This window comes from Thermobia domestica, chromosome 7 (assembly GCF_964235325.1).
Source record: "Thermobia domestica chromosome 7, izTheDome1.hap1.1, whole genome shotgun sequence".
Lineage (NCBI taxonomy): Eukaryota > Metazoa > Arthropoda > Insecta > Zygentoma > Lepismatidae > Thermobia > Thermobia domestica.
This window is the reverse complement of record NC_137460.1, coordinates 303,289,292-303,361,380: the sequence shown is the minus strand read 5'-3', so window position 1 is coordinate 303,361,380 and position 72,089 is coordinate 303,289,292. Positions and strand designations below refer to the sequence as shown.

Genomic DNA, 72,089 nt, shown 5'->3' with positions numbered 1-72,089 from the left:
GCATTTCTCGTAGCAAATGTGCTGCCAAAAATTTCATATTATATTCTATGACATCAAAAGTATATGGTGCTTTTAAACATTAGCATTTTGATAAGCATCTGTCGTGACGTACCAAATAAATCACTCTAGAAGAGCGCAATTATAACTCCGAAATTAAGCGTGAGGTAGCTAAAGCTATAGTAATTGTAACAACAGTTCTCGCCGGTCATATTAAAAAACAAAAATCACAAAGAAGTATGTGGGCAAAGAGCATCCCTACTCCAACTTATTTTTCATTACTACAATTCAATTTCCCACACAAAACAAAGAGCATGGATATTTGGCACAGAATCTTAAGCGTCTTTTTAACACAGTACGGCGCTGCAATCGGACCAGAAATGCTGGGGAAAATACTATGAAATAGAGCAGGTTCTATCGACAAGAAATGCCATAGGATATGCCATGGCATGGGAAATGCTATAGCATTTGCTACTTTACACGGTAGGATATCGATGATACGACTTTTGCTACGAGAAATGCTTCCGTCTAAAACTAGCCTTAACTAAGGGTACGAAGGAAAACTACCTGTAACAAGGGCGAACTTAACGAGAGCTAGTTTCGTGAAAATGCCTTCCATTAGTGCAATTTCAAAGCTCGAAATAAACGCTTATTTTCAAACTGTGCTTTTAAGGGAAGCACGAACTGTAAATACAAGTACGAGAATTCCAGTATTTTCTACTATTGTAACAACTTATATACAATTCCGAGCTTTCTGTAACTTTTGTTGAGTTCTCCACTACTGCAGAGAACCCATCACATTACCATTTGTGGATGTTACATGATCACTTCATTGACAGTACCTTTAACATGAACACTGATCAAGGAACCAAACTCTGGAATAACCTATTTCCGACGGCACGAATTTCATTACTTATTGCTTGCAAGTTATATTTCGATCACTTTGAAGTGCTACAGTTTCACTACAATGAAAGATTGATTTGAATTGTAAAACACGAATAATATGCTCGGATTTTTCATAATGAAGCTGCATAAAATATACTTTTGCTTACTGACCTCTGACTATATTTTCAAGAATCCCATGAGTCCCTGGACCTCAGCTTAAAAACCGCTCATGCAATTATATTTTCCATTCCATTTCGGCATCCGTAAATGCCGTGTTCAGAGGCCCGAACTTAAGTTCAAATAGAATGTTCCCTACCCTAACAGCACAAGATGTGCTAGGCACGTGGCATTTAGGTGTCCCAGCTACTTTTTAGGTACTCGACACTTGGTCTATTAATCTATTAATTATTAATCTAGATTTTTATCTTGACTATTTATTAATCTTGATTCAATGTCGCTCCCGTTATTATTATGCTTCCGCGGTAACCGCTACTATTTTCACTTTAAAGTAAATTAACTAAATAAAATTAGAGATTTCAGAATCAACCTACTTAAAATTTTCTCCATGAGTAAGGAAACCTGTTTTTGCTATTTCAAACATATTTGTCAATAATTACATATATTCGTAAGGTCAGTATTTGAGGAACAAAACGGAAATATAAATTGAATAAAAAGTTGTGGTTCGTGTATTTTTTAAAACTTCATATTTTAAAGACAAAACAAGGAAAAATATACATACCCTCCATTCCAAATTCTTTGCCTACATCTGCCCTGGATCACAGTCAGGGGTGTAGCCACGGAAAAGCCCATCGGGGCCAGGCTCCCAAATGACCAGCTTTTAAAATATCATCGTAAGATTACCTCGCTTCAGTTACTTAAAAATAACAAAGATTACATATAATTAATCATTTACGGTAATATTATGGGAAAAATACTATTTTACCATACCAATCAAAAAATAGTATGGGTACCTCTCACTCTATTTTTATTTATTTATTTATTTATTTATTTTTACAGATTTTACAATTTACTGCTATTTATATTTGACAGTTTGAATACAAACGTTTCAACATAGTACTAAAAAAACTACCAGAAAACAATGCTACTTAACGGATTTGTAAGTAGGCTCGCATTACATTTTTATATGCTGTAACTAGTGTTTTACAAAAATATTTATATTAGACGGAAATTTTGGTGAGAAACATCGTTATTCGGTTTTTCAATTTGGATTTCAATTAATCTGTAAATTTCAATTATTTTAACATGTCACCATCCCCCTTAAGAGTATTAATGTGGACTGAGTTTGAATTTAAACGGCATCGGAAGTGTCACTGTTCATATCAGCCATCCCGAAAACCATGGATTCCATATCAATATTACGTAAAAATGCATATATACGTAAAAGTGCATTGGTTTTGACAGTTTTCGAAAATTTGGGTCCAGGCTCACTTTCGCGTGGAATGGCCCTCATACCATTTTTTTCTTTCTTTCTCTTCATATTTCTCGTGTCTGTAAAAGAGGTTTTCATATCATAACGACAACACAATCTGAAGATTGAAGAACAGCTTATTTTCTATGAATTGAATGCCTTTCATTTGTCCGATACTACACCCAAAAAAAGTGTCCCATAGTATCCGATTTACACGTTTCCAAGTATTCATGAATTGTGTCGCACATATTAGTTTTGAAGAAAATGTTAATATATGAACTTACTCCCACATAATGTGCGTTTTATATAACGGGTACAATACTCTCTCTGCTCTTACCTGTTTTACACTCATACTTCCAACAATTTATTGAATACACACAGAGACTGTTCACGCAACGCAGTCACGCTCGCTTCCATTTACCTGCTTCACGCCAGTGTTGCCAATCTGGGGGAAAAGTCGCTAAATCTAGGGGATTCGTCTTCCAGGATAGCGACAAAAAATAATTTTTCCGATTAGCGACTTTTTTGGTGATTTTGGAATGACGATTTTACGACTTACTTACAAATTTAGCGACTTTTGTGCTGCAAACAACTTGTCCTAAAATAAGTACTATTAGGTCGAATCAGTTCAGATATATGCTTATTTTCCTTCTGCTTATTTGAATTAGTGCAGATGTTGACGAGCTGGAAACGTACATAACACTTATCTCTATATTCCCATTTTGATTACTGTTATCTCTTACCTTCTAACGTGGATCAACTCCAGCTTTAAAATGTCCTTTAGTTTACAGAGCTTCCGTTTAGAGGCACAAATAATACATTACGGTTAGCAGATTATCTGTAGAAGCGTGAGTAGAAGTGATGTAAGATTTTTTCTAGACTTTCAATTTTGTTCGTTTTTCTAAACTCATTTTTGATTTCATTGAAGCAAAATTGATCATAAAGTTAAAATATATAAAAGTGAAATTATTATTGTTAGTTATATATGAGTCTCTCATATACGTTCTTGTAGCGTAGATAGTACTATGTCTTGATCAGGTATCTTATATATATATATATATATATATATATATATATATATATGGTACTTGTACCGATTATGGCCCGAGTCCCTAATATGGCCCACAGACAATATCTCTGCAGATTTACGTTGGTGCTGCTAGATGACAGTATAAACTATGTCCTCATGACAAGCGTAAACATATTTGCGCGGCTCAGAGGACATAGTTTATATTGTTATCTAGTAGCGCCAACGTAAATCTGCTGAGATATAGTGGATGGGCCATATTAGAGACCCGGGCCATAATCGGTATAAGTACCATATATATATAGCGACTTTTCACCCAAAATTGGAGTCATTTCATCTCCTGTTTAGCGACTTTTTATATCAAGATGTTGGCAACAATGCTTCACGCGCCTCAAAGCAGATGACTGCCAGACTTCGACATGGTAACAAGTGTTCACTTCGTGCCTGCCAGCAGACTCTAATTACATTAATTTCATAATAATCTTTTCTGTCCGATACTATACGCTGTCCGATACTATCTGACCCTACTCTAATTTTACTTAGAATTAACTGATTATTTGTTCATTAAAACTAGTAGGTGAATAAGTGTTTCATTATATATATATACAAGAACTTAGGCACATTTTGAACTCGGTTTCATATTGTTCTTAGTTATCATAATTGAAAAAATATTAAAGTATTTATACTTGTGAAGTCACACAAACGCGGTACAAGTCTCCGGTCTCTTCTGGACATCTCTCACTAAATTACAAATACAGTGTTCCCCTTTAATGTTTTGTAAACAAAATTATTTTTAAATCATTTATTCTTGTAACACCAGTCCAAGGAATGTAACTTATAGTTTCCTCTTGTGCGATCAAAAAACACATATTCGTACATAGTGTGAAGTTGACCCTAGTATACTCATTTTAAGGAAAAACATGGTCAATTTTACATTCTCTGAAACTATCTCGTGGCTATATCGTTAACGTACGTGCCTATTTTATCCGGATTCGATTTCCGGCGTAATCTCATGTGGTTCGGATTCCACGTGAAACAATATATCCATGTTTGATTATAACCTTGGTGTTGAAAGGGACGCTAAACTCCAATGAAATGTAATGCAATTTACATTGTATGCTCCGGTTGGTATTCTTATGTGCTTCATAAACAATTCTAACTAATAATGGCCATCTAGCTTAAGTTGGTGGGCATTTCGCGTGCAATTGAACCGAGCATGGCTTACCTATAACGACACTACAACGCTATTTCTCTCAAAATACTTCTAAACCAGGTCTATTTTGGATGCAAATAAAGACGAACTGGAGATGTAATGTAAAATTAGTTTGAGAAACATTTTGAACACTGTAAAAATAACAAGACCAACCCGTTTTTAATTTTGCATCATCAAGGGAGTAAGTTCTTTATGTAAATTTGAAATCAAAAAGTGTTGTATTCCAAACTGCACGATTTCTCCAAATGCCAGTGAATTCATTGTGATCACCTTCAGCTAATATGTGATCTGAAAAAAATGTTAAAATTCTAGACAGTAATAATATTCATGCGTAGTGCGTTTTTTCAAACTTTTATTTGGACGAAGACTTATTTAAGGATAATATACTTGTACCGCGTAAAAAATGAACATAAATCAAGAATTATAATGCACTGTATTTCAGAAGTAATAATACTAATAATATCCTCGCCTCTTTTTAAAAATACGCACACACAGAAACGAAAGCAACAAGCATAATAGCAGTTTGAACTTGAAGCTTTGTGACGTCATCGGAACGTGGCCAATAAGAGTGCTATTTCAGCCATTTATTGGATGAACCTTTCGGGATCGGCGAAAATGTAGACGGGTAACGCCAACGAATGAGAACCTTGTATTTAGTTTCTACTTCCAGAAATATTACTCTCCCGATGTAGTCCTGTAGATAGCATCACCATCACTCTCTAATGTTATGTAAAATTAAAGACGGCAAACCATCGGAAACAAAATGCAATATGTTAGTGTAGTAATTCTATGGTATTTACAATTGTTTCCTTGATTATCAAATACTAAATACAGTGAAACCTCTACTAACGGACACCTCTATAAAGCGGACACCTCCCTTAACGGACGTATTTTGTAATCCCCAAACATTGGAATAGGGAAAAACATATTGGCAAACCTCTCTAAAGTGGACACTCTCTAGTACGGACACGGACAGTCTTTTCTGTCTTTTATACGTATTATTTACCTCCGTATTACGGACACTTTCTCTAGAAATATGTTGAAAAGTGTAGTAAAAATACATTTTTAGTAATTCATACATGTGTCACCAAGGAAGCATTGTAACAACATTTTGCCCCCTCAACTGTCTGCTCAGGAACCCAGAAGAAGCGTCTCTGTTTAACAACACTCTTATATCCTTTGCTTGCATAACACTCCCACCCAAGCTGTTTTAGACACAAAAGTGATTGACACTTGCCCGCCGTTATGGATGACACGTTATGCTACTGTCACATTGGAGTTTCTAACCAACCAAAAGACAATTTTAGTAATTTTTGCCCTCAGGTATGTATATTGTCTCAAAAAGGACACTTCAGGACTGCAATTACTCCACAAATTAAAGCGCCATACTGAAAACGAAGGAAGTACTGATAAGTATAAAGTGCACAGAACTATAACATGTTATTTACATATTGTGTCTCGAACATAGAGTATTGGATGACAGAAGATAATACATGTAATATTCGTAAATACGCGATTCATGCAAACATATTTTTTTCTAATTATATATTACCTTCCTCACTAATTTACATAAAATACTGAAACCTCTTGAAGGCGGACACCTCTCTATAGCGGACAATTTTTGATTCCCCACGGCTGTCCGCTTTAGAGAGGTTTCACTGTACTTTTATTCTTGTCTCATTTACACTAACGCTGCGCTGTTAAACCTGGGCCTAATTTCATAAAATTTCTTCCAGCATTTCAGAATTCCAGCGCAACTCAAAAAATTCAACAATCAATTAGAGCTGCTATAACATTTTACATATTTCGTTTTGGACATTGTGCCGCATCGATATCCGTCAAACAACATACGTACGATTTGCTTCTTAGTTTAAAATATAACAATGCAATCATGGTCAGTTCCAGCGTTGGGTAAGTTACTTGTAAAAATGTAACGCGTTACAAGTTACTTTACTTTCTCTTAAAATGTAACGTGTTAGTAACGCGTTACTTGCCTGAGAAAAGTAACTGTTACTTTACTTCGAAAGTAACGCGTTACTTTTAGGTCCGAAACTTTGAATATGTGAAAAAATCTTATTACTTCAGTTTTCTAACTGCTATTACTACTGCTATTATTATTATTATTATTATTATTATTATTATTAGTAGTAGTAGTAGTAGTAGTAGTAGTAGTAGAGTAGTAGTAGTAGTAGTAGTAGTAGTAGTAGTAGTATAACAACACTGTATAAACATGAAAGATAGGCGGTTTATATATGAATACTAAAAAAGTATTTGATTGCCAACCTGGGTAGTCGTGAAGTCTAGGAGTCAAGGACATTGTTCGTGAGCTTCTGAATTTGGGTTGAGAGTCTAGGTTGAGTATTCTGGCTCGAGCCAAACGTTGTTAAAAGTTATACGGCACTAGCCTAATATCTTCAAAACTGCTCGGCTCGGGTTTAGAATTGTCAACGACTCGAGCAGATCGGCTCACAGCTCATTCACTATCGACTCAAACCGAGAAGTGAGCTGATCCAACAACTCACCCAACCGAGTTGGCTAGAGCCCTTTGCTCAGTTGAGTCGAACCGAGCAGATGGCTCATCCCAACCAAGAAAGCTCGAGCCGATGGTCCACCCCAAGCGAGCCGGCTCGAGCCATCTTCTCAGTTAAGCCGAGCCGAGCTAAGCTTGTTATAAAAACTCTCTTGTGGTCTCACTATCGGTACGAGATGAGATGCGAGCAGTGTCCCCTCTCGTGAGCAACACTAAAAGTATTCCATATTACTGCTTAGCTTACATTTCTCATGGCTTTCGCCTCCCAGTGTAATCAGGCCATGATTGCAAAACGAGTTAGAACGAGCGAGCCATTTATCAATCTCGACTCGACTCGAAACTAAAAACAATGAATCGGCTCGGAATTCGACTCGAGAGTATTACTTTTGACTCGACTCGAAACTCGACTTGGATTCGAGTCGAGTTTTAGCTTGACTCGTGCCCATCCCTATGCGTTAGAAAAAGTGGTTGCTTATTATTATTCTGCTAAACTAATTATATAATAATAACAATGTTGCTATGTAAAATTAAAAATACAGAATATAGAGAAACATTACACTACAACTGACAAAATGAGATACATGAACTGGGGGTGAATTTAAATTTGCCAATAACTCTAAAATCGATATATACTTTTTAAATCTAGTTGTTCCAAACTCTATAATAAACGGGACTTTAGGATATGCAAACTGATCTAAAAGAACCCTAAATATTACATACCATCATTATTACATCAATAAAGTAGGCCTGCTCATCAGAACACAGTTTATTCATATTAAACCCTTACTGAATGTCGTTATTTATGGCACCCTTGTTGTTGATAAATATTTCCCGCCGGAGCACCACTTTACTTTTAAATTCTATTCACCAGTGGCGTATTTACGATTTTGTTTCGGTGAGGCTTTGCTAACTTTCGGGGGCAGGGGGCTTTGCCTGAAAATGTTAAAATTCTGCAAGATATTTTATATACTTTACTATAGTAAGATTTCGGGGGGCTTAAGCCCGGAAGCCCCACCCCTAAATACGACACTGCTGTTTACCATCATCTTCAGCTTTTAAGAAAAAATATTCTTTCAAATGTTCGAACGAAAAAATATTTTCGTTCTCCATCTTTATAAAAACAACACCATTCAAAGTAAAATAGACTACCAGTACCATTGCACTCGTAGTTTACTCACTGAATGTATTGATTTGGAGCTGCCAAAATCTAAGACAAAATCTTCCAGATGCTTGCAATTAGTACACGTGATTTCCCTGAGGCTGTCCTCATCTTCCAAAAACAGCAAGTGGCACTATGTTTTGTTATGTAAATAAACAAATCAAATTGTATCTATGAAAGCCTACCAACGTGAAGTTCGTAAGGCGAAACAGGAAAATGCACATCGAGATTTCTCCTTCTGCCTTGCATTAAGATGAAAAGTGATAACAGGTTTTACATGCAAACCTCATTGCTAGAGGTCATAAGGCGAAACGGAAAAAGGCGAACAGTGCAGGAATTGTCGGTCACTGACATCGTTCATGCTCCATTGTTCCATTCTCAGAAATTCACTGACAGGAAAGAAACATTTGTTTCCCCAAAAAAAAAAAAAAATACGCACACACAGTTACTCATCCGAAATGTAACGCGAAAAAAGTAATGCAAACTAGATGCGTTACTTAAAAATTTGTATCGCGTTACCGTTACAGTTACTTTGGAAAAAATGTAACGCGTTACTAGGAAACGTTACTTGAAAAGTAACGCGATACTTGCGTTACTTTACTTCCCAAGACTGGTTAGTTCACCCTTTTCTGTCCTTAAAAGCGTCAATAGTGAGGTCGATGAACCTTGTCATACAATTATAATTGCTTATTAACTTTATTGCGCTGTGATGAAATAAATGTGTGAAGACCAATAATACATGAGTCCCGACATCGTGTAACGGCGTTAAATAATTCTTATTATATTAGTTCACAAAAAAAACTATGTATACCAAAACGAAATTACTGTGAGCATTCTATTGTATTCTACTGTATTTATTTTCGACCTTTTTTCACACATTTTGCACTATGTTACAATGCATATGAAGTGGACGTCATTTACATATATAAACACAATAGTAAAATAATAATAATGTAAATTACATACATTAAGTTAATAATTATGGTTATTTTGCATGTTATCATTGTTACTTATAAAGTTACAGTAAGTCTACTTGCAGTATATGTATAAATCCTCTACAGGTTATCCCTCTATATATTATCCTAAAGACAAATAATGACAATGATTTACTTCGATCAAACAGATCTTCTTTTACACTTACCTATTCATGTATTACTCTACCGAGTAAAAGCAGTGTTGTAATAAATATTTCTGAAGTATTTTTTTTAAATTTAGGAACAGAGTTCTGAGTCATTGCTTTTAATTTCCTCTGTGACAGGGGCGGCTTTAGCATTTTAATTTGGCTAGGCCCTCTTCCTCGCTTATGGATCCATATACACATTCAATTGATTAATGGCAGTAGGAAAACACTTTTACAGTAGACTTGATGCTATTTGTTAAATAATTACCTACCATTCATATAAAGAGTGGATGATGCATAATTTTAAGCTTTATACTCTATCAATAATTCTCATCTCGGGGATGGAAAATAAATAATTTTGATGTGGGTTGCATCTTCTAAATTTAGGAAGGCAGACACTTTAAGAAGTATAATGGAATGACAAACCATCCACTGCTTGGTCAATTCTTGGTCAATTCCTAACCAGAATGTAATAAATGTAGAGTATCATGATTAATTAGTGTTGTTGTACATTTAAGTAAAATTTTTGATGTTGCATTTCATATTTTGAAAATATTTAAGTGTATTCTTACTTGAATTTAATTTGTATGTGATATCATAGTTTCATAATAGCACTAATAATTAAAATACACTACTATTAATAAAAAATAAATGAAAACAGATATACATGTATTGTGTTGCTTTTCCAATGTGTTCGAAGTTGTTTTCAATGAAAGTAAATATTAAAAATGAATGCTTTCTAATAACAGTAATACAATTAATTCATGTGAAACTTAAAGAATACAAGGCACTACACTAAAACAGATTTCAGATGAGAAGCGGCATGGCCTTGAGTTGGCTTTACGCGGCGTCCAATTGGCTTTGAGCAGTGTTGACAATTCGCGACAAGCAGTTCTGCACGCTGACTTCTCGCGCTACTGCGAATCTTGACAATAGCAGAGGCGCTTATTAGAAATATTGTATTAGCACATTAACTGCTCACTTTACGAAGTAGAGAAAAGAATTACGAACACATACGTGAAAACTACATCTTTTTATGATAATTGGTTGTCATGATACACGCTTTGAAAGGTTTCCATATAAAACAATTAGTAAAACGAGCGTTGAGTCCCGTCTAATTTCCAGTGGATTTTTCTTCGATTTGGAAATGGAACTCAACTTTTATTAAAGGATAATCAGGGGTGTAACCAACAGGTTGTTCTAGGGGAACATTACTTTCAGGGGAGGAAAGCTTTTCACACATTAAAAACAGAACAAATGACCTCTTTCAGAATATGAAAGCATTTTAACTCACCATGTATACTATACACATATTATGTTTCCTCGATGCTACCTTAACAAAAGACGGATCTTAACAGTACTGAAGTTGAAAAGCGGATTGTAAGAGATAAATCAATAAGCTATTCATAAGAAAACAAATGCTGTTTCTAGCAGTCTGTTTATCCGACTTTGTGTTTATGTAGGTTAAAATACTAAAAGGAAAAAACTCGAAAAAATATCAACTCAGATATTATTATGCAATAATATAGTAGTGAGAGATCCAGGAGCCAGGGCCCCTCATTTTATTTGTAAATGTGCAATATTAGGCATAATTTGAATGCAATTTGTCTTAAAATCATCATATATGCTTTCTGCATCTGAATGCACCCCCCCCCCAATTTACAGAGAAATCAGCGTCCTTGTAATTAGGTACAGAAACTGTATTGATGATGTTTTCTTTTTTCTTTTTTTAAAAATCTTATTTTATTATAAACGTTCCTAATTTGCATTAATTATTAAATAAGTTTACTAAACATATACTAGATGAACCTCATTTCGGGGCTGGAAATAGTTTGGAAAGTCAAGGCCCGCTTTTCCCCCGTTTCTACACCCTTGAGAATAGTAAGCGATCGAATTAAATAACAAGCCTCTGCAATTTGATTCATATATATATATTCGATTCCCGGCGGGAGCTCATGTGGAAGAACAGAAGGTATGGGACATTCGTAATATTGTTTTGAAATTGCCTTCATGCAAGATTCTTCCTTATTCGACAGAAGAAACGCAGTATGATTTTTTTTTCTTCGTTTCAATACCTTACGTATGTGTGGCCAATTACGTACTCCTTCTTTACTCCTCTAGCAGGGACGCAAAAGCACCAGGCGTCTGAGTGGTGTCATAAATTATTGTAACCCAAAACAAACTCGACCATATCGTGTTGCTTACGAATCAGATGGATTGTTGTTGTGAGACCTACATCAAATATAAGAGTGTGTTATTACATGGAAGCAAAGGAGCTGATTGTGTGTGTAGGAACGCAACTTCTCTTCTTCTAGCATAAACAGAATTCATCAGTGTCTAGGTTGCTTTCTTTCGTGGTAGTTCATTTGTTCTCCAAAATTATAGTTGACAATGTCTTTAAGGAAACCGAGTACAAGTGCGGAATTTTCTTTAAAAAAAAAAGTGCTACGAAGTGAAGCTCGAAGAATTATTTTTTGTGTTTACAATTTTTGGAACTCATAATAAAAAATTTACAAGAGTCAGATTCAGACAATGGCGAAATATTAATTCACATAGACGATAGTGAAAGTAGTGTTGAAGACGAACGTTTAGCAGTTCCACTGGAATAAGTTAATAGGTAGGTTATTCAGTTGCTATATATACTTCTAGGATACACAGCCAAAATCTTTGAGTTTGCTGGAATAGTATATTTACATTGTGAATAATGTTGCCAATGTATGTGTAATAATCTCAACTAGAGGAAGAGCGAGAAGGGAGAGGGGAGTCCGAAATCCGGCAACACCGCGCGGAATATCGCACAGCATTGGCTACTGCCCGTGATGCTTTACATCTGAAAAACACAATAGTAAATATTTTGTTATAACTATTCAGTATACTTATAAGCATGATATATTTGTGTTTAATGATAAATAATGCCAGTAATTAGTTACTCAAATCTTCAAATATACTATTTTGAAAGAAAATAATAATAATTTTGTTTATATTTTGATGTGTTTGAAATTTTGGCACTTAAGTATTTTAAAACAACAAATAATAATATAATAAAGACAATAATAAACTTTATTAAAATTATAGCCCAACCGTAATCCGAAATTCGTTTTCTATGGCCCACGTGTTCGTTACTGTGCTTCCGAATGGACTTGAAAAATTTTTCGTCGTATGATCACAAGAAGACTTAATTGATGTTAACCCTTTGAAGAACAATGGAAAAAATTCGGTGACAATGCTGGAGTGATCAGTGTAGCAGGGTTCTGTTTGTTTTTCAGTTCCCATAAAACAAAAGTCTTGTCGAGCGCCTATGTAACTATATCGTCCAGCTAATCGAACATTAATGAAGAAAATTTTAATTTTTAAGTAAACCTCGTATAAAAGCACTCTTAGGAATTTTTCTCTCAGCAAACAGACGAATATGCATAAATGTGTGTGTGCGTTGCTTCTGCGACAGAAATCTTGGTGATCTTCTCGTCTCTCCAAATAAGGTGCAAAAATTAAGCACAGGGAGCAAACTTCGTCTCCAAAAATTCCTGCCTATGGGTAGTCATAGTCATTTCTAACTTTGACATCACCAGGCTGCATTGTGAGCCTGTCTGCTGCGTAGAAACGCGAGGAAAAAGAGAGAAAAACTAAATCAGTCTGACTGGTGCAACTAACATGACAACAACGTGCGACCAGTTAGTGTCAAAAATAGTGTTTCATTTCAACTAGTGCAACGTATGTAGAAAACTGTAAAAGTGACTACGAGTAGACCAACTAAAAATCAACAAATTTACGTTAGGATAACGAAAATGTTGCCAAGAAAAGAAAAATTAGAGTTTCAAACGTTGTCTCATCACTGATCGTAAAGTCGTCTTGACGACAAGGAGCCGCGGAGCAGTAAAAATCTTCCAGTCCACCCGAAAGAAGACAAAATGGAAGGAAAGGAAATTCACCCCGCAACCTCAAGGACATCCCCCTGGAACCTCCATAGATTGCCTTTCCTCAGCATCAAAGTGAGTGAAAAGTGACAGTGCGAAATTGCGGAAACTAACGATGTAGTGAAATACAACCGGTAACCCGCGCCTTCCGAAACTGTAATAATAATAATTGGACCAAGTGTTAAATTTTATTACCATATTCAATTATTCAAATAAAAGTGCCAAAATGTAAAGTAATATGTGTTTGTGCAGTTTCAGTGTTGTTTATTAAAGTGAAAAGTGAAATTTTGCATATCCTTTGCCAAAATAATTATCATAGTATAAATTTATATTTCCTAATTTAAAAGATAACCTTATTTACTTTTTTCAGCATAAATAACTAATGCCTATACAACATAATAATTTTCACATTATTAAATCGCATCGGCATTGAAAATACAATTAGAATAAGCTTTTATGTCGATTTCCCAGAAAATTCTGACCCGGATTCTGGACTGTGTTGTCCAGTGGCTATATGGTCGGCTTCGGCAAAAGATCCAAACTGTTATTAAAGTTTAAGGAGACGATAAAGGATCGAATCCCGAACTGTTGTAAATGCCCAAGCCCTCCTATGGAACTGCAGGACACGAACCACATACAGTAATAAGCTGTTGTAATTTATTTTGTCATCTTTGGTAATACTTTGGGCGTTTCAGATATCCTACACATATTTATTCAATTTATGCAGAGTCGTTATGAAAAAAACGATTAGCATCATATTAGAAGTCTGAATCCTTCAGGAATTAAATTTTAGTCAATCTCTCTAGTTGTACTCTAATCAAACTTTCGGAATGAGGTTCACAGAATAGAGACTATTTATTCCACAAGAAGAAGAAGACGTAGTAACAATCATATGTTTGAATCAATATATTTTAGTCTTGTGTTTTCATGAACAACATCATATAATACGAAATAAGACTGATGAAAGTTTAAGCTTAACATTTTTATGGGTAAAAATGTAACTTATACTTTTGCGATAACCGTCTTCAGGATCTGAGTATTCTTCATGAGGGTATATTGACAGTAAAAAAAAGGTGGTAATTATAATGTTACTTGCACTTTTTAACAGCATAAAGAGTACTAGCCTCGTCATTTTGTTTATGAAAACTGATGAATTCAACTCCGTCCTATAAGGAGCTAAAAAGAGTAGAGAAGTTAACTTCTTGCTTAGCGTAGATTCTTGCACTTAAAGTTTGTAGTGTGTTTACGAAGGAAATTTGATTCCCAGTATCTGTTCACAGAACTCACGGAAAAGCTCCCTTATCCGTATGTGGATAGTGTAAGGGTCTTTGTCGTGCGAAACCTCGATTCGATTCCCGGGTTGAGCTATGTGATTCGGATTCGATCTTAAGTAGTAGGTGCTCATCTTATAAAATTCCTGTTAAATGCTGAAGTCCGTGCAGTTTTACTATACGCATCCGTATTATACCTGGGTTAATTTCCAAAGTTGGACGTTAGATTCCAGCAAAATTTTGAAAGATATGGATAATTCAATCGTTTGTGTACTTGATAATATATAAGGGTCTCCAAAAAAAAAAATGTTTATTTGTTATATATAAGCGGTTACAAACATGGGACTATTCGGCGAGCGGAGGGAACTACTTCGCGCAAGATAACCGAATAGTTCCATTGTGGGAAAGTAACGAGCATTTATATTATCAACATGGCGGCTAATATACAGAAAGGTTGCACGAGATGTAAACTAACAGTTTTAGAATTTGTGAAGCAATACTTTGATTAGGAGCAAAATCTTTTAAAACTTTGTAAACACCATAGATTAATGAACCTAATAACAAATTGCAGACGATTTCCTGCTGGAGATAGGGCAGCTGTACAAACCGAAGTACTAAGGTAAGTTGAAATAAAATAATAATAATAATAATAAAACTTTAATGAAGACTGAAAACAACATACCTAAGGGGCTCTAATCCGCCTTCACTCGCTAACGCTCGCTCGGGAATACTGTGTAAATTAAATAGTAAACTTTGGTAAAATAAAATAAATAAATAAATAAAAGAACGAACCTAGCTGCTAACCGATATGGGGTACCTCAGTTCTAGATCATAACCTAACCTTTCCCTCGCCTCGAGATGTGACGAAAGGAAGCATAAAGTTAGTTAAGGACGTACAAATTGAAAAATTATAAATTTTAAGAGATTTAATTAAGATTTTGGTAGAAAACTATTGACGTCCAAACGTCCAACTTCAAAATAAGTGCGATAAGTAGTAGTAGTAGTAGTAGGAACGAGTTAGAAGCCACGCAGAGCTTCGTTGGGTTCTGTTCTCGACATAAAATGAGCAAATTAAAGATTTTCCAAAATTTTTCCTTACATTTTGAAATCTGAAGATCCGTATAGTAAAACTGCACCATAAAATCAATTCAAACAGCATTAATCGAAAGTAAATGCGTTATAAATTAACGATGAATTCCGTTAGGCCCTGCCTGCGTTTGAACGCAATAATAATGACTTATGGTTATATTAAGTTAGTTTAAGTTTTAGGTCGTTTCGTTTACTTACCCTAGTATGTTGGTTTGGATCGGCAGAGTTTATGAAAACAACCCTAGATTAATAAATAAATAGCAGGCCAAAAAATTGAAAATGTGTAAGAAAAAATTTCAAATATATGAATGATGAGCGACAAATTTTCTGAGGAAAAAGTATATTTGTAGTGATTTCCCTCAACTATCACGGTCCCTTCAGCTCTATCTACTTTAGTGGGACTCAATATAGTTAAGATGCTGTCTCCGTGCGCAAATGTCCTGAATGTGGAAATTTATTGATTATCAATAAATTAATGTAATCACTGAAACTTACTTGCAGTGTTGACTTCAAGCTTGATCTGCTTGATTATTTTAAAAGAACAGGTCTAGCATTTTTTATATAAAATGTTACAATTTCGGTCATTTCTGTTTACATTAGGTTAGGTTAGTGTAAGAAAATAGAATTTATCTTATTTCTGCTAATATTAGAATAGCTCAGATTAGCTTAGGTTACGTTATATTAGCTGCATGTATTTAGGTAAGGAGATTTAGATCTAATATTAGGTCTCCAAAGGTAAGGAAGTAATAGTGACTGAATGTGGAGGCCGCTCGTCCGCGTTTGGTAGTCTAGTCCCTGCTAATTGTAGTCCGTGTTCAGAACAGATAACCCCAGGTATTAGGACAGCAGCCCTCTTGAGCCAGATGTATTCTAATAAATTAAAGTTGAGATAATATGAGTTTTCATGTATTGAAAACGTAAAATATGCTCGGTAAATTATCTTGAAACTTGTGTAATTTTGAATATTATGGATAAATAAAAGTTAAACTTATCTGCTAAACAAATAACCAAAGAGTAACGTTTTTGCAGACTGCCATGCCTTCTATGTCGTTTCATTGCCTTCACGTATTTGTTGTCCAATGTATTTGTGTTAAGAGGGTTGCGACTGTCGCGCTCCCTAATTTTTTTCCGTCTTCTAGTGGTTTATGTTTACCTTTGCGTAGGTGGACGTGGCATCTTGTAGCAACGTCTCTTTGGGTTTGTTTGTCTTAATCTAGCTATTTCAGGGTTAATGGAGTTGGTTGTCTTCCTCCAGAACTTCGCTGACTGTTTTGTTTTCACCTCGTCCAGCATTGGGAAAGGAAGGTTCTCGTGGATTTGTGTTATCCTGGTACCCTTGGAGTGGCCAGTGATAGGTCTGGCTGCATGTTGCCATGTGTTGTGTGCATACAACATTATGGGTCTCAGGCAGATGGTATAAATGTCTCTTCTTTTACAATGGAAGTGAAGGGATAAGTAACAGTAGGAAGAGTGCACATAAGAATTGTAACCCTTTTTTCGTCACTGTTTGTAGATATTCGGCGAATGCCAGTCTCCGGTCTAGGGTAACTCCCAAGTATTTTGCTTCTTCCTTGAGTGTCAGTGCAGTGCCATCTATCACGAACCAGATATTTAGTTTTTCTGAAGTCGACAGCTGCTGTTTTCGTTGCGTTCATCTTAATTTTCCAATTTATCGTCCAATCTCTCAATAGCTGAATATGTTGCTGCAAATAGTGTTGCGTAGTGGATGTTGGAATGTCAGTGTCGTCTGCAAATGTGGTCGTTATTGTGTTGGAGCTGGTTGGAGATGTCAGCTGTGTGTACTGCATACAACAGTGGTGAGATGCAGAAACCTGATTGTGTAACTGCATAGATTGCACGCAGGAAAACTAATATATAAGGGACAGAATTAATTTTACTATATGCGTTAACAGAATAAACCATATGATACATTAACGGTAAAATAATGCAAAGTATTAGATTATGATTCGTTATGCCATTAGAGTTTCTTGCAAATGAACAATCTATTTATAGTCACCATCTTTATGCAATGTTATTGACAAAATAATATAATAGTTCATAATAATAAGTGAAATCTTTCAGTTTGACGATCCACGATTATTCATTTTAAGTTACAGGATAAAATAATGGAAAATCGTTGTGTAATAATGAAGAAAAATCTGTTAAGAGCTAATTCGCTTTCTTCCTTTCCTCAAAATTCGGCCTAGTTTGGACACGGTACACTCCTGGGTACTGAAGGTACTCCTGGCTACCCAACTATAAACTTGAATTATATGTGCGCAACGGAAAAGAAAAAAAAATTAAATGAAAAAAATAAAAAGACATCTGTAATAATGAAGAGAGAAAGAATGAAAGAAGAAAACTTTCGATGAATCAGGATCTTTCTCTCATTGAGACCACTCCTGGAAGTACTGTAACTGTTATAATAGAATTCACGTTTATCTCTTATATACTAAATATCACTTGCAAAATATTAATTATTAGCCTTATAACTAAGGATATTTCAATCTCATAATGCAAAAACTAGTACTGCGTTAATAGAGGGCAAACTTGAATTTATTATTATAAAGAACTTCAACGACAGAGCTCCATGCACGGGGAGAAAAAGACTGAAGCACACTTAGAAAATTCTTATAATTAAAAGAATCTATGTTGAAAATTTCGTCTTAATTTAGTTCTCAGATCATTTTTCTTTTCTTCATCAGTTTCAATACGTTAGAACAAATTTTATTACACCTCCTAGATCTACAGAATTTCTTCAAGGTAAAGGTTAGCTAATTGTGTACAGTACGAATTCTGTTTAGTTAATCCAAATTCTTAGTACAAGTACGTTCCGAAAATTCTTTAAATCACATAAGATAAAGCACAATTCCAATTATATCGACTTCATTTATAAACATAACAAATTATTGAGTTGGCCAAATTAAACTTTGAACACAAGTTAGTATTAAATTTCGCAATTGATTTTAAGCTTGTATTACGTCACTCATATAGAAAAAGGATGGTAAACTTTCTTGACCTGCTGACATACAATAATGGTGAAAATAAAAAATGTAAGATAACTATTACAAACTTTCACATTATACACATTACTTTGGTTCACAAATTTAAATACAATTTTCACCCAACAGCTTTCTTAATGGCGGAGCACCCTATGAAAGTGGCAGAGATGGAGATAGAGAATGGCCGGGCTCACAGAAACACACTGAAGAAATGAAATATATTTCTCTCTCGAATGGGCAACCTGTCCGTTTCAGGCGCAACACGTCTCTGCACACGTACATTCTTCAAGTACTTAACTATTCTTGCCCATAGCCCCGTAGATTTCAACCTCTCTAGTCTCACGTTTAATCACAAAATTTTCAACTATTAATTATGTCTGCCGATTATTAGCTTCTTACGCTATGGATGCGAGTAACCGGGGTTAATTATCGAAAGCATGAATGTTAATAATGTGTCAGCAGAACAGAAAGGAAAGCAAACGATCTCAACATCACCCCAGATTTATAGCTCTATATGTTGAAATTTCTAGGAGAATCCTACCAGCACCAACAGGGCCAACTTGGGAACCTTGTACAAAACAACTATTAGAAACACTAATACTAACATAACTATAGTAAATTATTTAAAATAACAGAGGAAAGAAAATAAATTAATGTAAAAAAAATAGACATGAATTTCATATGGAGAGGTGTTATCCTATTAGTAAATTAAGCGTTTTAAATGTTGACGAAGTAAGTAAAGGGAGAATGACGAAGTCTATCACCCAGGCGAATGAGGACCTGTGTTTTACTGGAAATTAACTACATTAAACGATGTTTTTAGGTTCCATTATTCACAGGAAACATAAACTATTCTCACTTCAAACATTGTAACTTAAGAATAAACAGGCCTAATTACATTATATTTTATCCCTCCCCTTTTTTTCTTTACTTGTGAACATCCGAAACTCTAAGGATGTTTGTAATTCTAATTTTGAAAATTTTATAACAATTTATAGAATGTAATCTGTCAATAAATCCAAAATCAAAATTTAACCAGCAACAGTCACTTTCTCCAAAACACCTTCATACGCTTGGAACCTTCGGACTCACATGGCCTCCTTAACTTCGGAGCCTGATCCTCTAAATCTATTTCAGCCGCATTACAAAAAGAAAGGAAACTGATACTACCTTGAGATCCTGAGCGCTGCGGAATCGAACTGGGTAACTTACTAGTCCACCGAAGGAAACTAACTTACATGCCTGAAAAGGAGCACGTGTGATCTAATCGTGATCTCAGGTGATGGGCTATTTGTCCTCATCAAGATAAAGCCAATGGCTGACTCATTCTGCTCACTAAAAATTCAAAACAACTCTTCTTAAGACAGTGAAGTTCGTTCAAGTTCTATAAATTAAGAGATTAGAAAATAGAGGTCACAAAAAGACTATAAAAATACAAATCTATCTATCTATATATATATATAACATCAAAATAACTCAGAAAAGCAGTAATAACAATACAACGAAAAGATAAGCAACAAATCTCCACTCATGTTAACTATTCGAATGTTACAAATGAAAGTGGGAATGTAATCAAGAAAGACCACATTATTCTTGAGAACTAAAATTTTCAATCAATGGTAAACGTGCTCCCAAGTATAAGTGTTATAGATATGCTACAAGAGAATACGGTCTACAAAATAATTACGCTTTACGCCAAAAAATGAATATACATATAGTATATGTTAATCTCCGATGTGCAAGCCAGTCAAGATCATTCCTCTCGGCAGTTAGTACGTTAAAGTCAGTTAATACAATTGTTAATGGGCTTCCAATCCTTTTTCGCAATGAAAGCGCATCCATTTAAAGAATAACCGACAAGTCCGAAGCACGGGAAAAAGCGTTCCATTGCAACATCTCCCAATAAGGCGTTCCTGGCCGCTCTCTCCAAACACACATTTACCCGAATTAGTCGGGAGGCAGAATCTGGAAGTCTTCAAAATTAGGAATTTGATCAACCCGCAAGAGTAAAAGCAACCGGTGGTCCTATATCATCAAGTCCACTCTCCTGATCATTTTAGACCGCCGGTCGTTTGATACGAGCGGAGGTTCTCTCTCCCCCCCCCCCCCTTCTAATGAAGCTAATAAATGAGAGTTTCAAATTAAAGGCCATATCTCCAAAACGAATGAAGATATTAATGAATTTTTTTTCCCGTTTTATCTGTAAGGAGTCCTCTACGATTTTGTCTATTCATGCTTTGGATAGACTCAACGGTTTTTCGGAAAATTTAACAAACATTAAAAACTGACATATTTTAACCTTATATATATGCTCTGTATCTCACCAATGAGTTGAGATATGGAAAGAACATCCCTAATTAAATTTGCAGATCATTAAATTATCTTTACAACGGTACATATATCGTTAGGTTTACTTCCAGGAATAGCCCTACAGGAAGGTAAGTTTGAAGGCAAGTGCGCTTTCATTCGAATGCTGATGCTGCGAATGTTTCCACTGAATTTCAGCTCACGACAGTCAATGAAGGTTTTGTATCCGAAATAAAAGCTGATTCTTTTCCAATATTTAAGAACAGTTCTCATCATTCTTTTTTGGGCTCTCCTGCACTGTCATGATCATTTTTAGATCCCTGGTCAAGTGATACGACAGCACGATAAGGATCACAAAATTTTGAGATAAGAAAAGATGTCTTTTATAATGTTGAAATCCATTTACAGTTGATATTCAGGATAATTCCGAATTTCCATCTCTATTTGTGTGCGACATTTCCACCGGTCGTTGAAAATAATTCCTTATTTCTTTAACTAAAATATTTATCTTATCATAATGAAAAAGCAGAAAATATAAATAATGTAAGAAAATATGTAAAATGTCGTAAGTGAGATGGGCAAACACCACTCACCACCCACTGATATACAGGGTGATTGATAACATCATTGTACATCTCAAGGGTATTTCTAGAATCACGAATGTGCCTGTATTCTCTCAATGGTCACTTGATTAAATACTTACTAATTACTGGAAACAAGCAAAAGTGTAATAATGTTCTATAGTATCACATCAAATCTGCGCAAAATATTTGCAAAATTACATAATTCTTTAGTCTTTTTAGTCCGCATTAGATGAATCTTTTTTTGGTACATAAGTGTTTGTAAGTATATTATAACACTTGTTCCCATTACAGCTACAGGTTTTTATGCTGTACAGCTACTGAAGCTCAACACACTTGCATTTATTTGTGTAGAACATATGTTTACATTTACAGGATTTTAACTCTAGCTAACTTCTAGGCATCGATTCCTGAGTGGTCAATTTTCCTAAGCGGGCACCAATTTTCATTCGTAGTTTGCCAACCAAAATGTTCGGGTTGAAGGTGGTCAATATTTGAGACGCTGGTGTGCTGCCAAATGTATTGTTTAAACAGGACCGGATTAACCACTAGAGGCCCGGGGCTAGAATAAATATGGCCCCTGCTGACTTAATCTAATACATTTCTGTGAAAGTACAGTGGGAAAGTTAAGGGAATATGTTTCATAATTTTAGTCATATTTTATTTTATGATGATCATTAAATCTTCATTTTCTTTTAGATACCCATTTTTCATTTTGGTCAGGGTAGAAGTCTTGTCCACTTAGAGTCCCGGGGCTATAGCCCCTAAGCCTCTCCCTTAATCCGGCCCTGCAATTGAAGGTGTGCTTGTTAGATGTTAAGTACTAAAGCACCCTTCATTGGTGGAGGATGTTTTTCTTTTTGTTTCTTTTTTTTTGTGACCGACCAAATCAGCACAGACAACACTGATCGGAGATTTTTTTAAATTGGTGTAAAGATTCACCACAAGTTCTTCTCTATGTTCTATCGCCTCATCATCCACATTACCAGATCCTAATTTACTTAACAAGTATGATTTTTAAAATATACATTCCAATGCTTTCATATTTTTTTTTTTTTTCAATTTATGTGAACTAATTGGTGGTGATTTGGCAAATATTTTTGTAAAATGTGTGTAAATACGGCGTGCTCACAGGTTGATAGTTTATTCGGCCCCTATAATTTATTACGGTACAGCTTAGCGCTGCCCGGCACACACCATCCTTAGTCGGCTACCGTAGAGAACTCTCTACTCTTCGCTCCCAAATAATATAGCTTTGCACTATATTATTTGTGGGTTCAGAAAGTTCGTCCCCGCGACAATCGTTTAAGGAAGGCGCGATACACCTTACCGTAATGGTCCAGATTCGGACGGAATCACCTGAGAGGAGACCTAAGGCGTGTTATAGAAAATAGATGAGAGCATCACCCACTTTCATAGATTGCTCGCAAGTAATTTAACAACCACGTTCTCACCTCGTCATGCAATCTAGAAAAAGAGAAAACAAACAAAACTAAATATTTAAGTGCCGTTTATTATCAATAGATAAACGTACCTGTAACATATTAAGTATTTTAGATTTCGTTGCCCCAATTACGTAGTAAGTTCGTAGATATGCTTTAAAATTACTCACAAGAACAGTTTTAGTTCACCATGGCGCGCCTACATTTGTGATCACATTTTAAGTAGATACACTAGGAATCCGAGATAATCTTCTTGTAGAAATTGTCCTTTCTTCCAATTTAAAGAATTTACTAAACTGTCTTTCCTGGCAGACGTGATGACAGCATTATGTTGCAGCTACTGTTGGAGAAAATGACTTATTCAAACATTTTTCACAATAGTCGGTAATCAGAAGTCCATTACCTTCAGGTGCACCTTGCCAAGTCCTTCTTGTTACTTATAATCTTCATCACACCCCTTCTTGTTATGAAGTACTACTTGGGGCTGATTTACTTTAATGAAAACTTACGTAAAACCACTAAAATATTCATATCAGCAACGCTATTTTTACTGATAGTTTATACACTTTTGCGAATATTGATGTCTCTTTTGAAAGTATATTAATATCTATATATTTTCAAAGTACATTGGGGTCAAGACTTGACTTTGTTTTAGAATTTTGTCAAGTCATCGTTTGCACACACACACTTACATCAAAAACCGACTATTGCGTCTCAAAACACTCCTTTCTTTCCTTTTCTTCTACTCTGTCTTTTAGCACCACCAGGCGGCAGCACGATCAATGAGAAGCATACACCACACAAAGCGTACGAATTTAGATGAACGTCACATAATGCACTAACGCAGAATTTGCGTTTAAGCGAAAAATATATTAAGCAAAAATTTAGTACAGTTACATTGGCGGTCGAAAGGAATGTACGTGCACTATTGAATAATGGTAAACGTTCATGAACCCTGACTGTAGTTTCACTTCAATAATCATCACTGTTCCAATGTCAATATGAACATTAGTTCACTGGGAATTTTATAAGAACTTTCGTCGAGTTACACTTCATCAGATGAAAAAGTTTCATTTAACGTAGAAAAATGACGAACGCCTGGGGCATTTATACGCATACATAAAAGTTTATGGGGCTTTTATATGTAGTCTTTTTTTTTTTTTTTTTTTTTTACATTCGCCACTATCACTAAATTAAACATTTATACGTGCATGACTCACAATTGATATACAAATAATTCTCATGATATACCTTTGATATTTGAATTACAATATCGCTATATGCGCTCTTATTATTAAAAATAACAAACATTATACGAAATTATGGCATAATTTAAACATAAAATATTCACATTACTTTACGATATTATGCAAAAAACTATACAACATGAACAAATAATCATTATGAATTACTCAACTTTTTAAACAAATATTATTTGGATCATATATTTCAATATTCCACAAGAGGAAATAAACAAACTTATTCTACACACATTATACTTAAATTGCATAAATGACGAAGCATACTTGCACTTCTTACGCTATTCTGACAAAAAAAGTTACGGAAAACAAAATCGTTATTCACAAATACAAGGATTACACATCATTAAAACATAATAACTACATGAAATAAATTTATTACCACTCTTTTGTACTGTTACAGTAAGAGTGAGGCCGGATAGAAGTAAGTCTGCCACACTTTTAAGCTAATAAGCGCCTATCCACTTAAATTTTTAAGTCTCCCTTCGCCATTATACATTCATAGTTTCATTCCACCCCTTTGGAATGGCAACAAGACCTTCTAGTGAGGTAGGAGTATAAAACAACATAGAAAAATGAACCCAAAGGTTAAAAATAAATGAGGGGGGGAGTTGCCATTCATAATTCAATACTCGTGTTACAGTATCCCACGGACACACAAAAACTTACTCTCACTCTAATAAAATTAGAGCTTATCATCGTTTATATTAGTAATAGTACATGAATGCTAAACAACTCACTTTATACAATTGGTGGTTTAAGATCTTATTGTTAGTTTCGAAACTTGTCGCAAAGTATCAACAAGACAATACAATAATTCATGTAAACGAGAGTTTTTAACTCATATTTCTTTTACATATGAATACTAATGAACAACATTTTCATACATATTAGTATTTAGATAATAATCATATCCGTGACTTTTTTTTTTTTTACACGTCACGTCTGTTTAGCTTAGGATTCAGCAAATGATTTAGAGCTAATATAAGAGTACGATACCGACAATCTAGCTTATCATTTAAATATTGCAAATATGTGTCACATTTTAATAGCTCTTTCAACAACAACTGAACATTAAACTTATTACTTTCGCTCTCGTTGAAAACAGATAAAAATAACTTTCGTTATATTTAAAAAAATTCACATTTACTTAAGTTTCAGGTTCACAAGAATCAATTTTTTCACTACTTTCTTTTACAGACTCAAATTCTTTTCATGAATATGTTTCTTAGCTAATTCTAACCAGATGTTCCTAATTTTCTGAGTGGGTCTCCGCACTCTCATACGATCAATAGAATGTACACCACAAGATTCTCCAGTTAAAGGAACTACAAGTTCAAATACTTTGTCTGAGATTTTACTTTTACAAAACAGTGGACCTTTGTAAAGCATGAAAAACTTACGAATCTTTTGTCTACTGCTGAACTCAAATGTGATTGCAACAAGAATACCAAATCATTTTCTTTTATTTTATATTTTCTTTCTTGGGATGCATTATATTTTTCGTTTCTCTTTCTAACTTTTTCACTTCTGCGATAGTCAGCCATTATCAGTTTATTTTCCCAATTTACAGGTTCACTTTCATCATAGCTTTCGTTAGTTACAATGCCAAAATGCTTCAACACAGAATGGTTTGCTTTTACATTTAAATGAAGGCTAGCAGAGCTGACACCTAAACCACTACATACAGAATAATTCAACAAAATGATAATTTGATGTGTGTATCTCTAAACAGCGATTTCAAAAATAATTTTAAAATGTCGACAATTCCAAAATCATTGCAAATATCACACATTGCAAATAATCAATTCGGCGGAAGATAATAATCTATTTAACGTACGCCTACTTTTGGTTTCTCTAACTCATGAGTAATTTTGTACGGTTTCATTTGCCAAAACATCATGTACGTGAAATCGCAAATAATCAAATGGTTTCTAATCATGACTTTACTTTTAAAACACACAATTTATACATGCACTTTGTTTTTCAACCCTGCAGATGGCAACATTGCATAAAATATTGCTCTTTCTTTTGCATGTTAATGCACTGAACTGCTTAACTTTCACTTTTTTAGCATTAAATTTCGCATCTTTTAATTTTTCATTCATTATGGCAACACTGCGTTGATACTTGGATCGCATACCAAGTTGTGAATTAAAACTGATTTACGTTAGAAGATTGATTCACTAACTTTTGAACTATACCACAATCTTCACAATTTCTTCCTTTCTTTCGAAAACTTTTAACGCGCTTTATTAGCATTTTTCGAAATTTTAATCAATCACTAATTTGACTTTTCATTTTAGATCGGTTTTTTGATGCACCTGCATGTTTGGTTTTTTTCATTGTACTGACGCAATTAACATACGGTTTTTTATTAACAAACATCTTTGACCTACATTTTGTTTTGCATTTATATTTACTTTTGGTTCTTACCAGTGCGTGTGATTTGCTCAACAGCCTAACGGACGTTTTCTGAAAAACTTTACAATTCTTAACATTTACAAATGATCCGCGGTCTGCACCTAATGCAACAGCTGATTCAATACTTAATGATCTACTATGATCGCTACATTTCAAATTACTGTCATTCGTGCAAGAACTTTCGGAAGACAATTCAGAGACATAAGCAGAATCATTTTTGCGTGTACCATGCTCTATCATTACACTACGATGGTATTCAAATCTACTTTAAAGATTGGAACGCAGGACCTTGTTTGAGAATTTATGAAAGTTATGCAATAAGCGGAATAATTTCTTCACTTTCTTACGGACTTTATGCAATTTTGTTTATTTTTCTTACCGAAAGTTAGTAAATGAACGCGCTTTTTGACAAGTTTGCTACACATACGCTTTACGCTACTGAAAATTTCACGACAAACTAGACTTCTTTCCATGAGACAAAGTTGTTACTACAATTGGAAAGCTTACTGAACTCAAAACTGTTACCTTTGATTTTTAAATGTACAGACATCGTGCATACGAGTACAAAGAAAGTTATTCGTTTAACTTGCTTAACTTGTACTTGACTGACAACTAACTCACAACAGTGCAGATTATTTCGACATGACCTAGTTTAACAATCGTTACATTAACAAAATAAAAGCAACTGGTGCGAACGGGGATACATTCTAATTCATTAAGCGGTACACTACCTAAGACACCTTCAAATGTTTGCGATAACAAGTTACCAACGCGCATTGAGGTCTCTTTGCCTCGAATTTCATTACAATAAATGACGACATTAGTGCTGTTTTTCGCTAAACGGTATGCACACAGCTCGTGAATGTTATTCAACCCTTCACACAATACACAATTTTTTCCTACCTGTCGCTTTTCAACTGTTTTCACACTAGGAGTGTCTGCTACAGCAATATGACAACAAGAACTTTCGTCAATAACTGGACTCGGAGTGTTCGCATATTCTTTACCTGTACTAGTAACTACAACGCTATTTACTTCATTACTTTCTTTCTCTTGTGACTCAAACTTATTATCTAACTGTATCGAAAATCGTGTAACGCTATCTGAACCTGCACGATTGATTTTGTCTACACTTCGTTCTAAGCTCTTTTTCAATTTAACAGAGGATTCCTGTAAGGTTGATACCCCAATTGTAATACCGTCAAAACATTTTTCTAACTATTGTTTCGTTTCATTATGACATTTCTCTACTTGTTGCTGGATTTCACTGTGTCTCATTATTAACATCATTGAGTTGCTGTTTGATATCATTAACACTACCATTAAGTGATTGCATTTGTTGCTTAGTGTCATTGACAACATCGTTAATTTTATTAATACCTTCAAGCAAAGTTTGCAAACTTAAATTTTCACTTTCTGCCATGACTACACGTTACAAATACACAAACACAATAAACACCAATAATACTTTCAAGTTAGCGCATATAGTATATCATGAGAAATGAAACCTGTCAAATATTACAACACCTAGGTCCTCTCCCAGATGCTACATCCGTTACAGACCAGTTAATAATAAGGTGAATTATTATTAATTGATCTGTCCCTGAGAGGGAACGCCATTCTATTACGGTACAGCTTAGCGCTGCCCGGCACACACCATCCTTAGTCGGCTACCGTAGAGAACTCTCTACTCTTCGCCCCCAAATAATATAGCTTTGCACTATATTATTTGTGGGTTCAGAAAGTTTGTCCCCGCGACAGTCGTTTAAGGAAGGCGCGATACACCTTACCGTAATGGTCCAGATTCGGACGGAATCACCTGAGAGGAGACCTAAGGCGTGTTATAGAAAATAGATGAGAGCATCACCCACTTTCATAGATTGCTCACAAGTAATTTAACAACCACGTTCTCACCTCATCATGCAATCTAGAAAAAGAGAAAACAAACAAAACTAAATATTTAAGTGCCGTTTATTATCAATAGATAAACGTACCTGTAACATATTAAGTATTTTAGATTTCGTTGCCCCAATTACGTAGTAAGTTCGTAGATATCCTTAAAATTACTCACAAGAACAGTTTTAGTTCACCATGGCGCGCCTACATTTGTGATCACATTTTAAGTAGATACACTAGGAATCCGAGATAATCTTCTTGTAGAAATTGTCCTTTCTTCCAATTTAAAGAATTTACTAAACTGTCTTTCCTGGCAGACGTGATGACAGCATTATGTTGCAGCTACTGTTGGAGAAAATGACTTATTCAAACATTTTTCACAATAGTCGGTAATCAGAAGTCCATTACCTTCAGGTGCACCTTGCCAAGTCCTTCTTGTTACTTATAATCTTCATCACACCCCTTCTTGTTATGAAGTACTACTTGGGGCTGATTTACTTTAATGAAAACTTACGTAAAAACCACTAAAATATTCATATCAGCAACACTATTTTAACTGATAGTTTATACACTTTTGCGAATATTGATGTCTCTTTTGAAAGTATATTAATATCTATATATTTTCAAAGTACATTGGGGTCAAGACTTGACTTTGTTTTAGAATTTTGTCAAGTCATCGTTTGCACACACACACTTACATCAAAAACCAACTATTGCGTCTCAAAACTCTCCTTTCTTTCCTTTTCCTTTTCTTCTACTCTGTCTTTTAGCACCACCAGGCGGCAGCACGATCAATGAGAAGCATACACCACACAAAGCGTCGAATTTAGATGAACGTCACATAATGCACTAACGCAGAATTTGCGTTTAAGCGAAAAATGTATTAAGCAAAAATTTGGTACAGTTACAAATTCATGTTCTATTAAAGGAGATAGGATACAAAAGTTAGGCGAACAGCAAGTACTTGCTGATTCGGAGAAGTATTGAAGATCGAGATTGTCCACATCCTCAGCAGTGGATATCTTTCACTGATTTGTCTAAAAACAAATCTGACCTCGCAACGTTTATTTCTTTAAAGTTGACCAGGTTCTGTAGGCAAACATTGAAAGACGAACGGTTTGTTATCATATCAGTTGGAATTACACACTTACTTCATGTGGAGTTATCACAGAGAGAAGACCTACCATTTCTGAAATCTAATCATGAATAGACTGATACGAGAATAATACTTCACATATACCACGCTTCCAGCTGTGATTGTAAGCAGCTGCTCATTGACTACGAAAACCGATGTTATTCGTCTCCTTATACATTTGTAAAACACTTAAGCCAGAAGAAATATGGATGTTTACTAGAACGGCAATAAAATTACAATCTATTCCCATCCACAGAATTGTGAATGAGCTCAACGATGAAATATGCCATTCCTTGCCAGCATTCCATGTACTTAATGGAAGCGACACCACCAATCAATTCGCAGGAATTAGCAAAAAGATTGCACGGAATGCATATTTTTAAAAAAAATCATACTTTCTAAGTAACTTAGGATCTGCTAATGTGAATGATAAGAAGATAGCACGTGCAGAAGAATTTGTGGTAAATCTCTACACCGATTCACAAAAAATCTCGTCCAATGCTATCTGTGCTGATATAGTCGGTCACAGAAACCAGACCAACTTCCACCAACGAAGGATGCTCTAATGCCTAACATCAAACGAGCACACCTTCAAACACAGGGCGGATTAAAGGAGGGGCTTAGGGGGCTCCAGGGCCCTGGAACTCCAGCTGGAGAGGGACATCTACTCTAAATCACAACTGGATATCTAAAAAGAATCATAAATATCCAGTCATCATCATAAAATAAAATATGACCAAAAATATGAAACATGTTTTCCCACTGTACTTAAACAGAAATGTATTAGATTAAGTCAGCAGGGGCCACATATTCATTCTAGCCCCGGGCCCCAAGAAGGGTTAATCCAGTCCTGTTTAAACAATACATTTGGCGGCACGCCAGCGACACGAATATTGACTACCTTCAACCCGAACATTTTGGTTGGCAAACTACGAATGGAAAGTTAGTTCCCGCTTAGGAAACTTGACCACTCAGGAATCTATGCCTAGAAGTTAGCTAGAGTTAAAATCCTGTACATGTAAACATATGTTCTACGCAAATAAATGCAAGTGTGTTGAGCTTCAGTAGCTGTACAGCATAAAAACCTGTAGCTGTAATGGGAACAAGTGTTATAATATACTTACAAACACTTATGTACCAGAAAAAAGATTCATCTAATGCGGATTCAAAAGACTAAAGAAATATGTAATTTTGCAAATATTTTCCGCAGATTTGATAAGATAATATAGAATATTATTGTACTTTTGCCTGTTTCGAGAAATTAGTATTTAATCAAGTTCGATACAATGTCCTCATAATTAAATACAAATATAGTTTTTGAGGTTTCTGCAAAAACTTTTCTAAAGTGACCATTGAGAGAATACAGATCCATTTGTGATTTTAGAAATATCCTTGAGGTGTACAACGATGTTATCAATCACCCTGTATATCACCTGTGAGTGGTGTTTGCCCATCTCACTTAAGACATTTTTATATATTTTCTGCTTTTAATGCCAACGACCGGTAGAAATTTGGCACAGAAATAAAGTTGGAAAATCGGAATTAACCTGAATATCACCTGTAAATGGATTTCAACACTATAAAATACATCTTATCTCAAAATTTGTGATCCTTAACGCGCGGTCGTATCAATTGACCAGAGATCTAAAAATGATCATGACATTGCAGGAGAGCTCAAGGGAGAATGATGAGAACTGTTCTTAAATATTGGAAAAGAATCAGCTTTTATCTCGAAAAACAAACCTTCATTGACTGACATGAGCTGAAATTCAGTGGTGACATTCGGAGCATCAGCATTCGAATCAAAGCCAACTTGTCTTCAAACTTACCTTGCTGTAGGGCTATTCCTGGAAGTAAACCTAACAATATAGGTACCGTTGTAAGATAATTTAATGCTCAACAAATTTAAGTAGGGATGTTCTTTCCATATCTCAACTCATTGGCGAGATACAGAGCAAGAAAAAAATATTATGGTCAAATTAGTCAGTTTTTAATGTTTATGTTAAATTTTCCGAAAATCCGTTGGGTCTATCCAAAGGACGAATAGACAAGATCGTAAAGCACACCTTACAGATAAAACGGAAAAAAGAAATTCATTAATATCTTCATTAGTTTTAGAGATATGGCCTTTTATTAGACACGCTCATTTTCTAGCTTCAGTAGAGGGGGGGAGAGAACCTCCACTCGCATCAAGTGACCGGTGGTCTGGAAATGATCAGGAGAGTGGACTTGATGATTTAGGGCCACCGGTTGCTTTTACTCTCTCGAGTTGAACGAAACCTAATAATCACGTGTTCTGCCTCCCGACTAAATATAATGAGTTGTCCTGCCTTTCATCAGACCGATGAAACAGCCTTGTGGTTGTAGGCGATGTCATTTCACCAGAATTTCTTGTAGTATGTTGTGTTTACTGAAGGCATTCTGCAGGTTTCTGGTAAAGCTGTGTGAGTCGGTGTTGGTAAGCACACGAGGTAGCGAACTCTGAAGTGAATAGCCGAGGGTAAGCTTAATTGCTGTTTAGTAGTAAATACTGAACACAGGTGATGCAGACTAAAGTTATTATTCGACGTACTAAAAGTTATTAATTATCTACACAATAAAAACATATAGTAATAGTGTAAACTTAAAAAAAAAACTACTAATATAACTTTTTTAGTAGCAATGATCGATCTGTATCTTTTCTGTTCCGAGACATGTACTATTTGTAATTTATATATATTTTAAAATGTATATATTTTGCAGGTAACTCGCCACGTGTAACGATGTAATTCACAGATGTGGCGTGCTCCAAACAACTGCTGTTAGACAAGTTATTTCAACACATATATGAGTGATAAAAGAACAAACGGGAAACTAACTTTTAAGAAAAATTAATGGTGAAAGAGTGCCGTCTAGGGAAAATTCTGTTACTTTTTCTTCATCAGACTTTTACTATTCTTTATTTCTCCTGAAAGAAGAAATATGATTTCTTTACGAGCCAAAAGTCTTAACAACTATATATAAGAAATGGATCCTGATTGTGTATATGTACAGGTCCAAGCAGAATTTAATGAAAAATACTTCCTTTCCGAAGAGCTATCTGCTAGCGAATACTATCGAAAGTCAAAGCAAAGACCCACAAATATTCTTGAGTCCGTTATGCAGAAGGACTGTCATAATGATACTACTTCTCCTCCATTATCACCATCTTCGGACGAAAAAGTCAATGATCCCGTATCGACTACTGACTTTGAACAAGAAGAAATTGAATACAAAGACGACGAATTGTATGGTGATGCTACAGACTTCTTAAGTATATCAATGAAGGACACTGCTGAAGAGTATACCTTTCCCACTGATGCTGAAATAAGAAATGAAAGGTTTGTAATCTAATTATTTTTCAACGTTAACAATTATATATTGTTCCTGCTCCACGATAAATTATAGAAAATATTTTTAAAACTATTACTTTTTTGCAAACCCTTTATACCTAGGTATTTACCTGTTTCCTTACCTGTTTCAATGACATTAGTTTTAACAAAAACACGTTTCTCATTGCTGCTTTTCCTTGTATTCCAATGTTGAAAGTCAAGTTGGCTGGTTCTCCAACAAATATCCATTGCAACGAAATGTTAACCACAGAATGTCTTTCAGCTATAAGCAAGGGAAATTCACGACGTAATTATCTTAAATGGTGGTCCTAGGGAGTGGAAATGGTACTACTAAACTTATTCCATTTAATAACATTCGAGAAAATTTGTTTCCAATTAATTGAATGTGTTCTTACACTGAAATGGTAGAAAATGATGCTGCCTTACGGGAGAGATTTTAGTTGGTATTACATTCATGAAATGTAAATTTCACGAAAAGGATTGCATGTAAAAGTGCTATATCATTTTCTGTGAATTGCTATAATTAACTATAGCTGAGCGGAAATATTAAAATCATTTAAAACAATAGCTGAATTCGAAAAATGTTTGCAGGAAATGTGGTTTCTGATATAAGTTAAAACTAAAAATTAATATTTGATGTGTGGTTTGTCAGATCAAGACCGAAAATTTAGCAAGTACATCAAACTTAGTTTTTATTATTTTTCTGCCTGTGGTTTTTGTAGCAGTATCACAGATTTATATTTTCAAGATGTTTTTCATTTTTTAAATTTTATTAGTCTATTATATCTTCAGTATATTTGCAGCTATCTGTAGTGTCTTTTCAGACTCAAATATTTTAATATAAAAATTAAATTTCATAGTAGAAACATAGTGTTTACAAGATCACAACTTTTAAATATTTTTAAAATGTAAAGCATTGGGATCAGTAAGAAAAGATTTCTTCATAAATATGATTTTAGATATTTCTGTTTAAAATTGTGCGCCATATAAAATGACAAAAAATGTAATGGATATTCTGATCTTTAAGGATATTCGTAGCAAACCCATTTTGATTCAGAATTGATAATCGGATTCAAAATATTTTCCTGGTTATCACTTAAACCCAGAGAACTGCAGACCACCAGACAGCGATTCTTGTTCGTTATCAGTTCATCAGCGATCCTTGAGTCCAACTTTTTTTTTTACCTTAGCGAGTCTACAGATTTCCCATTCAAGTGCTATGGTATGTCTAACTTCTCTACAATGTTACCAACATTTTTTCGAGAATCCGCTTCCTATAATGTGCTTGAGGATTTCATCTCAGCATGATATTAGTTGGTGTCCAGGAAAATCAGTTTGCAATACTGTAATCGGAACGAAATTAAACAAACCAAAAGCGAATTTTATGTTTGCCGTTATTAGCCCAAATGCACTTGTACTGCGAGTTGTATAAAATGTAAAGAAAATCACTCACAAATTTATGGTTGTCGTGGTGGTTTTTCGAATGACTGTTCAACAACTCAGTCTCCCGGCAACTCAGTACCCTATCCTGTTTTCTGGATACATACGGAGCTTATGGCGTCAATGCGTGACCTTACTCTTTTCTTGTACTTTTTTCCTGTAGTAAGATTCCAGCCAGACGTAAAAGCGTACATTTTATTCCTATCAACCTAATATATATCATATCAAAACACTTCGCAATATTAATAGTTCAATTCCATTATAGTCATTTAGGAAAGCTGAAAACTGATTGCTTCTTCATTTTATAGGAAAATAAGTAATGCAAATTGAACTTTGGTGCGAAAATAACCTTAAATATTCTGGTTTGAAAACATAACATGTTTATGATACTATGGTAAGTCAGAAATTTAGCTTTACCATGGAGGCTCTAGACAATGGTTATTATGAAAGACAAATATTGTAGTACTTCGAGAATTAGAATGCTTACTATGTTTTTCAACGTTAGAACTAATGACATCGATGTATTTGATACCTCCTCCTGAAAAAATTGTCCTGCACATGGAGACGAATACACGCCTTTCCTCACTAGTTCTAGAGTGTGTTTTACAGTGCCAGAAAAAATGGAAATAACTGGGCGTACGGTCGATATTATGGAAGCTAGGCAAGGCGCTCAAACCGAGGGTGAAAAGATCCCGTCGTAAAGTGTGATTTTGTATTTTTGTTTACAAAACGCCGGAAGTGACCGCTTTCCGTAAACAGCACACTTCAGTCGTGGCAGTATCTGATAATATCACTGAACATTCGCTGTTAGAACGTCCATACTTTCCTGGCAAAGAATGAGTGGCTCGTCCGACGATTTTGCTAGCTCTGTAATAGCAAGATCTTTGTTAAACGTCCTCGAGTAATGTACGAATGGCTCGAGCATGTAACCAATGTCTCCCTTACAGCATTGCCTTGCGATTTCTCGACAAAATGCAGGGAAAACTAATTTTCCTTCCGAACTAGTTTCTTTAGAAAATGGATAAATGGTTAACTGTTAAAATGCTTGTGTTCAAAAACAGGCATGCTCCAGATAAAAAATATAAAATACTAAAATACTTCATGGAATTAAACTTGAGAAATAATGCATATGCATAAATGAAAAATTGATTCGTAATTTGTGCAAGTTTATCTTTAAATCCGTTGGTTTAATTTGACATTCTAAGAAATCAAAAAATATACCCGTTGATCCTTTCAACACATTCTTTTTAACAACTAAGCTGTTTCTGACCTCTTTGTTACGAAATTTGTAACTTAATATTTTCTTTCTTCCAGCACTACTAAAGTTGATGATTTCCAACAAAGTAAGGAAACAAGCACGAGTGATGTGCTTCAAGCAGAAAGTGATTCAGTTTGTTCACAATCGTTAGAGGCCTCTACTAAAACTGCAGAATCTACTATCAAGAAAATACCTAAAAACGAAAAGAGATATAATTGTACACAGTGTGATAAATCCTTCAGGCAGTCTCACTCACTCAAAGAGCATTCTTTCACCCATTCAGGAATCAAGCCTCATAGATGTGAAGTGTGTCAGAGAGGATTCATTCGAATCAAGAGTTTGAAACTGCATTTGAATACTCATATGGAGGTTAAACCTTTTAAGTGTACTATCTGTGATAAAGGATATATACAGGAGCGTCTTTTAAAAAGACACATGTATGTTCATGATGAAGTCAAACCATTCGCGTGTGAACATTGTCCAAAGTCCTTCATTCAGTCGTGGGAACTGAAAATTCATTTAACAAAGCACACGGGAGAACGACAACATGAATGCCAAGTTTGTGGGATGAAATTTTTGCGTGCAAGTACATTGAGAGAACATTCACTTAAACATAGCAGTGAAAAGTCGTATGTATGTACTATCTGCCAAAGTTGTTTTACTTATCCTAAAACTTTAAGGGCGCATATGCTTGTCAAACATCCGAATGAGACACAAGTTTAGATTATGAAAGTTGCATCGTGAATCAATTAAGTGCTAATTTACGAACGAGAGATCAAGGTGAATTTCTAAACGGAAGTGCAAGGGAATCGGATTGCTGTATGAACTGTGGATTCACGTCTTATTACATTGATAGTGAAAAGACACGTTAAATTGCACTCAAAGATGCGTACACATTAGGAGAATGTATCTACTATTTCTTTTTTGGATGGAATGTGTGTTCTAATATTCATTTAGTAGCAAAATACATTATCTGAAATCATGAACTTATTCGGGCGTAAGAAAGTTTCTCAAGAACTTGAAACTCAAAACAGATTACTTTACCCTTTTACATGTCGATGCAGAGGTTCCGTCGAATTTACCCATTAGAAAATACCATTTTAATAATGATCTAGAAATCATAATTGAAAAATGAAGCAAATGAAATTATAACTATCAGTAGCAAACACTCGCACCCATTTGCTTCTTCAGAAATACGCTATACTTGATTCTATTCCTTGTGGCGAAACAGTAATAAATGCTATCAAGGATAAAAGGTAAGACCAGGTCTGATTTAACTTCGATGCTGAAATGCGACGTTTCTTCGACAATACGACTTAACAAAATGACTAAGTTCCATATTTATTTTAGGAATACAAATTAAACCGACGTTGTAACTTTTCATGATGTGTGAAGTTCTAATTATCGTAAGATGTTTTGTTATTAAATTCCTGTCGTACATATCTGCGCAATTTTTCTTTGATTTATGATCGATTCATTTTTCCCTTCAATCTGAATATAATGAAATAGAGCATGCCTGATGGTCGACGTTTTCAGTTTTGTGCTACTTTAAATTCATCTCGTTTCAAAAACTATGCCAAAATTCTAAGTTCACCACAGCAACGATAGCTGATGAACTCAATATTTAAACAACCAAATCAACTTCACAATTATAATATTTTTAAAATATTTACAGAAATTCTACCTTTTATTTCCAAATCACAAAAAAAAAAAACAATAGTGTGATAGTATTAACACATTTATTATTTACAAGAAAAACTCAAACAGAACTACTTACAGCGGGAATTTTAAACTCTAAAGGTACAGAAAACAAACAAAACGAATGCCACGCACTTATACCGCGGAATAATTTCGCTTCATCAGAATATCTATTTCTTTTTCTTGGATTTGAAGTTCTAATAATCTAAGTTGCTTTTCATGCTGCTCTGTCTTCTGTGCGATTTCCAGGTCTAACAATTTCATTCTCTTTTCGTACTCTTCTCGTTCTTGTTTTGATTTTTCCTCCAGCCTAGCCATTTTTAATTCTGCATATTCTTCCAGTTTCTTTGCTGTTCGCACAAAACAACTTACAAGCGCCTTCCTTTTCCTCGGACTTTTATTCTTCCTCAAATAATCACCTTAAAAATAAAACAAATGTTCTCAGTTGACATTTGATTACAGCCCAGAATTTTAACAGTTATATAGTGCACAGTACATAATAAATGTATAAAAGGACAACCAAATGTGTGATATGCCATCCATGAAGTTCCCAAATTCGTTATGCTTTCAATGAAAAGAATGCGTGCATTACTAAATATATTGGGGAATGATAGTTGAAAAGTAAATTAGGTTAAATATGCAATTTTCAAAAAGCAATGTGGCATTTTGGGTTTAAATAAAGCTAAACAAAAGCAAAATGTATTAGTGTAGAATTAAATTTAGGCGGCTGTTTTCCTCGACACGCACCCTGAGTATTCGCATCGGACTTTACAAAAAGCACTAGTGCACAGTTGAAGCAGTCGAAGGATATTTCTAAGCAGTTAATTCAACAATTTACTTTGATCCTAACCTCAAATAAAACTGATAATTATTCAATTTTCCAAAATAGGTGCGGAATATTCCTAAAAAATTGAAAAGTTTACGAAAATTGTTATGAGTTTTCGAGTTGCTGAAGATTAATACATTTGTTCACTGATTTCAACCGCAAGCAAATATGAGCTTCCAATTTGTATTCTCCAAACTTTATAAAATTTGAGAAATTTTATCGGACTATGAAACATGTTTTCTTAATCAAGAGATGAGTCTCTTCGGAGATCAGAAATTCTCTAGACATGTGTAAGCTTTGAATTCAAAATATATATTAAAACCAATGCAGTATACGTGAATATTTTCCCAACTATCAATGGTATATTTTCCGTCTGATGAAAAGTTTGATATCCACTAGAAAACGCATACTAAGTTGTGCAGAATCTAATATCTACTTTTCATTAAATATATCCTAAAATAGATGCATGTTTGCTTCACCAATGCAATAGTACCTAAATGGGGAAACCACAATTTTTAGTTCAATAAGTGTGTGTTGGAAAACTACGATGCGCTATGCCCCACGAACGATTGTGGTCGAGTTAATCCTGGCTTATACATAATCAATGCACGAAGTAGCTATTATATTTATCTAAGAATGTTCCACACTAACAGAAGTAGTACACAAATTGTCTCACGATGGTCTAACAGTAAAAGTGCTTGACCACCAAAAGTGAACATGTCGCTTTAGCGTTATTAAACGTGTAAAATAATCAATGCCTTATGGTCTATCCATTGGGTTGTTGCACTATGAGATTTTGTTACTTAAAAAAATTTTATTGTTGAGACTATATTTATAATTTTTTTTCTTTTACTCGATTGTAAATTATAACTAACATACGACGAGTTCTCCCTATAGCAAAGAAACCCGATAAATCTAGATCTACGTAACTCCTGGTAACCGATTGGTTGCAGAGCTAAATGTAAGAAAATCATGCACTTCTTAGAAATTAGCTCATTCATTTTCAGTTGGCAAACAGTAATACACGCACCCTTCTGAAAGAAACCTTATCCTCACAGACAAGTCATATGGATTATCAATTCATTTTCCTTTTGCTCGATAAGTTGAAAACGCCACACTAGTGAATCCTCATTGATGAAAGGACAGAACCATCTGGCCTGTGTAACAAACTACTGCACAGCAAAATGTTCATTCAAATGATGTGAAATTTTCAACACTATCTTTCTGATATACTAACGGAGAGTACTTTCAGTGTATTTTAATATAATGTAAATGTAATTTTTTTTTCTATCAAGTTGTTTCCTGACTGTTCTGTAGATTTATCTATAACAAGAAAGAAGTGTGTGTTACTGAAAGATTGCTACAACATTATTTTCGAAACGGTACAATACTTCATGATATTTCGTTTACTTCCTTAAGTTCAAACGTCTTCCTTTTATACAGATAGAAATACAAAGCAAACATTAATTATAAATTTACTACGTTGAAATTCCCTTACCATCCGGTCGATCACCTTCCAAATTGTTTCCTTCACTATCATTGTCAATTCCCGGTTCTATGTTACAAATAACTTTTTTGCTGATTGAAGTATTTAGCAACTCTGGCTCATTAGCATTAGACACCATCTAAAACAATATGAAAACATGTTAAATACATTATCCAAATTCGTCTTCACAGACTAACATTTCACCCAATTTTAATGCAATTTCAGAAGAAACTATTAGGATCTTAAAGTTCTATTTAATAAGGTTGTTCTATCCAAATCCACTTACTCTACATACTAACTCTATGGCTCATGGATACCAGAGGATTGATGGCGCAATTCACAAAATTTTGTATTGACTTCTGTTCTTGACCAACTGGTTCCAGTTTTTTCTTTGTATTTCAATTTCAGCTAGATGCATCTTAATACTGTTCTTCTGTCTCCGCCTAGGTTTTCCTAACGATCTTTACCAATTAGATTGCCAATTGAAATTTTAAAATCGTTCTTACTTTCTTCAATTCTATCTACCTGACCTGTTGCCCTAAGTTTCCTTGACTTGATCTTAACAGTGTTTGGTAAATTGTACAAATTATGCAGTTCCTTCTTATGACGTTTCCTGATTCCCGTCTCTCTTGGATCCGAATATTTGCCTCAGAATTTTAATTAAACACTTTATTTTTGCGTTTTCCCTTAAAGTAAGCTACTATGTTTCTCAACCATACAGCATGATAGCCATTATTATCGTTTCATATACTTTTAGCTTTACATTCTTCGATAGAATTCGCAATAAACAGTACTTTGGGCAGAATAAAAACACGAATTCCCTTGCTTTCAGTCAACATTTAATTTCTTGGCGGATGGCGTTTTGGCCCGTTAACGTTGATCCAATAATTTAAAAGTATCCACTTTCTCGAAAGTGTTATTTTATAATTTAATATATCCATAATTTGCAGTATTGCACCCACGACAAATTTCCATTTAGTCAGTTTTCTTTGCATTTGGTTTTAAGTCCATGTCCCTGCAGAAATTTTATAATACCTCTGAATTTACTTTTATTCTCAAATCATCCCTTATGAAATTTCAGGTTCACTAATTGAATATGATCCTCACGAAAGCTGAACGCATAAGGATCGTTCTGATAAAGGATGAACGAAGTATGACATTCATCTTAAATTATTTCAACCATCGGTGTCCTGAAAGTAATCCCATCTCACAGCTACTACTCTCCTATCCAAATTCAACAGCCCCTGTATCCCGGAGGATAGAAGAGTTGCAACTGCGTTGGATGAGATTGCTTTAAAGAGGGGGTGGTTGAAATAATCATCGATAACGCTCACACTGCGTTCACTCCACATAACAATCTCTATGCATTCAGTCTTGGTAAGGACCATCTTCAATTAATGAACCTTAAAATGGAAAACACCAAAAAAAAATCATTATAAACATCAAAGACCGTTCGACCTAGACAAAAACGAACCACAGTTAAGAATTTCTGATCAAATTTAGTGCTAGATAATGTCTCACACAACTTTCATCACATTTTAAATTTGAACTCAAAATGGACACAGCGAACGCGGTAGATTCTGTTATAATTTTCTCGACTATTACTTGTGTAGGAACATTTCATTCCTATCTGTTGCGCTTTTTATTATTTTATTCGACTGTCTAAGACTTTCGCTCCACCTTGTACAGAATATATACTGCGCATAGGTTGAATAAATTTTCTTGGAAAGATCTTACAACTTCTAAATAAATATTTTAAAACAACTGAATTCTTTTATGACACAGATGTTGCTAGGAAAAATAATTTAACATGCATGCCAATACCACCAGATTAACACTTGCAAACTTAACAAGTTGAATTTTTAAAATAGGAATAAGTCAGATTATGACATATTTTAAACCTAGATATCCAACGAAAATTGACAATATCATATTTATTGCTCAGTGATACAAACTAGAGACGACACAGCACTACAAACATTCTTTTAAATATCTACAACGGCAAGAACGCAAGTGAGAGTGGCGTGACAATAAACATCAAAAAGTATCTTAGTGTCCGATCAAATACTACAATGATGGTATGATTTTAAATAAATACTATAATCTTACACGAGATTACAAAGTGATATTTTGTCAGAAGGTTTCGTTTCTTAAGACGCTTATTTAGGTATCACATCCAATCATGTACATTGTTTTCGATAGTCGTAACATTACAATGCCGTTTATGGCAATTTTTATCTGAAACCGATCTCAAGACTTGAAAAGCATGGGTATAATTCACTATACTGCTTAAAATGGTGTATTTCTGCAAAAGAGTGTTATAATACTTGTTGCACTTCTCTGTTTCTACACAATAAACATTTGCAGTGATTTTTTTATTACCTTGTGAAATACTTCAGAGATAGCTAATTACCGAAAACACTTCCTTTCGTTCATGTGTTGTTCCTAAATCCTTGAAATTTGCAAATGTATCTTGGTATGTTATTCGTGCGCTTAAAACAATGATTCATGTTTGTACACCATCTGTAGGTTCAATGAAGACAGCGCCGATCAGTAGAGAAACGGCTTAAAGATACGATGCATATTTCTCAAATGTCTACGACGTAGCTAATAAAATTAAGAATAAAAAGTAGCTGAAAGTGCTGGCCGTGTGTAGAATGGGGAAGGCGCGCGATCTGAGTTTGACCGAGGGTAGATTGGAATGGTTCCGAGGCTCGGCACGAGCATTTCGGAAACTTCACGACTTGTCGGGTGTTCGAGGAGTGCTTGGTGAGTGTCTTCTACAAGTGGCGAAACCATGGTGAAACATCCAAACGTCGAGGGCTTGGGCAGCCCCCTTCACTACAAATGTAGGTCGTCATAGGCTGGGCAGACTGGTGAAACAGGACAGGCGAAGAACTGGCGGAACTAACATCAGACTTTAATTCTGGGCAGAGTACAAGTGTGTCTGAACATTCCTAATAAGGGCCTCCGCAGCCGACGACCCATCCATGTGCCAATATTAACACGACGACATCGGCGACTGAAATGGGCACGTGGCCATCCCCACTGGACCTTGGCGAAGTGGCAGTGTTGCATGTTCTGATGAATCCCGATACCTTCCTCATGTCGATAGAAGGGTGCCAATCCGTCATCTTGCAGGGCAACAGCTCTTTGACATCTGTACAGTGGGACGGAGACACGCTGGCAGCGGCTCAATTATGCTCTAAGGAACATTCAAGCAAGCATCCATGAGTCTAGTGGAGCTCGTTCAAGGCACCATGACGGCCGAGGCGTATCGTACACTGGTTGTAGACCACGCACCACCTTCATCACGACCGAGTTTCCCAACGGCAGTAGCGTTTTTCAACAAGAAAACGCGCCATGTTTTCAGGAGAGGACTGTGACGGAGTGGTTCGACGAACAGAGTAGAGTTCCAATTGATGTGCTGGCCCTCCACCTCTGGGATGTGATTGAACGTGCCGTCAGAGCGCATCGCGCACTCCCGGAATTTATGAGAATAGGCTGACCTGTATGTGCAAATGTGGTTCCAGCGACCTACCAAGACCTCATTGCTTTCATGCCATGACGCATCGCCGCTTTTATCCGTGGCAAAGGAGGGCAATCGACTATTTGGTAATTGGTCATTATTTTCTGGCTGATCAGTGTATACTTGAATATATAATGACAAGGTTATACAACAAAGTATCTATCATTCCTGAAGTATTACTCAACAATAAATCAAATGTATTGAATTTCCAAACTCACTTAAATAGTAAATACTGTTACTTTCCTTAGCAGTACAGCACAATCAGTATCTATGTACATATCTATTCATCCAAACGTTGCAGTTCTTTCAAATCCCGTAATGTATCCTATACATTTAACCACATAAAGGCAGTTGTGAAAATTTTATTTAATGTCTATATGTAAATGGACATGGTTTGCACCCTGAGTTATTAATTAGCCTGATGCATTAATTAATTGCATTATCTTTAAGACACCAGCCAACCTTTAAAACGAATTTAGTTTATTATTAAGAAAAAAACTACATGAGCTGACAAATTATTGAGAACTTCCTGTAGGGTAGAATGATTAATTTTGGCATGATTGTACATTTTCGCGACAAACCCACAGGAAAATTGCCAAAAGTAAATATTTTTAATTTTTTAGGGGTCTAAAGGTATACGAAGATATCACCACGCTATTTAAATGGGCATTTTCTTGGGATACAAATTTTGATATTTTAGATAGTTGAAATAGGAAAAGAAACGATAGAATTGTGGGTTCGAGAGTTGCGAGTCTGTAAACCGAGCAGACAGTGGGGCGAAAACCCGGATGGGAAGATTCAGGAAATATTAAGAGCAATTTCGCGAAATTCTATGTTGATGCAAAGACCGATAGATAAATGTGAGGCCGTCAGCCGAGCAAAATTAGGGGTCTAGAGACGGAGCACCCAGCAAGTCAACGATATAAAAGCATATTGATTTGATAGAAGAGTATCAATTGCTAGTGTGCAAGTTCGTCGTAAATTTGACAGTTATGAGATCAAAGGGAGCCCAAGGAGATTTACCTATTGAAAAACATTTCCCGAAGAAAAATAATCTTAATTTTTTACTAAATTCAATACTAGAACATATGAACTTAAGAAGATAATCACACCCAATAGCTTTCTAAGGAACCTCCATTGCTCTTATCGAACTATTTTACCATATATCACCATTATACTATCGAGCTTATAGTTTTGTTTACTCAATGAAACACTCGTAAATTGTTTATATTGGTCTACGGAAATAAAGATGCATTCAAGTGTTTTGAACACGTCAGTTAACAATCAAATCCTGCGACGGATGATTAATGGAAATGACAAATCATAAAAGAATTGGTGGGACGATGAAGTGGGAAAAAACCCACGATATTGTCCAATACAACTCACATGGATTGAACTAGGAAGCCTCGCACCAGAGGTCAGCACTCTACCACTGTATGCTTGAAGAGCTCACGCCGTTGGTAAATTTTGTTAGTTTAGATTGGCTTCACTTACTGGAACATAATGTTGTGTATGTTACTTGCTATAACATCACAAACATTCGCAACCAGGGGAATCCGATGTGTGACGTCACTCATAAACTGCTTGCTTCTGTTGCCGTGTCGATTTTTACATTGTTTGAAACTTCGTATCTCTGTAGGTTAAAAAAAAATATTTTTTTTTTTCAGAGATTATTGGTATGTGTTATACTGAATACTAGTTCTACACGATGGTATCATTAAATCACAAGTTTTGATCAGAAAGGAATTGTCCATTACACAAAATAGTGTTTGGTAGTTATAATTTTAAAAACGTTCCCGGAATTACATAATTTTAAGGAGTGTTGCTAATTTTATCATTGTTCATTGTATTTCCAGAACGAATGAGATATTAAATTGCTGTAAACGGAATAATGATTTTCATATTTATTGGTAAATTTTATGTGATAATGTGAGATACGAATTTTCTAAATAAAAACTACTGAAAAGACATCAATGTCTTGTAATTTTGTCCCTACATTAACTAATTTAAAACTTACAAAGAAGAATTGAAACAAATGAGAAACAAAGTTACCTGGGCATCTATAAAGCTTAAAAGATCTTTAGAACATTGGTTTACAGAAATATCGTTCCCTTCAGAAATATTTAATGCTCTTAAGCAACATTTGACAGCTATAAAATGTTAAATATCAAAGCTTGAGCTGAAGTTTTAGAAAATATATATATCTCACCTCAACCACATAGTTCGTTTCATCATCATCCGATAAGTCATCCCGGTCAAACATTTCACCTGTCAAGAAAAAAAAAGTTTAGGACAAAAAGGTTGAAAATTGTATACTTGGAAATTTATAGAAACCGAAACCGCAAAAGATTAAAGTAGCTTCAGAGGACGGCTTACATTCTCTATTCTGTCCATAACTTCCGTATATGAAATAAACAAAAATACCTCACTTCGATAAATAAAGAATGTAAATTCAGTATGTAGAATTAAATAATTATAAACGAATAAAATAAAATAATACATCATCTGGTGTGATAGCAATGCATGAAAAGACATCTGAACAATCAGGTCTGACAAAGGTAAATAGGGTAGGTGCTATGGAGGAGGCAAAAGAACTACCGAAGAATTCATTGAAACGAAACAAAATCTAATCTAAAGTAAACTGAACTAACCTAATATTACTAAAAATGAGCGAAATTCTATCATTTTTTGGAAATTTATGCTGGATCTCTACACTAGCATAAACTAAACTAACCTAATGTGAACAGAATTTAACGAAATTGTAACACTTTTTCAGAAACAATCGCTGGATCCCTTCTGCTAAACATTAGCCTAAGTTAAATTGCGAAAGCGTTATTGACGCAGATTCAAATGCCTAAGCTATGGAGAATTGTGTGTGTGAATGAGTTCTGAAATTATAGATTGGTTTCGTAAGCATAGGTTAGATTCAACAGATATTGCGTTAGTATAATCTATGTAAATTCACGTGGACATAAAATTAATCATCCATCTCTCAAATACAAGGTTCTTACTGTTGCTGACAGTATCGCTATCTATGCTGGTAGGCGTTCCTTCCGTACTCTCACACATCACTTCACGCAATCGCTCCCACGCAGGACCCCAAAGCCTTACAATTGTATTCATTCCTGGATCTTTAATCTTGTCCTCTACCGTTTTCCTTCTGATTTCCTTTTTCACATTCTCGTACTTTTTTCTCAAGCATTTGAAATCCCTCGGAAGACCTCTGTTTAAAGAATTGAATTCCATGGCAATTCTATGCCATGTCCTGTTCTTTGCTCTCCAAGTGGCTGCGTCGCAACTTTTATCCTCAATAACATCTTTATATTTTAATACTGTCTTAATCAACAGCTCTGTCTCGGGATAACTGAAATTATTACTTCTCGTTCTTTTCTTGTCTTCCATTATTGTAAAATACACATTGAGTAGTTGAACATTTTACAAGATAGTCTACCCATCAACCACACTACCTCAAACAAATCAATGTAAAATCGAAAAAATATTGCCAGCTCAAGATAGGATTTTACTATGTGCTGCTTAACTAAACAGGACATATAAACCTACGTATGATTTCAGGGTTGGAATTATTTTCCGTCAAAGGAATATTTGTAGCCCTTTGCAACGTTACGCTCAATAACTCTTCCTATAATTATCGTATACAATATTTTAATTGTACAGATTGAGAATACGGACCCATAGGTTTGTAAAATTCACAGATAAAATTTGTAATAAAACTTTCATAAACCACTGTCCAAAATATTGATATATGTTGTGTTCTTACCTGTGAGATACGTATCTACGTAAATATACATTAAAGAAAGTGTTACATGTAAACCATTGATTCCTTCATAACGTAATCATTAAACACAGAATGCAAAGCAAAATGTAGTGAAAAAAAGTATCTCAAAACAGTGTGATAAGTGATGATGTCTAAACACATAAGTATCCCACAATAAAAAGATTACATAATAGTCGAATTTACGTAAGTAATGTGATGTGATACTTTAAAAAACCAATGTGCCCATCAGGTAAGTATTTTATGCTATATATAATTCTTTTCTCCTCATAATCTATATTATTATTATTATTATTATTATTATTATTATTATTATTATTATTATATAGATAAAAATAAGTATAACGATGTTTAACAACTTTGAACGTAAAACATGTAAAATAAGCAGCCTTATTCCAAATGAGACACTGCAAAATTTGAAATACCACAAAGCAATGCAAAACAAGCAAAAAAAATCTACTATTGTTATTCTTGTTCTGTCGAAATAAAACGCAAATTTAAGCATATTATATAAAATATTATCACTGTACGATGTGAAATCAAAGTTAAAAAGTTGGAGTTGAAAATAATTTACAATCCGGCATTTTTGAAACAGTTTTATCCCGAAATGCACAGGTCATGTCTCAGCCCGGTAACCAGTCCAAAAATGTAGAGGCGGCTCGATCCAACCATATTTAGTTCATTCCCAAATTGTAATACATTCGCAAGCCGTGAAAATTTGAGGAGGTAGTAAAATTTTAAAAGGGTCCGCTCCCCTACACCACCTGGATATGGGTCTGTCATGTCTAGGCACACCACCCAAGATAATTGTCGAAAAATTATAATGCTTTAATGAATTACTCTCTCATTGTCCTCCGAAAGATTTGCGCTGAGCAACATGCCATTAGCATAGGTGAAAATGAAGAGGGTCAGCTGAACTTTGAAATATGGCAATTCTCTTAGGATTTGCATATAAACAAAGCATCCGGGCACATCATATAAAAGCTGCAGTGCAAAAAACGTAAACCAACATGTGCTACTTGCCACTGAAAAGCGCGAGGGTAGCATAACTGAGTCAGAGTAGGGCCTACCAGATAGACCCGTGTATTAACGCAGGGCGCCTCCGAAGAAAGCAGGCGCATCTACTACTTCAGTATATGCGTAAGCGAGGGTAAGGATAACATGTGGGTTTTAGCAATGATATGAGTTCAAACAGTATTTGTACGGTAGTGGTCCCAAAATGTTAACGCTACACTTATAAAATACAGCTTTTGTACCCTGTGCAGGAATACTCAGCCGATGCAAAATATTTAATAATCGTCTTTCCTATACACTCAATTATTTATCCGTTTTAAACCACTTATACTTGTAACCTTGCACTTCTGAACGTAAAATACAACACGTATTATTTAATGTTTAATACCCGCAGAGATTTGTTATTTTTAAACTTGCCTTTCTATGGTAAGTTCTTAATTTTACGTGTAAATTCTGTAACACGTGTGTGTTTAAATTTGACCAGCACAATTGAAAAAAAAATTCACTTAGGATGAGTCAGGTATAAGTGTTTTGCATGGGGAATGGATTGCTTGAAATGCACAGTGAGGATAGCCAAATGTTGTTTGCAGCAAAAGAGATGCTTCACAATTTGGGGCGTACATCAGTGACACTAGTAAATCTTAATAGTGAAAAGCCAGTACATAACCAAACATGTAACTTTAAAAAAAGGAGTACAGATACATCTACTGAAAGTTCGCAATCCATGGCTTTCTTTAATGGTAACGCAGAAGGCAATGAAAACGTTTCGGAACACAACAAAAGAAACGCAAAAGTTATCCTCCCAATTTCTCAATGCATGACACCACAAAAGAAACACACACATTCAACAATAGGCGCCCCAAGTAGTAGTACGTGTGTGACCAATCGACAAAGGCGATTACCCGAAAAACTCAGGAATAATGATTTTTTATGCGACGAGACAATAACATCACTTCTAAAGTAGTTAATGGGGAACATGTATCTAAGTTTGATGAAAATCTAAGCATCAAAGAGATAACAAATGCTCCACTCATCGACACAGATACCTCTTCTAGGTCAGTATGCTATCAATCAAACCAATATAATACAGTTGAACTAAAGGTACTACATCAGAATATACAATCCATTAGAAATAAAATAGATGAACTAGACATACTAATCAGAAACGACACTGAGTTGATGAACCCAGATGTAATTTGTATTACCGAACACTGGTTGAGGGAAGATGAAATAGAGTATACAGTCCTACCAAATTATATATGTGTTGGTGGATTTTGCCGGACATTCAGTAGGTGCGGTGGTGCTTTAATCTTTGTGAGAAAAATATTAAAGTATAAGGTAAAAAACAACAGCATGTATCTGAATGAGGAACAGACATTTGAGCATGCAGTAATAGAAATCGAAAAATCAGGACGTAGGTTCATTATAATAGTCATGTATAGAACACCTGACAGCTCCTTTCCCCGTTTTCTTGAAAAATTAGAACAACTGTTAACTTTAGTTAAGAAAGAAAGTAAACCAACGTATTATGAGGCGACCTAAACATTGATTTCCTGACACCATCAAATCACCTAACATTATTATCAAACACTTTGCAATCCTTCGGCCTACAACACACTATAAACACTCCAACCCGCATTACAGAAAACTCAGAATCTTGTATAGATCAAATTATAATAGATAATGAAACTACTTCCCAGTAGTAATGGCCTTACTTTGCCTAACTTTTTGGCCCCTGGGTCCCTGCCTCAGGACCCATGGTCCCTGGCCGGGGTCAATGACCTAGGGGTACCTAGGACCACTCCCCCTAAAATTTGGCAGGGGTACATAGGACCACCCCCCAGGACCCATGGTCCCTGGCCCGTGTCAATGACCTAGGGGTACTTAGGACCACCCCTCTAGATTTTGGCAGGGGTACATAGGACCACCCCTTAAATTTTGGAAATTGCCAAATCTAAAAATTTGGTGTGGTAGCCTAGGACCATAGTATGTACCTCTATCAGTATTGGGTGTCTATGTCGTTCCCTTTTATGAGTAAAAAATTGCCAAAAAAATTCAAATTTCGGAGGTTTTTGACCTAATTTATCCCCTTGGATGAGGTATTATTACCCTATATGGTTATATGGGCGTATACAGGGATTCATTCCCTTTTATAAGACATGGGTATATTAATGCACCCCTTGAAATTTTTGGGAGGAGTACTTTGGCCCACCCCTTCAATTTTGGAAATTGCCCAATTTAAACATTGGGTATTATAGTACAGGACCCTAATATGTATTATGATAAATTTGGGTGGTCCACCTCGTTCCCTTCTAGGGGTACAAAATTGCCAAAATATAAACGTAAGCAATACGTAGTACCACGTGTTTGGTTTTTGGTCGATTTTATCCCCTTTGATGAGGTGTTATTATCCTATATATATAGTTATATGGTCATGTATAGGGGTCCATTACCTTTCATAAGATATGGGTATATTTGTGCACTCCTTTAAAAATTTGGGAGGGGTACTTTTGGCCCACCCCTTAAATTTTGGAAATTGCTCATTTTATATATTTGGTATTATAGTACGGGACCCTAACATGTATTATAATAAATTTGGGTGGTCCACTTCGTTCCCTTTTAGGGGTACAAAATTGCCAAATTTTAGTACAACCACGTGTTTGGTTTTTGGTTATTTTATTCCCTTGGATGAGGTCCTATTACCTTATATGGGTGTATACAGGTGTTTATTTTCCTATTGTAAGACGTAGGTACATTTGTGCACCCCGGCAGGGATGCCTTGGCCCACCCCTTAAATTTTTTGGAAATTGCCCAATTTAAACATTTGGTATAATAGTATAGAACCCTAATATAGATCACTGTAAATTTTTCGGTGGTCTATCTCGTTCCCCTTTTAGGGGTATAAAACTGCCAAAATATAAACGTAAGCATTACGTTGTACCACGTGTTTGGTTTTTTTGACCTAATTCATTTCCTTGGATGAGATCCTATTACCTTATATGGTTATATGGCCATGTATAGGAGTCCATTCCCTATTATGAAACATAAGTACATATGTGCACCCCCGGGAATGGTACCTTGGCCCGCCCCCCTTAAGTTTTAGAAATTGCCAAATTTAAACATTTGGTATCATAGTACTGGACCCTAATATATATTACTACAAAATTTGGGTGGTCCACCTCGTTCCCTTTTAGGGTGCATTTTGTTCCGCTTTAGGAGTGAACCTTGCAATCGTCCCGAGTTTGATTCTTGGAAATGTTGAATTTAACGTCCCCGCGAAAACGGTGATAGGACGAAACATGAACTTACTTGACTGAGGATTGAAGCAGTGACCTCATACAGTAGAGACAAGCGCTGAGCCATCGTACATGTGTGTTGATTACTATGCAATGGTCCCGAGTTTGATTCTTGGTGCTAGTTTCAGGAAATGTTAACGTCCCACTTGAAACGATGATGAGAAATGAGAAAACATCATAAACTTACTTGCTTGCGGATTGAAGCAGAGATCTCACATATTTGAGCCACTATGGCCCATTGAGAAGTTCAGTTTTTTGATTACTATGTCATGGTCCCGAGTTCGATTTTTGTGTTAGTTTAAGAAATGTTGAGTTTAACGTCCCCTTGAAACGATGATGAAAAATGATAGGAGGAAACATGAACTTACTTCGTTGTGGATTGAAGCGCTGAGCCGTCGTACTCCATTCAGTGCGAACAGTTTCGCGTATGAAAAGAAGACGAACAGATTATGTTACATTACACATTTCAGTGCGAGCAGTTACACTAGGTTTATGTTTCATATAGAAAGATAGAAGATCTGCGTTGTCATCTTTTTACTTCGTGTGCAACTTTGACCTTGAAGAAAACCTTGTTGACTCAGTGCTAGCATTGACGTATACACACAATCTTATTGTTTAGTTGGCTGTATTTAGAGATGAATCAGACATGTAAGGTTGCTGGTTCGAATCTAGTTGTGTTCGCTGTAACTCAGGGTCTGAGCGATACTTACCGAAATTTTTCCAGTGTTGCCAACACTATCAGAATGAATCGATTCATTTAGTCGGAGCAGTTTCGTGACGAAAACAGAATTTTGTTTTGCACACAAAAAATTTTTCTGAAACAGAATTTTGTTTGTACATAAAAATTTTTTTCTGAAACAGAATTTTGTTTGTACATAAAAATTTTCTGAAACAGTTTTTGTTTTGTACACACAAAAAAATTTTCTGAAACAGAATTTTGTTTTCGTACACAAAAAATTTTTCTGAAAACATTTTTTTTTCGTACACAAAAATTTTCTGAATCAGTTTTTTTTTCGTACACTAAAAATTTTCTGAAACAAAAATTTAGTTGATTTTTTTTTTCGTAAAACATTGATTTATTTTACCGGTAAACTGATTCAGAAAAAGAAATTGAAATCGCAGTACAGCAAAAAGAATTTGATTTTAGGATGTGAAATAAAAAACACAGAATCATGTTTTTGTACATTTATTTTTAGCATGTGAAATAGAATACAGAATTTCTTTTTTCTTCAAAGGAAGACGTGTCCGTGACGGGTACAAATTCTGTAAAGAGAAAATAAAACATATGAATATACATGGTAATATTTATTTTGTTTCCTGTGAAAGAAGAAAAACAGATTATTAACATCGAACTAACTGATCAAGAGAGAGTGAGGTGAGAAAAGAAACGCAAATGTGACGTACCTGAATTCCTTTTTTTTTTTTCTCCACGGGTTTCTGCAAGGTGATGTCATCTGAGTTTTTGTCTTCGCTGTGGCCTTGTTGAAGCATGTCCCGTGTTGCGTTGATTCTTTGCCCCGTCTTTGGGATGCGTTGATTCTTTGCCCCGTCTTTGGGAGGTGATGTTGGTGGGATTAGGGGAAAATATGGCTGTTATTCTGTTCTGGCTTTTTTATACCCATAGGGCAATGTCTCGTATGTGTCTGGTATTAATCGGCGTTTTTTATAGTTGAAACTGTACTTCTTTTCTTCAGGTTTTGTGACAAGATGATGATCGTGGGTTCTGTAAATTTTGTGCGGCGTGCTAATGGAGATTTTTTCATTCGATTGATTTATGATCATTTGCTCCAGACTGTTAAAATTTAGCTTTTGACTTGCAGTATAATTGAGTGTGAATCCACGAATTTAGCATACATAACTGGTTGATTTCGTGTCGGGGTTGTAGATTTCCAAGGCGTACTGTTTTGGGCCACCAGACACGAATTTTTTAATGTATGCTTTTGGTCCAATTGATTCAAGTTCATTTGACATTGAACCAAGAAATACTTCTGGTTCTATTGTGGGCTGTGATGGTCGCTGCGTGAATATCACTGAATCTGTATCGAAATATAATACTCTTTCTTGCAGAAGTTCTAAATATTTGTAGAGTTCCAGACGAGCTTGACACGTTGTAAATGCTCCAAGGACAACATTAGCATTGTGATTTTGTACTGGAACATCATCTTCATACTGCCAATAAAGGTATAACATCGAATCGTTAACAGGTAAAATTTGGTTGACTTTTATGTCTGGAGCAGTTAATTTTTGATACAGTTCTTTGGGGTCGTTAATGATGGTCGTTTGGCTGAAATTGTCTCTTATAGCGAGTCGTCCCCAGAAGGCATTCAAACAGAGCTTTGCAAGACTACGACGTGCTGAATTTGTCATTATATTTGCTGCATCTAAAGTTATGCCTTCCCGTTGTTGTACCACTTGGATATACTGCTGCTTTTCTTCTTCGGTGACGCAATTGGCAGGCCAACCAGAAGCTTCCAGCTTAGATTTCAAAAATGTATTAATGTATTCGCTGAATAATCCGCCAGTCTTGGTTTCTGGATCATATACGGTGATGTCGTAATCCCAAATTTCGTAAATTTCAATGACTTGATACCCAAGTTCAATGGCTTTTTGAATTTCATAGGACACCCATGTTCCTGTTAGACTTCGTTCACTGTCCGAATGTGTACATTCAGAATCTTGATTTAATGCTGTGGCACAGGCAGCACAAAGTGGAAACAACAACTTCTTATTTGAGCGAAATGGCAGCACTGGATGAAACACATTTCTGCTAGGCAAAATCTTCAACTTGACTAATCCGTTGACATCTTGGTTGTCGGGCATTTCTGGATCTCCCTGTAGATATATTCGTGGATGCCCTATTGGATACCGTCCACATTTATTCACATAAGGATACAGGGAGACGATATCCAAGAATTTTATTTCTTCGCCTTCATTTTCATTTGCGACGTGATACAATTTAATGGCATTAACACGGCCACCATAGAAGCTGTCTCTTGGATTTAATGGTGTCTTATTAATATAAGGATGTGTGCTTAAAGAAGAGGACAATGCTGGATTGGATTTTAACACTTGACGAAATTCACATTCCCACATTTCATGTATTTTATATCCCATGGATCGTAATAATTTGATTTTACGCTGTGTTCTCTCGTAGCGATAGTTCATTGTTTCTTCGGAGTTCTCATAAATGGGCTGATCACGGCCTGTAGGGACACATAGAGGACAGCCGTGGAATCTGCAACCTTCAAATTCATACACGTGTTCCTCTTTAGTGTCAGGATCTTTGTAGTAACCGTCCAGATGAAAACCAGCAACATAAACTTCTTTGCCTTTGGCCGCATGTAGAATTGAATGACCCTCTTTTTCCTCCATGTAGGCAAGCCACTGCAAAGCATTCCGTGACTGATTGTTTCTGTGACGATATCCACGTGCAGGGAGAATGCTAATAGTATTAGGTTTTAAGAAATTTCGTCGAAATACTAAATTGCACGCACTCGCCAAAGTGATAGCCTCCAGGAAAGGATTGACGTGAGTTTCTTGTTCAAAAGTGGTCATGAAAGATATACAAGCCAATCGAAGTACGTTGACGTCCTGGACACAATAGTTTACCAATTCTTCTTGGAAAATAAACGTATCGTTCTGGTGTTCGTTGTACCATGTCATGAATTTCTCTCGTTCATCCACTTTCATTTCATCTGCACCATAATAATGGATGTCCGGTAATTTTCCCACATACGTTTGATTTGCAGCAGTATTAAAAAAGTGTGGAAAATATCCTTTGGTCGCTGGTAAATGAAATGCCTTGGATAATTTACTTAAAGCCATTGGCATGAAATTTAAGGAGTCAATAAACGATAAGTGATTCACTTTCATGCTTAAAATTTTTGCTCCGTTCAAGATCAAAGTAGGTTTCAATTCATGTTCTTCCACTAAAGATTTAAGAATAAAATGACCATCATATCCCTTACAGTTATGTGCCAAAGATACAATAAGTTTGATGTTGGGTCGTGGTTGACGTAAATACGCAAGAAAGGCATTGATCGGATCATCTTGAAAAATATGTTCTCGCTGTCCACAAACTTCACACGGATGATGTATATCCTCATCTTGAACACAGCTGTAACATACTTGTTGGGCCACCAGTAAATTGGGCTTATGAATGAACGTGTCTTCATCGAAGAAAGTATCCTGTGTGGCTTCGATATCATAGAAGACAATCATAGCTTTCTTGGCATGTAACACTGATGGAACTCCAGGTTTTAATTGAGTCGTATCAGGCTTCATGTAGCATTGGTGGGTAGACGTAACGTGTTTATGGCACACATTACAAAAATAATCTGTACAATCATGTTTTCTTTCCCCTGTATGGACAAACGAATAAATGCGTAGACATTTGGCACACAGTTTCACCATCTTGCATATTGGCTGGCCTTTATGATATGGTACAGTTAGATGATTTGTATAACATGTTTCACCATAAAATTCACGATTGCACTCTGGGCACTGCTTCTCCGTATTGGTCTTACTGCATGGCGGTTTCTGCAAACATTTCTCGCACATGGCCGAACAGTTCTTGACGTGTCTATTAAAATGATCATATTTTTTGTGGCATGCAGCACAATAATAGTTGGTAGAGAAAACGGCCGTTAATGACGTGATGATGTCATAATGTGAATTGATGCACATTAAATTGATTGGAATCTTGTCTTCGCCACCAGGCCCTTCATACAGAATATCTTCTCCGGAAAAGCTAGTGTATACGGTAAGTTTATAATTTGTCAAGTAGCGTTGCAATTGTCGTAATTCTTCCACAGATCCCCCATGGTCTAAATTCACTGATGATCTGGACAAAAGTTCATGTACGGCTGGAATAACAACACACTTGCTCTGGTTGTGATATTGTCTGTACAGTTTCTTGTTCGTATCCTTATATTTCTTTAGGCCAATAGCAATCACAATTGCATACGCTAAACATTTCTTGTCGGTGTTTTTTACTCGTAGAATGCCTTTCTTGCACTTTAATAATTCGTCGTTTGATAAAAGACCTCGACGCACCAATCCAAATCCACGGGGCACATCCACATGATGAAAATGGACAATGAACGGTTCGTTCATGAGAAAACTATCGTTACTTTGAAGGATGCGATCAAAGGAAGCCCATAAAGTCTCCAGTGTCAAATTACTTGCATGCCGGAAAGATAGATAAAACGGTTTGTTCTTCTCATCGTGGGATAAAATCGACAATCCAACCATCGATGATTCGTCGACGTTTTCCAATAAGTAATCCAACATCTGTTGAAAGGAGGTCTGAACCCACTCCACAATATCGGTGCCACTGGTCGGAGCATTAATTTGAATTTCCAGCATTCGTCCTTCAAGATTAAAACGCCGATAATGTCTATTGATTTCTCGCAAGACAGTCCAGAAGTAGCCATATTCAAATAGGGAAAAAAGGTAAGGTAAGCAAAAAAGGAATAGGCAAAGAAAAACAAATATCTAAAACGAAAAGAGAAAAAAAAGCACGAATTAAAATTGAATTCAGAGATCACTACATTATCAAAATGACTACACGATCAATCCTAAAAGAATGATCATATCTCAAATAGTTCTACTGTTAAAATTTTTATTGTCGTCATACTGGAAATCAAACCCGGACCAACATCAACATGTAAATGACCTAAGTTTCTGTAGTGATAAAAAAGAATGAATGAAATTGTTTTTCTAACTGTGCTGAAAGAATCATTGTAGTAGTAAGCATTTTTCCTCTGACACTGAACTTTAAAACGTATGACGAACATGAAACGAAAACAAAAACTCATGCGCTTGCTTTTTTTTTTTTTTCGAGCTAAGACAAGAAAGACTCGAATTCGTTTCTCGGCGGGAGATCAACTGTAGGTCCACGTCTCACGTTGTAGGGAACAAATTCGTGCGTAGTTTCTTTGTTTACTTTCAGAAACTGAGCTAAGTGGTTAGCGTTACGTTCCTCTGGCACGGGTTCAACACCCAGTATGCGCTCAAATTCAACATTAAGCTGTATTCCTAGCACCCCACTACTGAAGGGACGCTAAACCAAAATCAACAATTTTCTCGCGCCTACTTCTAATGTGCGGGATCCCCGGTCAAGTAAGTGAGGGTTATTCTTCCATTTGCTAAATAATTCATGTTAAAATAAAAACAGTGATAACAATGTTATCCTCATGCAAAAGCACTCCATTGATATTAAGAAAACGCGGTTGATACTTACCTCAAATTCAAGGAACGGAGTAAAGTCACGCTGACACAAGAGGTACACCTACGTTCATTCAAGATCTTCGTGGAAGTAGAACTTCAAAAATGAAATTAAGAATTTTATTTAGGTCTGAAACGTGTTCAACTATAAAGTGACAACACTATCAGCCAATCAGAAACGAGGAAAATGAATCAATGACATCACGGAGAACCAATGAAAACACAGCTTTCATCATGAGCCGAAACGTGATGTAAGAAGCAATCTGATTGGTTGTGACATTATTCACGTTTTTTCTCCTTACACATCAATCGTTACGACATCTAGTATCGCAATTTTGATAATGACATCATACCGTTGACTCGTTAGTTTCTTACGACATTCAAATTACCACATCTAAAATGTGATTCATTTTTCTTAAACTTGATTGAAAAAATGTAACACTCATCGATATGTTACGAAACTGTCTTTGACATAAATGTAAAGTTGAGCTTTAAAAGTCCGTCAGCTGAGAAAAAAATGCTGATGTAGTATAAGCAGATTCTGCAATTTCACAATAACAAGCTTCTATGCGTAACAACGAGCAGAAATGTGTAGTAATGTAACATAATCTGTTCATGTTCTTTTCATATGCAAAACTGCTCGCACTGAAGTTGGCATGATGGCTCAGCGTTTTTTTTTTCTGATGTGTGGGGTCTCTGCTTCAATCCGCAAGCAAGTAAGTTTATGATGTTTTCTCATTTCATCGTTTCAAGGGAACGTTAACATTTCCTGAAACTAGCACCAAGAATCAAACTCGGGACCATTGCATAGTAATCAACACACATGTACGATGGCTCAGCGATTGTCTCTACTGTATGAGGTCACTGCTTCAATCCTCAGTCAAGTAAGTTCATGTTTCGGTCTATCACCGTTTTCGCGGGGACGTTAAATTCAACATTTCCAAGAATCAAACTCGGGACGATTGCAAGGTTCACTCCTAAAGCGGAACAAAATGCACCCTACAAGGGAACGAGGTGGACCACCCAAATTTTGTAGTAATATATATTAGGGTCCAGTACTATGATACCAAATGTTTAAATTTGGCAATTTCTAAAACTTAAGGGGGGCGGGCCAAGGTACCATTCCCGGGGGTGCACATATGTACTTATGTTTCATAATAGGGAATGGACTCCTATACATGGCCATATAACCATATAAGGTAATAGGATCTCATCCAAGGAAATGAATTAGGTCAAAAAAACCAAACACGTGGTACAACGTAATGCTTACGTTTATATTTTGGCAGTTTTATACCCCTAAAAGGGGAACGAGATAGACCACCGAAAAATTTATAGTGATCTATATTAGGGTTCTATACTATTATACCAAATGTTTAAATTGGGCAATTTCCAAAAAATTTAAGGGGTGGGCCAAGGCATCCCTGCCGGGGTGCACAAATGTACCTACGTCTTACAATAGGAAAATAAACACCTGTATACACCCATATAAGGTAATAGGACCTCATCCAAGGGAATAAAATAACCAAAAACCAAACACGTGGTTGTACTAAAATTTGGCAATTTTGTACCCCTAAAAGGGAACGAAGTGGACCACCCAAATTTATTATAATACATGTTAGGGTCCCGTACTATAATACCAAATATATAAAATGAGCAATTTCCAAAATTTAAGGGGTGGGCCAAAAGTACCCCTCCCAAATTTTTAAAGGAGTGCACAAATATACCCATATCTTATGAAAGGTAATGGACCCCTATACATGACCATATAACTATATATATAGGATAATAACACCTCATCAAAGGGGATAAAATCGACCAAAAACCAAACACGTGGTACTACGTATTGCTTACGTTTATATTTTGGCAATTTTGTACCCCTAGAAGGGAACGAGGTGGACCACCCAAATTTATCATAATACATATTAGGGTCCTGTACTATAATACCCAATGTTTAAATTGGGCAATTTCCAAAATTGAAGGGGTGGGCCAAAGTACTCCTCCCAAAAATTTCAAGGGGTGCATTAATATACCCATGTCTTATAAAAGGGAATGAATCCCTGTATACGCCCATATAACCATATAGGGTAATAATACCTCATCCAAGGGGATAAATTAGGTCAAAAACCTCCGAAATTTGAATTTTTTTGGCAATTTTTTACTCATAAAAGGGAACGACATAGACACCCAATACTGATAGAGGTACATACTATGGTCCTAGGCTACGACACCAAATTTTTAGATTTGGCAATTTCCAAAATTTAAGGGGTGGTCCTATGTACCCCTGCCAAAATCTAGAGGGGTGGTCCTAAGTACCCCTAGGTCATTGACACGGGCCAGGGACCATGGGTCCTGGGGGGTGGTCCTATGTACCCCTGCCAAATTTTAGGGGGGGTCCTAGGTACCCTAGGTCATTGACCCCGGCCAGGGACCATGGGTCCTGAGGCAGGGACCCAGGGGCCAAAAAGTTAGGCAAAGTAAGGCCATTACTACTTTCCCTTAAAGCAAATAATCTTAACACATCACTCTCCGACCATAATGCAGTTCAAATAAACATAACACTTCAACCCCAAGATCGGAAAATTGATAGAAAAGAATGTAAGTGGGCAAGAAACTTTCATGAAACGAACGTGGAGTACTTTCAATATCTTCTTAGCAAGGAAGACTGGACGGACACACTACTAGAAAATGACGTAAACAATAAATACAGACAGTTCATTAATACAGTTAGGCACTATTTCGAAATAGCCTTTCCACTTAAAAAGATAAAGGTATATTCTCACAAAACTAGATGCAACTGGATAACACGAGGCATAATTAATTCCTGCATGAGAAAGAAACAACTACATACAATTGTAAAAAGGACGAATAATAGGAAACTAAAAGAATATTTTAATAAATATAGGAGTATTCTTAAAGGTGTAATAAAAGAAGCAAAGAAAATGCACACATCAAATAGGATATCTAAATCTGATAACAAGAACAAAACACTATGGCAGGTAGTAAATGAACAATCAACCGCATCAAAAACGCAAAAAAATAGAAATTAAAAAAATAATTCAGCATGGCCGAGAAATAACAAATAAACAACATATTGCAAACCTACTTAATGATTTTTTTGCCAACGTTGCGAAAACATACTCAAATTCTGAGTCTGAAAAGACTAACAACATAAAATTATCTAGTAATTCTGTATCTATATACTTAATACCTACCACAGAGTTAGAAATAAGATCGATTATTAAAAAAATGAAGACGAAAAAATCTTCTGGGCCCGACGATATTCCTTATTACTTGCTTAAAATGTGTGCCGAATATTTTCTTATACCGTTGACTGATATATGCAATTCCTCTCTTGAAACGGGAACATTTCCAGAAGATCTTAAACTTGCAAAAATAAGACCTATACACAAAAAAGGATCAACTACTGACCCAGGAAATTATCGTCCTATCTCTATTCTATCTGTTTTCTCCAAAATTTTAGAAAAAGTTATGTATAACAGATTGGTGCCCTTTTTGGAAAAGAATAATATCTTCACGAAGAGCCAATTCGGGTTTAGGAAGTGCAAATCAATTAACAATGCTGTAGTTGCTTTTCTAAGTGATATATATAAAGCGAGAGAGAGAAGAAATAAAATATATGGAATTTTTCTGGATCTCACAAAAGCCTTTGACCTTGTTAATCACAAAATTTTATTGAATAAATTGCATAGTTATGGTATTAGAGGTCATGCTAATTTATGGTTCCACTCCTATTTGACTAACCGCATGCAATATGTAGAAATAGGTCCAACCAAGTCAGAGGTAAGACACATTAGGCACGGAGTTCCACAAGGATCAATATTAGGTCCTATACTTTTCCTTATCTACATTAACGATCTTCCTGATTATATAGTTCCAAACAAAAGCGTACTTTTTGCGGATGATACAAATATTTTAGTTGAAATTCCAAATAACATTTGCTCCGAGGAAATCATATTTAAGAACACGACAGATAAAATTACAGAATGGATAAAAGCAAACCAACTTAACTTAAATGCAGCGAAAACAACTATAATGAGTTTCAATGAAGGAAAACTGAACTCTCTAAATATACATCAAATACGTATAGACGGGGAACTCATACAGGTATCTGACTCTTGTAAATTTTTAGGGATAAAATTGGACTCTAAGTTAACATGGGACGATCACGTGAATGATTTGTTGAGGAAACTAAGCGCAAAAATATATCTTATACGTAAAGTTAGTAAGATTCTAACTACAGAAACATTGAAAACAATTTATTTCGGATTGATTCAGTCAATTCTATCGTATGGAATCATTTTTTGGGGTAATACCAGTTATGCAAAGAAAGTGTTTACTATGCAGAAGAAAATGTTACGAATAATGTTATCAGTCCCGTTTCATACACCAAGTAGACCACTGTTTCAGAAACTTAAAATATTACCATTGCCGTGTATTTACATTCTAGAAACAACATCATTTATACATATGAATAAAAGAAACTTTCAACTCAACTCGGACCTACACGAATACAACACAAGAACAACCAATCATATTCATGTCCAAAATTTCCGTCTAACAAGAACTCAAAATTCGTTACACCACATAGGAATAAAACTTTATAATAAATTACCAGATCGTGTCAAACGAATGCCAAACTTGCAGTTTAAAAGACACCTCAAGTTACTGTTACTCAAACATCTTTTCTATGGTTTAGATGAATATCTTCACTGTGATCTTTCTTTATAATGTAAATATCAAAATTTATTTGAATTTTAAAATATATAAAACAAGGTAAATTTATATTTTCTCTAAAAGTACACTTAGTTTGTTTTATTGTTACGTATATATTTTATATTATTACTTTATATATTGTATTATTATATATTATTTTTTTTAATAATTGTAATACTAATTGTAGCGTATCTCTTGCAATTATTATTATTATAACTTGTAATAGTAACTGTATCTCTTGACGAAGCCATGAACGCTAAGTTCTTACGGCGGAAAATGAAATAAATAAATAAATACTGAAAGTTGTGTTTTTTTAATTGCATTTGGGGAACTCGTTCCGCAATCGTCTTCTCATACTTTCAGAAGAACAGTGCAACACAATGCAAGTTACGCAATGATTATTTATAAAGCTAGGATTATTTTCTCAAACTATAACGGAAAATTTGCGTGCCTACGATGACCAGAACGCAATGAGGCACATATTTAGCTGATTAATATATTTACAGATATGCAAAGTATAAATAACTGCATAAATGCCACATAATAATAATAATAATAATAATAATAATAATAATAATAATAATAATAATAATAATAATAATAATTTATTGTCGATAAGCTATAGATATCAATAGACTGCGTCAAATGCGATATAATATTAGTACATGCACAAATAAATAATACCGGTATTCTATAAGTAAATTAATAATGAAATGACATAAGAAAATGAATGACAATAACGATATGCAAGAATTAAATACTAGCTCAACATGAAATAAGGAAATATGTTACATTCCTAAATCTAGCTATATGTTCAATTGTTAGTGCTACAGGCGACTTGTTATACAATTTTATACCGAGTGTCTAATAACTATTTAACAATTTGGACAGTCATTGAGATGGAATATTTATGAGTTTATTGCTTCTAGTGCTCCACAAATGGATATCTTGTCTGAGTTGTAAATTTTGATGGTTGCTTGGTACTGGTGTAGTTTTGGCGCACCACAATTGGGAAGATTTAAAGTTGAGATAGAACACTTTGTATGAATACGGTAATACTGCTGTATTTCAGGTTTGCAAGTGCAGAGTTACTAATGTAAAATCATTACAAGTATTTTACGGTGCGTAAAATAAAGTAAGTGCATATGAAAGACGACTCTATTAGATGTTATTTTCCGCCGACCATGTAATTCTTCACAGTATACAGAAAATGTATTTTCTATTTACAAGTGGAACGTTACTAGTGTAATGCCATGACAAACGCTATTCAAACTCGGGTATTTGCCAAATATCCACTAAATTTTTAACTATCCGTGGTCTCACACACACCCACCATCACTGACGCGCCCGCTCCCTTCCGACACGTGCGCGCGTCCACCAATTTCGCCCTACCTTGATTCGGTTAGATAGCATTCGTATGATTGTGATCACCTAGCACAGGTTGTTTTTTGTTTTTGAACTGTCGTTCTCATGGCGCGCATCCTGAAACCCTATGTAGCTATACGGAAATCGGAAAAGAATTGTAATTTTTCAACGATTTGCAGGCTTCCTTGAATTTTATCTATGCCAAGTGAGACATTTTGGTGTATCCCAGCGCAAATCTTTTAGGAGAAAATGAGAGGGAAATTAGTGAAAAAGTTACAATTTTTCAAGAATTTTTTTTAGTGGTGCACCAAAACTACACCTTCACGGATTGCTTTGCTGAGGAGTACTATGTAAATATATAGTTTGATTAATTTCATAATTATAAAACTTGAAATAATTCTGATAGATTTATCTATATTAGAAGAATGTTCTTACATGGTACCTGTTGCTCCAAAATAATATATCATACAAAGTTATATTCTAAAAAAAACGAAATAACCTGATCTGACATGGTTATCAGTACTGCTCATAAACGGGTCGGGTCGGGTCAGATCACTTTGGTCAACTGAGTTTAGGTTAAGCTTAAACTCGGCTGGAGTCGAAAGCTGCTGTTTTTCACTATCTGCTTAATTAAAAATAGCAATTTTAAATTGGTTTTGTAGTAACCATAAGTCTATTTTGAACACTTGCAGCTAGTGTTTTTATGGTAAGTGCTTATTTTTGTAGTTGTGTGTACTTTAAATTTTAAATGTGGAAGTTTGAATTTTGCCAATCGACTGTAATATTAATATCTACGCCAATATTGAGTCTGGATTTAGAACAAGAAAGGTCAAAAGGAAGATTGGATATGGAAGACCAAGCCCAAGCGGAGCCCTGTGGCTCAGTGGTACAGAATTCACCTCTGGTGCGTGATGTCCATGGTTCGATCCCAGCTTGTGCTAAGTGGGCTTTGTGGTGGAGAAACGCCTTGTAGTGGGTTTCTTCCGAGGTTCTCCTTTTCTTCTCACTTCGTTCATTCCACTATTTCATTCATTTCTCATCATCACCATCTCCCTTAGCCTCGGCGAAAAATCGAGGGACCTTAAACTCAATATTTCATTTAATTTCACCAAGCAAAAGAACATCGATACAAGAACAAGATAAAGATTGGATATGCAAGACGAAGTGTATAGTAATCTTGCTCTTGGCCTTGTTTTCGTAATCGCCAAGTAGCGATGAGGGTATTTTCTTGCTTTCCGTATAGTATGAAAGACCATAATCAAAATCACACTTGATCTTCATTTGTACCGATGAGGCTAGCATTCTTGGCTCTTGTATAGTGTGAAAGACCACCAAGACTACGGAATGCAGGACCAAGACTTGACTGTGCAAGACAAAGAATAAGACGCAGTATTGATAACCAAGACCCAGGGTGCGAATTGTTTGAATTTCATTTGGTGGGCTGAAAGTGATTGAATAAAATTAGTACTTTATAAATAATTATCATAATGTAGCCTATTTTTAAATTTTAAATTACAAAATTCATAGTATGTATTTAATATCTTCTTACTTGCAACTATATATACTGTAAAATATGTTTCAATTACCGAGAAAGAAGAATCAAAGTGGCGCGGGTCCCGGATTTATAAGAACCAGGCACGGAGCCAGGATTTCGTAAAGGGGGCTCCGTGGCATGAAGTACTGTAGTCATCACACCAGGGCCTCGATTATTCTAAACTATTTTACTGGAACATATATTGGTTAGTTTAGCCATGATTTCGTAATATGGGGGAAGAGTAACATGAAATACTGAAGGCCCAGGAGCTCCATCAATCTAAACTACTTTACTGGCAACGTATATTGATTTGTTAGGACAATAAAATGAGGGTATGTTAGTAAGTATTTTAATAATAAACTATGAGAAAATCTCAATTATAGGAATGAAACAAATATATTGAAAAAGATTTTATAATATTTACGTTCCTTCCTCTATTCATTCAAATATAACAATTTTCCTTTCATTATGACCTCAACTATTATATAAAAAAAACACATTCGCTATTTAAAAAAGGACATATTTAATAATGTCTTGCAAAATATTTTAAAATATTTGCGTTCCCTTCTCTGCTGAATCAAATGTTAACAGAACTTTCTTTCTACATAACTATTTTGTTTTCATTATTCCGTCAACTACTGTCTGCTCCAAATGACGGGTTAAAGAAGCAGTAGAAACCGTTTCTGAAATAACATGTTTGACACTGCAGAGAAGTAATGACGAAAAATTATGATGATAAAACGTCTACGCTGTTACAGAACGGCACTATGCATTCCAAAGTTTCAAATTTTCCTGACAAGTAGCAGAAATTCTGAAAATTCCGTAACTTCTCTAGAAATTTTAAATTCCTTGACTTTTCCAAGATATCCCACTCATTCGCCATCATGTATTGCAAGTAATACAAATCTCTTCATAAGAAAGAGTAACCAAATACTTGCACTATCTTTGTATTTTTAACGCTGATTCTTCTTTTTCTCATTTCTTTTTGTTTCATCATTCCTTATTTTTTCATTTCTGGTCTCGAAGGGCGTCCAGAATTCCCGGACCTCCCTTGACTACGTGCCTGTAAGAACTTATTTTGGAATGAAAGTTGTAGGGTTGGAAGAAATCACAGGTGCTCTCCCATTTCCTCAACCCTTATCATTGTAGTTAAACGATTTCCTTTTGCCTCCACCAAGAGACTCTTGCTACTGCCTTCCGAGAAGACCCCGCCTTCGGAACAGGTGAGAAAACTGACCTTCAAGAAAATTTTCGTCACATAGAATTAAAGCAAGAAAAAATAAATTTCTCCCACGTCGGGCATTGGTATCAGTTATAAAAAGAAATAACCAAACCTCAAAAGTGCCAAATATTCCCTAAGATGCATATGGGTCAATCCATGTAAAGTGATTGAGAAAAAAGAAATATTGCCGCTCGACCATTTAAAAAAAAATGTCTTTCACGAATGTTTACCCTATATTGGGGTACTTCAAAAGAATAATTAATTATTTTTTTACAACATCCCATAGCGATCCTCAATTATTTTTGCGTTTTTTTTTTATTTTAGGCGTTTACGTTATTTTGAATATCTTAACATGTATTTGTCCTACCATATTGAAAATTGCTGGACGTCCCCAACTCGTGCAGAGCTAAAACTTTGACCTCTTAACATTTTTTCCTAAAACCACTTGAAGGGGGTGAAATCAGGGTCTGCACTCGCAACATTTTTGGACATTAGAAACATGTTTGGAAAGAGGAAACAACTAACGTAGAGGTCTGAATTTGTGCATGTAGTCCTGGGTCATAAGTTAATACACAAAAATTTACAGACCTGTAGCTGATACAAAGGCCTGAACAAAAATCGAAATTTGGGGAATTATGCCAATTTAGCATTTTTCATTGTCCAATATCACCAATGAGCCTCGATTAAAGAATCTGAAATTTTGGGAATAGTTAGTCCTTTAGTATACCATAACACACAACTAGTGCTCTCAAACGGGTCGGGTCGAGTCACTGGGGTAGGGTCACGGGTCGGGTCGGGTCCGTCAATTCGGTTCACGCGAGCACTAGTTATCAGGAACATGATTTTTTAGTTGCTTTAACAGATATGTTACTCTTGAGAGTCTCCCAGAAATATAAATAATATTCTGTTCCTCAATAACTCGTTGTCAATATAAATACCTAGAAACTTCACACATGTTGAACTATTCTCAACAGGCACTTCTTTCAGACTAAAGTTACGAGGCACGTCTAGAAAGTAAGTTCTGTTTGGTAATAAAATTAAATTGTGTACAGATACAGAAAAATTATTTATTGCACAACATTCTACAACTCTGAAACTACTTTTCCACATCACTGCTGAAATTTTGCAGGCGTTTGTCATAGCGTAGCAAGGTTTTGTATACCTTCTTCATAGAAGTTTGCCGCCTGTGTCTTCAACCAGTTGGAAACAGTTTCTTTCAGCTCGTCGTCATTGTTGAAGTGTTGACCGCCAAAAAAAGACTTGAGATGTAAGAACAGATGAAAGTTTAATTGTAAACCTGCGGTTTCCCTGGATATTGTCATCAATTGCGTGAACCAGTTCTTCTGTAACCAAAGATGGGCGTCCACTTCGTTCTTCATCGTGCACGTCACTACGTCCTTCATTGAATTGTCGGACCCATCTTCTCACCATTGAATCACTCATCGTATTTTGTCCGTAAACATCGCAAATTTGCCGATAAATTTCACTTGGTTTCACTTTCCTCGCATTCAGAAAACGAATCACTGATCTGATTTCACAAGCGGCGGGATTTTCAATCAACACCGACATTGTAAACAAGCAGAACAAATCGTACGTGACTGACAGCGATCTCCAAATGGCGCACGTTTCTTCTCCGTGATACAGAGCGTCTACCGCGCATGTGCGGAACTGCGATCGCAGCGCTGCAGCGGAGATAAATTGAAACGGAACTTACTTTCTGGACGTGCTATGTATATGTTGAGTGAGAAATACTATGTGATAACTGTAATCAAAAATCAAACTTCGGAGTGAATCCATGCTTTATTGTGGTAATGTGCAATAAAGCCTAGGTATTACGTGTAGAGAAAGGGTATATTTTAAGTGTCTGAAAATACACAGAATATCTGCATGTTATTTAAAATTACCGATCGTCTTAATGTCTTTGATGCTTTAATGTCAAGTATTTTCTACCAACAATAACTACCACTTATTAACTTGTTCGGATTAAGTTCTAATAAGCTGTATCTTGTCAAATCTATGCAATAAAAATGAAATAAAATCTGTAGCTTCACATTACATGGTTATGCCAGCTAGGCTAAAGAAGACGGTGATGATGAGAAAGGATGGAAGGAAGTGGGAAGGAGGAAACGGGAGAACGCCGGGAAAACACACACAAAGTTCACTTGGTGCGAACTGCGATCGACCAGAGGGGAACGCTCTAGCACTGAGCCACCGCGGCCGCACAAACCCACTCAGTAAAGTAAATAATACAATACAGATTTTTAAAATATCAATCAACATATTTGTAAATTTTACAGAAATTTCTAACAATATTTTATTATACACGAGTGCAAATCATCTCAATACAAGGTAAATTGATAAGTTCTAAGCCTAAAAGGTTCAAACAAAGGTAGATATAAAAGTTATATACGTTTATGAGGCTTATAATTTATGAAGCTAATGTGCAAAATTTGTTTTGACTAAACAGGTCCAAAGTGAGAATCCCAGCCCACATCCCAGAAATTAGTAAATTGGAACTCCGTGCATTCAAGTACCTCTTCCTAAGGAGGCTATTGCTAAATGAGATCCACAAGGATCTTGTCACGACATTGGAGGACAAGGCACCATCGTATGCCACTGTGAAAAAATGGGTAGCGAACTTCAAACATGATCCAAGTTTGGTCTGAACGATGATCCAAGGTGTGGCAGACCAATTTCAGTGACCTCTCCAGAGATGATTGACGCCATTCACCAGATGACTCTCGACAATCGCCGAATCTCGCTCAAACAGATAAAGGACACATTGGAAATTAGTCATGAACAGGTGCGGAAAGCTATTCATGTAGACTTGGGTATGAGGAAGGTCGCGGAAAAATGGATTCCGAAACTTTTGAACGCAGATCAGAAGCGTGAACGTGTGGAGGCAACTATGGCAGTTCTGTCCCAATTTCAAGCGGATATAGATAATTTTTTGCAACGGCTGGTAACAGTGGCGGATACCTGGTTATATTTCTACGATCCCACGACGAAATAGCAATCGGCGGAATGGCGCTACAGCGGTTCTCCACGTTCGAAGAAGGCTAGGACACAGCGCTCCTCTGTTAAGGTCCTTGTTACAGCCTTTTGGGATTGTGAAGGAATTCTATTGCTGGATTATCTGAAATCGGGTGAAACCAGCAATGCAACTTATTATACATCTCTTCTGAAAGCAGCAGTAAAGGAGAAGAGTCGTGGAGAGCTGTCAGAAGGGGTACTCTTCCTCCAGAACAATGTGCCTTAACACAAGGCACGTGTGACATTGCAAAAATTGGAGGACCTACGGTTTCAAATACACGAACATCCACTGTATTCGTCTGATTTCCCTCCATCAGACTTTTATCTCTTTCCTAAATTGAAAATGTTTTTAAAGGTGTATTTTATTGGCGCCGATGGCGTCATTTCTCAAACAGAGGCCTGGTTTGCAGAGCATTCATCCGACTTCTATTTGTCTAGGAGCAGTTATGTAAAAAGTGCATTGCACTATAAGGGGAATATGTTGAATAAAAACACGAAGCTTCGCTTCCTATCTATTTGTTTTCTTGGTAAGGCTGAGAACTTACCAACTCACCTTCGTATATGTTCGTGTAGTTAAACACGTATCTACGTAGAAATACATTAATGAAAGTCTACCCTGTAAAGAATGGATTCGCGAAAAGCACAGTAAAGAAAGTAAAGTGAAGACTGTGAAATAACTTTTCTAACTGACGCGCAACCATAGAAGTATACGAGACTTAGGGAATCCTAATGACCGTAAATTTACGTTAATAGTACTTCAATGAAATCCTAAATATTCTGTTTCTTCCGATTATCTATTATTTTGTTACGGATTTTTTGACGCTCATTAATTGTGTTAATCAAGAGAAGAAAGACAGTCAATGCAGTGTAAACTTCAAAATTAATGAACAGGCATCATATGGAAATTTTCCAAGAACTCTCTCTCTTCTCAAGCATATACATATATGTTTGAATGTGTGTGTGTGCAACTAACTTCGATCAAATCGCCCAGCAGTCTTTTATGGCTAAAAAGAAGGAAGAATTGCTTCACAGAACATTCCAGCAAGAAGTCTCATCGCTAAGTTTAGCCATTGCATCAGTTGGTTGCGTTTCAAGTCAAAACCGGGATTTTCCCTTTGGAAAAGCAGCACAAGAGGTTGGCGAAAAAAGCAAGTCAGTCTATACCACCGGCTTATAGCAAGCACCGGATATAAAGCGTCCACGTTAACAGATCGAATTTCACTGCACACGGACACCGACATTTCCATTACTTGCGTTTCCCAACTCTGTGAAAACTATACTATTAGTATTACATAAAGTTCGTTTCTCTGTTGACAGAACTTATATATCGGTATTAAAGTCATCGGGAACTTTTATTTTTTAAGATAAAGTGCTTTCATATTGTGTTGAATTTGACGATTCATTTCCTGTTGTTTTGTACTGGGAGCATCAGTGACAATACATTTTATTGTTTCTCCATTACGACGACTGTGCATAGATATTACAGACATGTAGGCCTACTTTAATATTTAACATTAGTTAATTACCCAAACGCAAATATTTAAAATTATTATTTACGCAAATGACTAAGGTTTCATAAACAACATAACAAACTAAAGAAACTAATAAAACGTTTAATAGAAGTAATTATTAGGTTTACTGGTGTAAAATTAACTCCACGCAAGAACGAACGCGCAGCTACCATTAACTCAACACGAGAGAATAGAACAGGGGTCATCCACATCCAACATGTGGACAACCCTAGAGTCCTGGCTCTTTTTTTTCTTTTCTTTTTTTTTATCTAAAGCTAACTGAAACCCATATAAGTATTCGGTTCTTTGAAAATCACAATTAACCGTAGTGGTGTATTCTCATCAATTTAACATCGGCCCGTGTATGGATACGATCCACAGAGAAAAGCATATAGCTTTTTGTATGCCTAACAAGCAATAAAACTCGGTGTCCTAAACGGATCTTTTAAGACGACAGCCGCAAACAAAAAAAAACGTTAACCACGCAGACACGAAGTACAAAACGACTTGAATTGATTCTTTTACTATTTGGGCGATTATCTTGAAAGTGGTCCATTGTCAGTAAATTTTCAAAATTAATTTGAAGCTGTGATGTTTATGTTTTTCTATTATGAAAAAGTGTAACTATATACTGAGACATTTAAAATCTTTTTGTAAAATATATTTACTAGAATTTGACCACATAAACTTTATCTGTTCTACACCATGTTCAATACTGTCCACATATCCCAATTTTCAAATAATTTTCAAACTAAATTTTAAATCTGTAATTATGTGAACAATAGCAAAACATATGAAGTGGACCTTTGGCAAAAATTTGACAATTTTGTTTTAATTAATGTTTTATTCTGGTAGGCAAAAATCGTAGTTTTCTCTTGTCATGTTTTGCTGTCCCGTGCGTAACGGAAAACATGAGTTTTTCGTCTTTCCTTTGTAATTGTAGAAGATAAAGTATTGAAATTTTTGCTCCAAAGTAGAATTATTATTAGCTTGTTAGTGGTATTTATTAAATTTGTTTATTATCCTCCTTATTTATTTCATGAGGTATACAAATGCTGTCCCGTGCGTAAC

General features: G+C 35.5%; 2 protein-coding genes across 6 annotated transcripts; one reads left to right on the top strand and one right to left on the bottom strand.

Moving 5' to 3' along the window:
• Positions 1-14,120: 14,120 nt before the first annotated feature.
• On the top strand, positions 14,121-37,191 carry LOC145691127 (uncharacterized). 4 transcript variants are annotated; one of them, XM_081766859.1, is made up of 3 exons: positions 14,121-14,325; positions 32,423-33,039; positions 35,806-37,191. In XM_081766859.1, exons 2-3 carry the CDS (start codon positions 32,687-32,689, stop codon positions 36,470-36,472), a joined length of 1,020 nt encoding a protein of 339 aa, XP_081622985.1. In that variant the 5' UTR covers positions 14,121-14,325; positions 32,423-32,686; the 3' UTR covers positions 36,473-37,191. The 4 variants fall into 4 exon arrangements, with proteins under 4 accessions (XP_081622985.1, XP_081622983.1, XP_081622984.1 ...); XM_081766857.1 differs by having other exon boundaries at positions 14,121-14,347; XM_081766858.1 differs by having other exon boundaries at positions 14,121-14,350.
• A 278-nt stretch (positions 37,192-37,469) lies between these two features.
• Positions 37,470-47,179, bottom strand: LOC145691129 (uncharacterized). 2 transcript variants are annotated; one of them, XM_081766862.1, is made up of 4 exons: positions 47,067-47,179; positions 45,498-45,556; positions 39,772-39,898; positions 37,470-37,866 (listed from the first exon to the last, which is right to left on the bottom strand). In XM_081766862.1, exons 1-4 carry the CDS (start codon positions 47,095-47,097, stop codon positions 37,583-37,585), a joined length of 501 nt encoding a protein of 166 aa, XP_081622988.1. In that variant the 5' UTR covers positions 47,098-47,179; the 3' UTR covers positions 37,470-37,582. The 2 variants fall into 2 exon arrangements, with proteins under 2 accessions (XP_081622988.1, XP_081622987.1); XM_081766861.1 differs by lacking the exon at positions 47,067-47,179 and adding an exon at positions 46,300-46,836.
• Positions 47,180-72,089: the final 24,910 nt, after the last annotated feature.

Coding starts and splice junctions, on each gene's coding strand:
- LOC145691127 (XM_081766859.1), top strand. CDS start 32,687: ATGGATCCTGATTGTGTATATGTACAGGTCCAAGCAGAATTTAATGAA. Junction 33,040..35,805: donor GCTGAAATAAGAAATGAAAG/GTTTGTAATCTA, acceptor TCTTTCTTCCAG/CACTACTAAAGTTGATGATT.
- LOC145691129 (XM_081766861.1), bottom strand. CDS start 46,690: ATGGAAGACAAGAAAAGAACGAGAAGTAATAATTTCAGTTATCCCGAG. Junction 45,557..46,299: donor TAGCGATACTGTCAGCAACA/GTAAGAACCTTG, acceptor TTTTCTTGACAG/GTGAAATGTTTGACCGGGAT. Junction 39,899..45,497: donor AAACGAACTATGTGGTTGAG/GTGAGATATATA, acceptor ATATTGTTTTAG/ATGGTGTCTAATGCTAATGA.